Genomic DNA, 72,089 nt, shown 5'->3' with positions numbered 1-72,089 from the left:
GGAAAACATTAAAACTCACATTAGATTCCACACATTGCCGTAAGTTGTGTTATAATGACATACATACTCTACATTGTGCAGAAGAAACTACAGTTATCCCTAGGGTTTATGCTGAATATGCAGAAGTCTTCAGCAAAAGAGAGGCTGAGAGCTTACCTCCGCATCGGAGTTACGATTGTCCCATTGATTTAATACCGGGATCTAGCGTCCCATATGGACATCTATACCCATTGAGCCAGCCCGAATTAAGTCATTTAAAGTCCTATCTTGATGATAATTTGAAGAAGGGGTTTATCAGACCTTCTGTCTCCCCTGCCGGAGCCGGCATGTTCTTTGTGACGAACAAAGATCAGACTTTAAGGCCAATTATTGACTATAGGGAGCTTAATAAAATTACTGTGAAGAATCGTTACCCTCTCCCCCTAATCCCTGAACTTATAGAGCGTTTACATCAAGCTAAGATCTACACAAAGCTCGATCTCAGGGGGGCTTACAACCTCATACGCATAAGAGAGGGAGATGAGTGGTTGACAGCATTTAGAACGAGATATGGGTTATATGAGTATTTGGTAATGCCTTTTGGTCTGTGTAACGCTCCGGCAACGTTCCAGCATTTTGTCAATGATGTTTTCAGGGATCTTCTTGACATATGTGTGATAGTTTATCTCGATGATATTTTAATATACTCCCAAAACTTGGAGGATCACATTAAACACGTCACATGGGTATTATCAAGATTACAAATACATCGATTATATGCCAAGGCAGAAAAATGCCTTTTCCATACAGAAAAGATCTCCTTTTTGGGATATGATATATCCCCAGAGGGAATACAGATGCAGGATAACAAGGTGGAAGCGGTAAAAGATTGGCCAACACCTTCTAACCGTAAGGAGCTTCAACGCTTCCTCGGGTTTAGTAACTATTATAGGAAATTTATCAAAGGTTATTCCGCTATCGCTAAGCCCCTAACTGCCCTTACGGGCTGCACAACACCCTTTTTGTGGAATCCATCAGCGGCTCAAGCCTTTCTCACATTGAAAACTGCGTTCACCTCTGCTCCGATACTCCGACATCCAAATCCGGAGTTGCAATACTTTTTAGAAGTGGATTCTTCAGATTACGCTTTAGGTTCAGTTTTATCCCAGAGAGAAGACTTGAATCATCCTCTCCATCCAGTAGCATTTTATTCTAAAGTTATGTCTCCTCCGGAGATCAACTACCCAATAGGAGAGAAAGAGTTGTTATCCATAAAAAGATCATTTGAGCATTGGAGACATCTTTTAGAAGGAACACGATTACCCATCATAGTATATACAGATCATAAAAATCTGGAATTTCTCCAAAGGAACAAGACACTCTCTGCCAGACAGGTTCGCTGGAGTCTATATTTCAGCAGATTCCATTTTCAGATCATATACAGACCCGCTTCAAGGAATGGTAAGGCTGACGCCTTATCCCGGAAGGACCCAAAGCCAGTAAATGACCACAATCCAAAGGAAATCATACCACATGATAGATACATTGGTATCACTTCAACTTTCGCCTCTAAACTCAAAGAGGCTTTGGTCCAAGACTTGGATACTCCATCGCAACTCCATACCGCTTCAGATGGGATAGGATACATCAAAGACAAGATTTATGTACCCCAGACTCTAAGACAGGAGTTAATCAAGGAACACCACGACTCTCCTCTTTCTGGCCATCCAGGAATTTCCAGGACGAAGGATTTGATAGCAAGGAACTATTGGTGGCCTAAGATGAACATGAGTATCAAGGAATACATACAAGATTGTACAATCTGTACCACATCGAAATCAGAAAGAAGACCCCCATATGGGTTATTGATGCCTATACAAGTTCCTGATAAACCATGGACCCACCTGGGCATGGATTTTATAGTCGAATTGCCTCTCTCACTTGGAATGAACACGATATTGGTAGTTGTTGATTTGATGACAAAAATGGCCCATTTCATCCCATATCGGAAACTTCCAACCTCCGCAGAAACAGCCCAGTTATTTATAGATAATGTTCTGAAACTTCATGGCATACCAACCATTCTGACCACCGACAGGGGGACTCAGTTTACCTCCAGGTTTTGGAGGAATCTATGTCAGAAACTACAAATAAACCATAGGTACACCACAGCTTATCACCCACAGACGAACGGCCAAACAGAGCGTCTGAATCAATGGCTAGAACAGTACATTAGATCCTATTGTGCATTCCACCAAGAAGACTGGATGAATTATTTATCAACCGCTGAGTTTGCATACAACAACACACTCAACTCTTCATCTCGACTGACTCCCTTCTACGCCAACTATGGGTTCCATCCAAAAATGTCCTTTCTCACAACCACCAGTTCTCCAAGTCCCAAAATTGATGATATAGCTGATAGGATGACACAAAATTTGCAATTACTCCAAAAACATTTGCAATCTGCTCAAAATGCCCAGAAAAAATATTATGATCTGAGAAGAAGACCACCACCTCAATACGTAGTCGGTGACTGGGTATGGCTTTCGACCAAAAATTTGAGATTGCAAATCCCAAGCAAAAAATTAGCCAGTCTGTTCATAGGCCCGTTTCAGATTATACGAATCATCAATCAAAATGCAGTAGCACTTCAATTACCTCCCTCTCTGGCCATCCACTCCACTTTCCACGTTTCTCTGATCAAACCAGCTTCCTCCTCCGGCACACAGATTTTACCACCCAAGCCACCGATTCTGGATGCAGAAGAATACGAAGTGAAAGAATTACTTGATTCTCGGATTACTAAAGGTGAACTCCAGTACCTTGTCCGATGGAAGGGTTATCCACCAGATGAGGATACCTGGGAACCATCATCTCACGTGAATGCTCCAAGACTTGTTGCTCAGTTCCACAGGAGGAACCCTGATCGCCCCAGGCTGCAAGCCTTGGGAAGGCTTGCCTGAAGGGGGGGTCATGTCAGAACTCATCTCTCCACCTTAACTGTCTGACATCTGATATTCTGTAATTCCACCTTAACTACGAAGCCGCACCTTTTTACCTTACTTAAACCTTTTCCTGAGGGCAGACAGGTGCTTAGTTAATGAGTTTGGTAGCTGAGCTAACACTGCATATTGTGCTCTTTGGATTACCCTTTTGTTACAACAGGATTTAATTCTGAATATCGTTTTGAACTTTTATATTGCTTGTGCAAATGTTTCTTCACTCCTGAAACTACCTGCTTCACTGGATCACTAATTACTATCAGCGCAGCTCCTCAGTTCTAACCGTTCACACGCTGCCTGAGGATTTCTCTTCTGTCCTAATCTGACAGATCAGCTGTTACAACGGATAGCTAAAGTCCACTCTCTGGTAAGAGTGAAACTGTGACTGAATGGTTCCTTGTTATTTAAACTCCTACCTGAATTATTTAACCCCTTGGGTTCCTGTTTTCTCTAACAGCTGATTCTGTAAGAGACTGCTCCAGGTTTTAACCTGTGTCACTCTGTTCTTTTCAAGATATATTAAATCACTCCAAGCCATACGCTTCTCTTCTACATATGATAAGCAGGTGCTGAGTGAAACATTCCATCTAGATCTGCAGTTGAAGATCCATATACAATTAACTTGCTATACTTCCTGTCAGTTACTTACACAGGAGGTCTTATCTTGAAACCAATTCTGTACCCTTCTGAAACAATGTTCTGAATCCAAAGATTGTGAACAGAATTGATCCAAATTTCTTTGAAAAAACGTAATCTGCCCCCTACCAGCTGAGCTGGAATGAGGGCCGCACCTTCATGTGGACTTAGAAGCTGGCTTTGCTTTTCTAGAAGGCTTGGATTTATTCCAGACTGGAGATGGTTTCCAAACTGAAACTGCTCCTGAGGATGAAGGATCAGGCTTTTGTTCTTTGTTGAAACGAAAGGAACGAAAACGATTATTAGCCCTGTTTTTACCTTTAGATTTTTTATCCTGTGGTAAAAAAGATCCTTTCCCACCAGTAACAGTTGAGATAATAGAATCCAACTGAGAACCAAATAATTTATTACCCTGGAAAGAAAGGGAAAGTAGAGTCGATTTAGAAGACATATCAGCATTCCAAGTTTTAAGCCATAAAGCTCTTCTAGCTAAAATAGCTAGAGACATAAACCTGACATCAACTCTGATAATATCAAAAATGGCATCACAGATAAAATTATTAGCATGTTGAAGAAGAATAATAATATTATGAGAATCATGATCTGTTACTTGTTGCGCTAAAGTTTCCAACCAAAAAGTTGAAGCTGCAGCAACATCAGCCAATGATATAGCAGGTCTAAGAGGATTACCTGAAGACAGATAAGCTTTTCTTAGAAAGGATTCAATTTTCCTATCTAAAGGATCCTTAAAGGAAGTACCATCTGCCGTAGGAATAGTAGTACGTTTAGCAAGGGTAGAAATAGCCCCATCAACTTTAGGGATTTTGTCCCAAAACTCTAATCTGTCGGACGGCACAGGATATAATTGCTTAAAACGTTTAGAGGGAGTAAATGAATTACCCAAATTATTCCATTCTCTGGAAATTACTTCAGAAATAGCACCAGGAACAGGAAAAACTTCTGGAATAACCACAGGAGATTTAAAGACCTTGTCTAAACGTTTAGATTTAGTATCAAGAGGACCAGAATCCTCAATTTCTAAAGCAATTAAAACTTCTTTAAGTAAAGAACGAATAATTTCCATTTTAAATAAATATGAAGATTTATCAGCATCAACCTCTGAGACAGAATCCTCTGAACCAGAAGAATCATTAGAATCAGAATGATGATGTTCATTTAAAAATTTCATCTGGATAACAAGAAGTTTTAAAAGATTTTTTGTGTTTACTAGAAGGAGGAATAACAGACATAGCCTTCTTAATGGATTCAGAAACCAAATCTCTTATGTTATCAGGAACACTCTGAACATTAGATGTTGTTGGAACTGCAACAGGTAATGGCACTTTACTAAAGGAAATATTATCTGCATTAACAAGTTTGTCATGACATTTAATACAAACAACAGCTGGAGGAACAGCTACCAAAAGTTTACAGCAGATACACTTAGCTTTGGTAGTTCCAGCACCAGACAGCGATTTTCCTGAAGTATCTTCTGACTCAGATGCAACGTGAGACATCTTGCAATATGTAAGAGAAAAAACAACATATAAAGCAAAATTGATCAAATTCCTTAAATGACAGTTTCAGGAATGGGAAAAAATGCCAAAGAACAAGCTTCTAGCAACCAGAAGCAAAGAAAAATGAGACTTAAATAATGTGGAGACAAAAGCGACGCCCCTATTTTTGCTTTTGGCGCCAAAATGACGCCACATCCGGAACGCCGACATTTTTGGCGCAAAAGAACGTCAAAAAATGACGCAACTTCCGGCGACACGTATGACGCCGGAAACAGAAAAGATTTTTTGCGCCAAAAAAATCTGCGCCAAGAATGACGCAATAAAATGAAGCATTTTCAGCCCCCGCGAGCCTAACAGCCCACAGGGACAAAGTCAAATTTTTAAGGTAAGAAAAATTATTGATTCAAATGCATTATCCCAAATATGAAACTGACTGTCTGAAAAAAAGGAATGTTGAACATTCTGAGTCAAGGAAAATAAATGTTTGAATACATATATTTAGAACTTTAAAAAAGTGCCCAACCATAGCTTTAGAGTGTCACAGAAAATAAGACTTATTTACCCCAGGACACTCATCTACATGTTTGTAGAAAGCCAAACCAGTACTGAAACGAAAATCAGCAGAGGTAATGGTATATATATAAGAGTATATCGTCGATCTGAAAAGGGAGGTAAGAGATGAATCTCTACGACCGATAACAGAGAACCTATGAAATAGACCCCGTAGAAGGAGATCATTGAATTCAAACAGGCAATACTCTCTTCACATCCCTCTGACATTCACTGCACGCTGAGAGGAAAACCGGGCTCCAACCTGCTGCGGAGCGCATATCAACGTAGAATCTAGCACAAACTTACTTCACCACCTCCATAGGAGGCAAAGTTTGTAAAAACTGATTTGTGGGTGTGGTGAGGGGTGTATTTATAGGCATTTTGAGGTTTGGGAAACTTTGCCCCTCCTGGTAGGAATGTATATCCCATACGTCACTAGCTCATGGACTCTTTCTAATTACTTGAAAGAAAACAATTTTTTCCAAATTTTAGATCAATTATTTTTCATGTCAGTTTCACATATCTTTTTAAACTTGCTGTTTTAAATGTTAAGTTAATATCAAAGTTTGATGATTGATTGAAAGTTATAGCATTAAATCAACAAGAAGGAACTTTAATTAAGTACCTTTAGCTAATTTTCAACTTTTGTTGACCAGAAGAAATGCTATTTCTACAGAAAATATTATTTTCTTTACAGTGAGAAGGGAATAATATAATGATTTACAAACACAAGCTAAAAGTAAATTATGGTTTAATCACAGGTCCCTTGGGCTAAGTCAGATTCATAACGAAAAAATTCAACAGGTTTCATATTCCCAACAGCAAAGGTTGACAGAAAAATATGGTGTTATTTTTGTATGAGAATAAGTAATTGTATGTTGTGTTTTCTCATGGGAAATGATAAGCTTTAAAAGGAATTTCAGTTTATTGAAAGGATACATCAAAATTATTTTGTTTTCTGTGTTTTTAACATTAAAGGGACATAATACTCATATGCTAAATCACTTGAAACTGATGCAGTATAACTGTAAAAAGCTGACAGGAAAATATCACCTGAGCATCTCTATGTAAAAAAGGAAGATATTTTACCTCACAATCTCCTCAGCTCAGCAGAGTAAGTTCTGTGTAAAAAGTTATACTCAGCTGCTCCCAGCTGCAGGTAAAAAAATAAAAAAAATGAAGAAATGAACAGCAGCCAATCAGCATCAGCAGTACTGAGGTCATGAACTCTTACTGTGATCTCATGAGATTTGACTTAACTCTCATGAGATTTCATAGTAAGCTTCCTTTACCTGATTGGTGAAATAATATGAGAGTGCACGATGCTAGTCCCTTCAGATGTCCCAGGACAAACACACTAAAATGCTGCTTAGAAATCCTTTACAATGGGAGGTGGCTACTGAGGAACTTTTGAGGTAAAATATCTTTCTTTTTTACATAGAGATGTTTAGGTGATATTTTCTAATCAGCTTTTTACAGCTATGCTGCATCACGTTCAAGTGTTTAAACATTTGGGTATTATGGCCCTTTAAGTAATAGTTTATATGTACTTACAAACTAATACATTTCCTTAAATTTGTAGCATTGTTTTAAAGGAAAAAAAGCACAATCCTTAAAAAGTGTCAAATATGTTTTGTTTTTGTTTTTTATAACTGATGTTACCGTCATTTTGACCTAGTAAAGCAAGATAGGACAAAATATTTTATTTTCCAATGGTAACATAAAACAATCATCGTTGTCTTCTTCTCTAGGAAGTCTAGAAGTTGAGGTTTTAACCTGTTAAATTTATTTTTAAAAAATCCTGTGCTTAAATATAAAACTGTTTTGCTGCAGGATTCAGTTTATATATTTTGCAAAATTCTGTGGCTTTATACAAAGTAAAAAATGCTTGTAGTCATGTGACTTCAATAAAAATGTACTATTTTTCAGTTTCCAATATTACTTCGCTACTGAGAAAATGCAGTTTGTTTGAATTGTTTTAAATCAAATTTGTTTTCAATAACGTCCTATTGGTTTGTATGGTAGTTTAACAGTCCTAACAAATCTCTTTAAAATATATTTATTCCCATTTCCCAAACTCATAGTCGAGAAACTGTTATCCTTAAAAGAACATTGTACACTAGATTATTATTTGCATAAATCTTTTGTAGATTATCCATTTATATAGTACATCTGGGTGTGTTTTTGTATCAATGTATAGGTTTTCTTATTTTTTTAATAACATTGTGCTGATTTTCAGACTTCTAACAAAACCCCAAAGTATCAGATGTAGACATAAGTCTACAGTTTCCTGGTTGCTCCTATGTTTGTTATGGGTCTTTTCATATGCAGGGGAGGGGGGGGGGGTTGCTGTTCCTCCTTTCACTGTCCTTTCAGTGATTGGCCCAGCTTAACCTCATCAACAGTGCTAAATTAGGAGATTCTAAGTAAGTTTTTAAAAGGTTTTATATTGAATTTTTAGATCAGTATCTGTACATATTATTCTTTATAGCAATGTCTATTACATGCAGTTATATGAAAATTGGTGTATACTGTCCATTTAATAGCACAGTTCTGTTTCCCTGAAGAATGCATTTTCTATAAAGGAACACCATTTGATCCCCCAACAGTGGTTTAAAATAATGGGGAAGGGACTAAAGCAGTAAAGGCTTTTATAATGTTGCTATTTGTACTAGGGAAAGGATATACACACTTTCTATTGCATAAATGTAATGATTTGGTCTTCAGTAAATGTTAGCCCTTTTTTCTGTTTTATTTCAGGGGAGTGATATTGTGACATTTAATCACTTTATGTAATCTTATTTCATATGATTCTAAGCAGGAGTGTATATTGTTTATGGCTTCATATGTTTAAACTGTCCTTCTTATATTCTCCAATAGCAGCATCCATTTTAATTGATATGTTGTTTAGCTGCTTACCTTACTTAATATTTCTCTTGTCTAGTGGCATCATTAGCGCATGTCTGTCCAACCAGTCTGTCTTTTTAGCTGGAGAAGCATTTTACTTTTAAGGAGATCCACGATAGCTCCAGAAACACAACTTCTAAAAAAACTAACTAGTCCTTCCTTGCAATATTAATTTTATGTGCTAAGGGCGATTAAGTATTTACAGCAAAACTTTACTTTCATCGTTTTGTTTTAATTTACGTCCATTTGGAGCTATGGTCTCCAGAGAAGGACAAAGGTGTCTAAAAATGTTTTAAGAAAACGGAATCCTAAGCACTCGGAGGGGAATTAAAAAATAAACTTTATTGGATAAAGATTAAAAAAGTATAATACATGCAATAAACAAGCCGGAGACTAGGAAAAAGGCTGTTCTGACGCGTTTCGCATCTCTAGTGGCGCTTAGTCATAGGATACACAAGAAACAAGCCAACTCACATTTAGGAGAGACCCAACCAATCAAGTACCGGAATCCGGACAATGATTTGATACGCCCAACCAAAACATAAGGTTGTATTGTGGAAAAAGTTAAAAACATTAAATCTAGATAAAACCTATAGTACATATTCCTAGAATGTTGCTAACAGGTTTAAAAAGAAATTGTTCATATTAAATTGGATTCAAACTTATTGTCCTGCACAAAGATGCTATTTATAAACAAATAATTAAAAAAAAGTTAGTTAATTCTTTGTTAATTTTGTAGTTTGTGAACAAGACAAGAATAATAATACTCTTAAAGAAAATCATGGATCTAAAGAGTATATATATGTAAAGATCTGGCAAAACGATTATTTCTGTTACATTTTAAGGTTTTGACTATGAAACAAGAGCTGTGAAAATAAATAATGTAATAATCTTTTTTTAATAGTTTCCTTACCACTTATTGTATATGTTAGTTCTATATTCGGTAATTACATATAGTCATTAAAACTAATTTATATCTTAATGTCATCTTTAAATCTGCATATTTGGGGTTACAGTCAACCTATAATTTATTTTTTTGTGACTGTATTTTCAACCTTATATATCTTAGTAAGCAACATTGCTAGCAGTTGGCATTTGATGTGCCTGATATCATGTAGTGGGCACCTCACACATCTATATAAGTTAATGTAGGGAACCCCCACTAACAAAATGTTTAATGCATTTTGAACATGATCTCCTTCACAGGTGTCTATGAATCTAGACCAATTAGTCTAGTAAGGCTCTTACAGAAAGTGAAATGAAACTGTTAAATTTGTGCTTTGTTTTCTTTTTTATCTTCTACCAATTTAAATGTATTTTAAGTAATTGTAGATTTAAACATTTTTGTATGTAATTTAAAAAATGAAATATTGGTTTTAGACCAAAATCCGTATTCTATTCCATTAGATTGATGTTAACTTTTTAGGTAAATAGAAGAGATAAATCTAATCTTAGAAATAAAGGGTATAAAATAGTTGAGACCTAAAGGTTTACTGGTTGTGAGAATGGTAGGCAAGGGCACACAATGGCTATGGATAAAAAATCACTTTAGAAAGACCAATAAGAAATAGAAAGATAAAGTAAGCAAGATCTGAGTTCACAAAAGAGGAATTGATCCATTTTAATCATAATAGTTCAGAATTTCCTCAATTTACGAATTGACATAATAACGGAAAATGAATGCTAAATATAAAGGTTATCCTAACCCCATCATAAGGAAAAGCATACAATGTTTGTTTATTCTCTAGATAGGAATAGTATTTTGGAAGATAAGGTGTAATAAGTAGTTGCCATGGGAAATGGGAACATTGTTGAGAATTATTCAGAATATTACAAATTCTACAAATATATTTGTAATATTATGCAAAAAAAAAATTGGCAAATTATCATCTTAATCCAATACTTAAATTGTGTAGATTTACAGAACAGAAACTTAGGGAATTGTTTGGCATCCAGTGTCTTTAAGAACAGTAGAATGATTAGTTGTTTGTAAGTAGTTTAAGTATGGGGGCCTAGTTGTAAGAAATGTTTGGTTGTCACTTTAAGAATTTGTTCTTAAGTCAAATGAGGTTGCACTGCTTTAACCAATAATAGATAAGTTTATGATTAATAATATGTTCATGTATAAATTGATATGTTCCAAGAGTAAGTTCTAAGCCAAACCACATTAGACTTTTCAGCAATTGTTTCCTTTTTTAACTATAATTATTCCTTTTTTTTTTTTATCGACTTACAAAATAAAGTTTTTAAAATCTCTGCCTCTTCCCTGCTTCTTAAATGCTAACTAAAAAATAGTATTTTTTTTTTTGTTCTAAGCAGGTTCACAGATTGTAAACTAAATATATTACAATATATAAACACCGTTCCATAGAGTGCAGCCATTAAAAAAAGAATTAGACTAAATCTACAATAAATGTTAGTTTACTATAATGAACTCCCAAATGATGTTTTTCAAAAATTAGTATTAAAATGGGTTAACATCACAACAAAGCGTTTCCTTTTTCTCTATGTACTGACATGCCTTTATAATTAATGTTAAGGTTTACTAGAAATATATGCATTTTTTAAGAGATTACTGTATGGGCAACTGAAAAAAAAAATGTTATAGTTTATAGCAGAAGCCCAACCTTTCATCCCTTGATCCAGTTCACATTAAGCTTATCTATTTTCTATAAAAACGTTGCAAAATAAATTATGATTGGGTGATCATATAACAAATAATTTCTTGTTACTTTTTTGTTAATAAGAAAACATAAGCATGGGCCTAGCAACAAAAAATCTTTGCAAGCTGGAGCTAAATCTGGCAGTGGACAGTATGTGACTTTTTAGATATAATAGAAAATCGGGCATTGTTGACAAAGGTTTATTCCAAACACTCTTGCTAAACGGGTATAAATGACAGTGTGGGTTCGATCCAATGTCCTGAGCACATGAGGGGACCCAGAAATATCATAAAAATCCTACTTAGAGTTGTTGTCCCTACTGCTGGTTGTATGGAAAAATAACACATTTAATTAACTGCCTGACCAAAGCAGCTGTTACCTCATATAAAACCCTGAACATTGATGCCTGGCTTTCTGTAATTCCTATTTGATTGTGCCAGTGGCATAAGACTGATGATGTGTTTATGCAAAATGGCACAGCGTGAACACTCTTGTAATAGGCTTTACTCAAGATCTTTAAATTCTTCATGGGACATAATAATATATTTTACCAAATAATTTAATGATTTTCTGGCTCAAACCAAAGAGGAAAACGTAATACAGTATATGATTTATGCTACTTATCATATAGTAGGGCAACCATTGGATTAAACCTGGACTATTTTTTAAGAAGCTAAGGTATTATTTATTTTATAGCATTTTATATATTTACATGCATGGCAGATGGGAGCCTTATGAATACTGATGCAAGTAGTTTGATTACAACATATGTCACTTACAGTTGTTATGTGATAAAGTAATGTGAGGCAATATTATATATAAATGAAGGATGTCTCCAGAGATTAGTTTTGTTTTATAGTATAGACCATTCAAAATTGAACATATTTACCATATTGGGTTTTCCACATATCAGTTATCTCATGTACAGTGCCTAAAGGGGCCACATCTCCTATTTGCCATGTTTTGCTTACTACAGTATGTTAATGTGCCATTTATTTATTGTTTTTTTCTTTAAAGAGACATAAAAGTGTAAAAAGGAAAATGCTTTGATGTGTTAGAATATTTTTATTACTGAGCAATTTCTTGTATATAAGAATTATTTAACCCTGAAAAGTGGTTAAACCCATAGTAAAACTCATATCCAGAGTAGCAAGCACTACTGAGACCTAGCTGTACACATCTGGTTAGCCAACAAGACGTATGTAAATAGCCAACTACCAACTATCTCCCAGTAGTGCATTGCAGATTCTGAGCCTACCAAAGCAGGCTTTTCAAAAAAGAATGCCAAGATAACACATTAAGGGCTTGCTTCCGCAAACACAATATTTGTGCTCAACTTAGTAATACCAGTGGACACAAATGTGCGCTGATATTACAAGTGATGAAGAAGAAGCAGCACCAGCCAAGTAGTATCAAACAGATTTATTCGTGCAATATGCACAGTGAACAGCCAGACCCACAAATAGCAACGTTTCGGACTTAGTCCTTAATCATGCATAGTTACACCTGGAGATAATGCAGCTTAAATACACCTGTAAACCACACCCATACCTAAAAATACCTTTAACATACTGAATGTTGGCACCATCTAGTGGTCATATATAAAACTTTTTTAACAGAATAAAAAATCAGGTTAAACACATATTGCTCCTAACAAATCTAAGAACCATTTCAAACATTTTGGCATTTCAAACAACTTTTGCAGGTAATCAATAGATCATACACTCTATAGACATAGAGACCAATCAAGTTCCCTATTCATACCTTTTGGATGCATGGTATCCAATCTATTGATCCAATAGGCCTCCCTAATTTTAAGTCTCTTTGCTCTATTGCCCCCTCTCCTAAGGTGTCCCACTTGTTCTAGTATCTGGAACCTCAATTGAGTCAAGCTGTGACCAACTGACAAAAAATGGTTGGCCACCGGGGCATCTAACTTTTCTGTTCTTATGCTACTCTTGTGTTGGGTCATTCTTTCTCGTACTGTGCGGGTGGTCTCCCCTACATACCCCAAACCACATGGGCATTTAATATAATATATAGCAAAATCTGTGTTACAAGTAAAATGCCCCCTAATCTCAAATCTTTTCCCTGTTCCAGAATGGCTAAAAAAAGGCCCCTTAATCATGTTATTGCAGTGTGAGCAACCAAGGCAGGGAAAGCAGCCCAGATTTTTACCCCCAATGTATCTCTGAACCATTGACTTAGATGGACCAATGTCAGCATGAACTAACAGGTCTTTCAAATTTCTGCCTCTCCTGAATGCAGGCATCGGTGGCTCTTTAAATTCAGGTACATCAGGATTATATGTTTTCAAAATGTGCCAATGTTTAGAGATGATCCTATTTATCTTATTACTCAACTTTGAATACTGACTTACAAAGATTAACCTGTTAGATCTTTCCTTCTTTTTGGCTTCCTCCTGTGGTAATAAATCTTGTCTTGGGATTGTCTCTACATTTTCAATCTCCTTTTGAATAAGGGCGGATGGATAACCCCTAGCCTTAAACCGGTCACCCATCTCTTCCAATCTCTGCTTTACAGGGCCTGTTTCAGAGACAATTCTTTTAACCCTGAGGAGTTGACTTCTTGGAAGTGACCTAATCAAGGACGGGGGGTGCATACTGTTGTAGTGAAGAAGAGTGTTGCAATCTGTTTCTTTCTTATGTAGATCAACTACAAGTCCCTGGTTACTTTTAAGTACCCTGGTGTCAAGGAACACAACACTCTCCTCACTACAAACCAGCTTAAATTTAATGTGACAAGTGGCAGAGTTAAGTTCATTCACAAATTCTTCAAGGGTTCCAATGTCGCCCAACCACACGCCAAATATATCGTCTATATAGCGCCACCAAGTGGCCGCATATTTAAGAAATAATGGATTATTATAGACAAAATACTCCTCATACATATTCATGTATATATTGGCGTATGTAGGGGCGACATTGGAACCCATGGCTGTGCCTTGTAGCTGCAAATAATAATGATCCTCAAAAAGAAAATAATTGCACCTCAGGATGATATTCAATAGTTGCAAGATAAATTCCCTATGTAGGGTATTATATCTCTCATCCTGACACATGATCTTATTTACAGCGCCAATACCAGCCTCATGTGTAATGGATGTATATAATGAAGTAACATCCAAACTGAAGAGGATTCCTTTAGTGTTCTCAATTGGTATACTCTGAAGTTTTTTAAGAAAGTCCCCTGTATCTTTAATAAAGGAACTAGAGTAAACATATGGTCTTAAAGATTTATCTAAGAAAATAGATGCATTAGCTAGTAATGAACCCATACCAGCCACTATAGGGCGGCCTGGAGGGGCCCTGGCATTCTTATGTACCTTGGGAAGGGTATAAAGGACAGGGGTAATGTCCTCAGTATTTAAAAGGAACTGCTCAGTATCTTTGTCGATAATGCCTAGTTTAACCGCTCTCTGCACACAGAATGTAATTTCCTTTTTGATCTTAAAAAAGGGGTTATAATCCAACTTTTGATATACAGCTGAATCAGACAATTGGGAATGGATTTCATTCACATAATACTGTTTATCAAGGAGCACTGTGGCCCCACCCTTATCGGCCCCTTTAATGACCAATGATTTGTTATTCCTGAGTTTATCTAATGCTTGTTTCTCATTTGCAGATAAACTACCCCTTTTATCCTTATCCACTTTATGTACCTGGCCATATTTACATAGTGTCAACACATCTCTTTCTACCAACTTCATGAATGTTTGTACCCCTGCATTAACTTGTGCTGGTGTAAAGGTGCTTTTTTTAGTTAGCCCCAAACTTTTCAAATTTAACAGTTTTTTTTTAGTGGCTGGTATGGGTTCATTACTAGCTAATGCATCTATTTTCTTAGATAAATCTTTAAGACCATATGTTTACTCTAGTTCCTTTATTAAAGATACAGGGGACTTTCTTAAAAAACTTCAGAGTATACCAATTGAGAACACTAAAGGAATCCTCTTCAGTTTGGATGTTACTTCATTATATACATCCATTACACATGAGGCTGGTATTGGCGCTGTAAATAAGATCATGTGTCAGGATGAGAGATATAATACCCTACATAGGGAATTTATCTTGCAACTATTGAATATCATCCTGAGGTGCAATTATTTTCTTTTTGAGGATCATTATTATTTGCAGCTACAAGGCACAGCCATGGGTTCCAATGTCGCCCCTACATACGCCAATATATACATGAATATGTATGAGGAGTATTTTGTCTATAATAATCCATTATTTCTTAAATATGCGGCCACTTGGTGGCGCTATATAGACGATATATTTGACGTGTGGTTGGGCGACATTGGAACCCTTGAAGAATTTGTGAATGAACTTAACTCTGCCACTTGTCACATTAAATTTAAGCTGGTTTGTAGTGAGGAGAGTGTTGTGTTCCTTGACACCAGGGTACTTAAAAGTAACCAGGGACTTGTAGTTGATCTACATAAGAAAGAAACAGATTGCAACACTCTTCTTCACTACAACAGTATGCACCCCCCGTCCTTGATTAGGTCACTTCCAAGAAGTCAACTCCTCAGGGTTAAAAGAATTGTCTCTGAAACAGGCCCTGTAAAGCAGAGATTGGAAGAGATGGGTGACCGGTTTAAGGCTAGGGGTTATCCATCCGCCCTTATTCAAAAGGAGATTGAAAATGTAGAGACAATCCCAAGACAAGATTTATTACCACAGGAGGAAGCCAAAAAGAAGGAAAGATCTAACAGGTTAATCTTTGTAAGTCAGTATTCAAAGTTGAGTAATAAGATAAATAGGATCATCTCTAAACATTGGCACATTTTGAAAACATATAATCCTGATGTACCTGAATTTAAAGAGCCACCGATGCCTGCATTCAGGAGAGGCAGAAATTTGAAAGACCTGTTAGTTCATGCTGACATTGGTCCATCTAAGTCAATGGTTCAGAGATACATTGGGGGTAAAAATCTGGGCTGCTTTCCCTGCCTTGGTTGCTCACACTGCAATAACATGATTAAGGGGCCTTTTTTTAGCCATTCTGGAACAGGGAAAAGATTTGAGATTAGGGGGCATTTTACTTGTAACACAGATTTTGCTATATATTATATTAAATGCCCATGTGGTTTGGGGTATGTAGGGGAGACCACCCGCACAGTACAAGAAAGAATGACCCAACACAAGAGTAGCATAAGAACAGAAAAGTTAGATGCCCCGGTGGCCAACCATTTTTTGTCAGTTGGTCACAGCTTGACTCAATTGAGGTTCCAGATACTAGAACAAGTGGGACACCTTAGGAGAGGGGGCAATAGAGCAAAGAGACTTAAAATTAGGGAGGCCTATTGGATCAATAGATTGGATACCATGCATCCAAAAGGTATGAATAGGGAACTTGATTGGTCTCTATGTCTATAGAGTGTATGATCTATTGATTACCTGCAAAAGTTGTTTGAAATGCCAAAATGTTTGAAATGGTTCTTAGATTTGTTAGGAGCAATATGTGTTTAACCTGATTTTTTATTCTGTTAAAAAAGTTTTATATATGACCACTAGATGGTGCCAACATTCAGTATGTTAAAGGTATTTTTAGGTATGGGTGTGGTTTACAGGTGTATTTAAGCTGCATTATCTCCAGGTGTAACTATGCATGATTAAGGACTAAGTCCGAAACGTTGCTATTTGTGGGTCTGGCTGTTCACTGTGCATATTGCACGAATAAATCTGTTTGATACTACTTGGCTGGTGCTGCTTCTTCTTCATGACTGTATATTGTGTGGAATACAGTGCAGTATTCCTGAAGCGTGCACACCCGGTTGCTTTCTAGTGCTGGATTTTTGGTTGGTGATATTACAAGTGAGGTGCAATGCGAATGCGACCTCACGTTCGTATTGCACGGAAACATTGTGCTCACAAGAGCGTGCTATCTATCTGTATATATTCATATAGATATATATGTATAAATATATATTTTAAAATATATATATATATATATATAAATATATAAAATATATATTAAAATAAAAACAAATGTCAGAGACAAACCCCTTTAAAAAGACTGTTAAAAATGTTTATCTTATCTCCTTTGCTGTGACTGATTAGGGAAATAGATAAATTTGCCCTTTCGCTGATATAACAATTTTTGAATAGCAGGTTGCAGGGTAATTGTTCTGAAGTCTGCAGTATACATTCCACAGCCAATGTCACATTAAGAAGAAAATATCAGTTCAGGTATAGACATAGGGGCCAATTTATTAAAGTGCATACGCTGTTGGCATTTATCATTGCACAAGCAGTTCTCGTGAAATGCTTGTGGAATAACGCCCCCTGCAGATCTGATCGTATAGGATTGGGCGGATTAATGTCCACAGACTCAGAGCAGGCGGACCAGTTATGGAGTAGCTGCTTCATAACTGCTGTTTCTGGTGAGCCTTAAGGTACGCGCGGAAACATGGGCATCAAGCTACATTCAGAGCTTCAAAATTCTTCCCCCTAGTGTCTAGTAAGTGATATTAGTAAATGCTATCCCCACTCACTCGATAGTTCCAAAACATGACCTATTAGTTGGGACATTCTGCAATGATAGTCAGTCAGTCCAGGTTAGAACAAGCACAGTCAAACAGATAAAATCAGGATCTGAAGAATCCAGGAAAATCAGAGGTGAATCTTAGCTGTACAATACTGAATCAGAATTCAACAGCAGATCAGTAAGTCAGAGTTCATGTAAAGGGGCCAAATGATCAAGCGGCAGGCGGACATAATTCGCTGTAACGAATCATATCCGCCCAACATTGCTAAATGCTGATAGCATACACTGTCAGCATTTAACATTGCACAAGCATTTCTGGTGAAATGCTTGTGCAATGCCGCCCCCTGCACATTTGCTGCCAATCGGCCGTTAGCAGGGGGTGTTAATCATCTAGATCAGATCGGATCGGATCGGGATGATTGCAGTCCGCCACCTCTTACAACCGCTGCTCCTTAACTTGAGTTTCTGGTGAGCCGGAAACTTTGGGGGTATATTGCAGCATCCACTGCATGGTAAATCTACCCCATAATCCGGAAATCAGTATCCAAATCCAGATATAATAGTCAAGTCCAAATATGAAGCCCAACAAATGGAAATACCATTAAAAATAGCTGGAGGGTTCATGCTAAAATGCTTGTGAAAACAATACAGTGCTTGAAATGAAAAGATGCAGAAAATACACAACCACAGTGAGAAGAAATGGTGAGACAGAAAACCAAAAGAATACAAAAACTTTTTGGGGGTAAGAGCATGAGAGTCAGATAAATGAGAAGAGTAATTCTCTGTAAAAGCACTGTAGTTATCATCACAAGTGTCCAGCATTAGAATATAGACAAACGAGGGGAGCTTCTGGGAGGCGGCCATGATAGGTCGCACATTAACATTCTGCTCTAGGCTTTTCATCCCCTTTGCCTAATAAAATATCTCAACTTGCTCATCCAGATACTACACAGCCTGATTTTTGCAGTACAAAGGATCCTGCATCGGATGAGCCTACACTTGTTAAGTTGGAAGTCATTTTGAGCAACCGGAGCGCATTTTTAGGCTGAGGCCTTTCACAACCCCCCGGCTGAGGTTTCTGGCAGACCTCAGTTGTTAAGCAGCAGCGCTACCTTGTAAGTCACTGCAGAACTGTACTAATCTCAATCAATATTCCCGCTTCGCACCCCGCAGAGAGGATTGATATGGAGGGCGCTCTTGATATTCTGGAGCAGCTTAGCCACTTGCTCATGGGCTACCTAGCTGACTTTGATAAGACATTGCACATGGCGTCTAACCCTGGAGCTATATATGGATCCCACTTGCCCAATCGCTTGGATTACGCTTCTACAGCAGCTAAATGTGATGGTGCTTTGGGGCCCCAATACCTATCACCTACCCTGGTGGACCGAACATCCGATGCTTTAATTCCCAAGAAGTGGGATAAGTCCGGTGAAGCTGCGGAACCTAGCGGGGCCATTACAAGTGAGCCTACCTCTCAACAAGCCAACGAATACCGCACTACAGCATCTCTATCAAGCTCCATACCATCAGCTGGGATTAAGAACCGGGTGCACAAAAGACCTTTTATTCAACACTTACCCCCAGCGGTACTCCCAAGGGTTAATTGCTGTGTTGAACTGATGCTTGCCCCGGGGGAGTCCGGCGATCAACCTAAGCCCATGGGGACTACCAGCACTTTTGTTGAAACAGGAGTGGGGTAGCCGTGGATTCCACCTCACGCTAATGTTATATGTTCCCTAACTGGTCACGTATATGTTTGCCTCTCTTGTCCCCCCCCCTTGTGTATATGTATGTACTTCTGTGTGCACGGAATGGGCTTCTGGACTCGGACGTTCCTTGTGTGGGTTGCTGAACACTGCCCGCTTGACTTTGGTGCATGCATTGTTGTCACACTGGACCGTTAACGCTCTGGGCAATATCGTTGCACATCTCTTGTTTGTTTTTGCTGTGTGTCAGGGGAATGGGTTGCTGTGCTGTTGGCGGCCGGAGCAGCGCAGCATTTGTATCTAATGTTATTTACCCTATAAGGATTCCTTGCCCCACATTTTTGCACGCAAAAGCTTTTGTGAGTGCTTCTGACTTGTGATAGTACCCACCAGTTTAGGCTCATTATATAATACTTAAGCCAGACCATGGCCATATCTTTTATCTAATTTTATATGGGGGGACGCTCACTTTCCTTTTCATTTACTAAAGTTGAGATCCTCACTTAACTCACTAGTGGCTTAGTTGTCGCCCCTAAGTTATATGTTGCTTATACTTTGAGCCGGATTAGTCCCTGGGCGGCATTCCTAACTCACCATGGCTATGTACCCTACTATATATGTATAATTCACTCCTTTTATTTATGGATTAAATATGTGCTAACTATGCTTACTTTTAGCCTGGGATTGAGCATACACAGTTTATCTTGCAATAAGCTAGGTCAGCTCATTCATTCTGTTTTATGTTTAAAGTTAAAGTGACATGTATGTTGTTGTATGTTGTTGTTCTACTGTTAGACCTCAAGCAGTCCTCTCCCTCCATATGTTCAGTCCCTGAAGTTTTCCTATTTCACATACAGTTTATTTTTTATTATAAATCAAAAGTGGGCTTGAGAAGTAAAAGCAGCTCATATAACTATTAGTAAAAATAAAAAAAAATGAAGTTCCTAAATGGAAATCCAAAAGTGGTTTCTGTAGCTAGCAGTTGTCTTCCATATAGTTTTTTATACACATATGTGAGGTCCAAGAGTGGCCTCTTGTATCATTTGGGAGACACCCAAGATTAATAGGCATTTCATTTGTATATTGTATCTCTAAAAGGTCATCCTGATGTATTTATGGATTTGCACCATATGAACCCTGCATATTATTATTATCATGCTTGTTTTCTTTTTTGTTTGTTCATGTATGCCTTGCCTAGAACTTCAATAAAAAATATATTAAAAAAAAAAAAAAAAAAAGAATATTGACAAACACCTATTAAACCCTGGGTATACTCCTTCAGAAAAACATCTGATCAGGAAATCATTGAGAATACACTTCCATTTGTAAAATGGTCACTGATCTGTTAATCTTAGTGTAATACAATACAAAAGAAACTCCCAGGAATATGTTCAATCCCAGTAAAGTCAGTATATACATTATCACTCTGCAATGATATATATGTCACTTATACTTTTGAATCTTTTGTCACTGGGAAGAGGTTTAAGGTTCTCAGCTTTATAAATTGTTCTATCCCCTTTGTTGTATACTTTGTTTCATGCAGAATGTGCCATTGTGTCAGGTTAGTGCATCTAACCCAACATAAGTACATTATTAGTATGTATGTTAAGGCACGTTATGTATTTATTAAATACAAAATATTAAAACATATTAATAAAAAATGTAAATAATTATTATAGATGTACTTAAAAATTCTAAATAATCCACAGAATATATACATATATTATAGCATCTATAATAATTATTAAAGGGATACTAAACCCATTTTTTTACTTTAATGGTTCAGGTAGAGAATGCAATTTTAAGCAACTGTCTAATTTACTCATATTATAAATTTTTCTTTGTTCTCTTGCTGTCTTTATTTAAAAAGCAGGAACGTAAAGCTTAGGATATTTTTGGTTCAGAACCTGGTTTAAGCTTCCTACATTTAGCCACCAATAAGCAAGCACTGTTCAGGGTGCTGAAACTAAAATAGGCCGGCTCCTAAGCTTTACATTCCTGCTTCTTAACCCCTTAATGACCACAATGTACCCTGTATGTCACTGGTCGTTAAGGGTTTTTTCAGGACATAATAGCACAAGTCTAGCAAGAGCACGCTATTAATTCCCTCCCTCCAGCAGGCTTTGTGGAATAGAGCAGTCTCAACGCTGGTGGCAAGACCACGCTATAAAACAATCAAGTCCCAAAAAAAGGCCAGCGACATACAGGGTACGTCGCTGGTCCTTAAGAGGTTAAATAAAGATAGCAAGAGAACGAAGAAAAATTGATAATAGGCGTAAATTAGAAAGTTGTTTAAAATTGCATGCTCTATCTGAATCACAAAAGAACAATTTGTTTAGTATCCCTTTAATAATTAGTTTTTTTTAGAATATTTTATATTTAATGTTTTCAATAACACTTTAATATAATAATTCTTCATATGTGCTAACCCAACACCGTGTTAGACCTACATCGCGAAATCTGAAGTGCGTTATGCATAATTTACATTACAATGCTTTTCACATCGAAAAAAAAATCCTTTTTTTATTATTAAATATATATTTCTAAATATATATCTGATAATGATAATGTAAAATGTAGGAATAGATATACATGTATAGATAAATATAGATATAAATAGACATTCGTATTTACAATAAAATAACATTAACTGTATGCAAATAACATTAAAATGTGAATATTAATACTCCTGTCCGGGTTTACGCTTGCGTGCAAAAGTTTTACTTTCAACTTTTAATAGTGCATTGTGCAAATTTAGGGGGGGGGGGACCTAATTGTCTAAATTTTGTTATATTTTATAAATGCTCACTGTGTGAACTAAAACAATGAAATCAAATTTGGCATATGATTTGTATTTGTACAACTACAAAAAAATATAAGATAATGAAGTACAGCACACAATAGCAACAATAAAAAACAGTTTTTTAAAAAAACTTCTGCATCTGTTAGGTCCTCATTTCTATCTGTACCTAATTGTTCTCAGTAGACTGTTTTAACATGACAGTGTCCATAGCTTTATAGAGATTACAATGTTAGCCTTATTTCTGCAATCTAAACTGACACAATTAAAAAAAAATGAATTTGCACATTATCCAAGGTTAATATTTGCTCTAAATACAGCATTATGTCTAGCATTTTATGCCCCTTTAAGGGGAGGTTTAAAGAGGTTTATATTGTTCCAAGTGGGGGCTTCTGTGCCAATCTCAGAGATAAAAAAAAAAAAAAAAAATTTGTCAAGAAAGTTTGCTGTAAAGTTGTTACCAAACTTTTTTGGGATGATATAGCCCAAAACAATATGAGCTAGAATTTGATTGTAAGAAAGCTCTTTCACTGAGAAAAAAATAATAATTTTTAAGCCTTTCCAATAAAAAAGATTTTGTCTTTTCAATACATTCCTCAAAGATCTATTAACTACAACATAACATTTTGCTAATTTATTTTGCACAATCCTAAAATTTAACCTTAGCTTAATGTTTAGCTGAGAGATCATTTTAATTTTTTTACCTGCTTTAAACTGTAAATGAATGATTTATTTGCATTAAATGGTAAAACTTGACTATTGTATCATGAAGATGCATTAAAGACCACATGCAGGATCACATGTGTAATTCTATGATAACAATATTATACATCAGTTGCCCAAATCAACCTGACAAAAAACACATTCCTTCAACACTCAGTAAAACAGTTTTCAGCAGCTAATGCACACCTCATTCTCACACCGTGCCAGTATCACTGCATAATTCATTTAATAAAAGAATGCATTTTCTATTCTGTTTGCATACGGTAAGAAGTCATTGTCTTTCTGTAGCTCCATAAATTATTACAGTTGTTTTTGCCTTTAACCTGATTGATTGAATAGGGCTTTTTCCTGGACCTAAAGTCATCATTTTGCTTTATTATGTAAACTAGAAAATATAAGCAAGAAAAAATGCTCCAAATAAACAAATGTAGCAACAGGTACAGCTATATGAGGTGCTCAGAAGCAAGAGTAATAGTAAAAATAATAGTGAAATACTGATATATTTCTAACCTAATCATTGTGAAATGTGTCTTTAAAAAAGACATACAATTATTATAATTTAAAATTCTTTGTGCATCTAGGACTCAAGTAGGGATGGGCAAATGTTTCACAACATGCACAATTTGAAACAAATGTTTTATACATTTAGCCACCAATCAGCAAGCCATACCCATATGCTGAACAAAAAATGGGCCATCTCCTAAGCTTACATTACTGTTTCTTAAATATAGATACGAAGAGAATGAAGAAAAATTGATAATAGAAGTAAATGGGAAACTTGCTTAAAATTGCAGGCATTTTTTTCTCTAACATTTGAAATCTTCATATCTTTGAGCCCTTTTTTAATGCAATATATTTTTTTTATATAATGTGTATCACACAGTGCTAATATGAGTGTAACTGTAAACTTAAATGTAATTTTGATGTGTTTTGTGAAACTTTTTTGTCAAGAGTGACAGTTAACCAGAGCTTTGAAGTCACGCTATCCCTACGAGCGTTAAATTCAATTGCGCTCAAGTAAACACATTTAGTTTCAACTTTTATGCATGCTACTTCCGACTTGTGCAAAGAGCCATGATAAACTTGTTATAGATCACAATCTAGCCCTTTATCAGATACTGCACAGCAGTCGTCTAAAAGAGCAGTTTTAATTCGGTCAATATTATTAAACATTTAGCTAATAAAGAGTTTGTAAGAAATTTATATTCAATTATAAAGAGCATAAATCTAAATCTGAATGAAAAGGAAATAATGTCTTAACATTAGGAATGGGCAAATGTGCTGAAAGTTTAATTCATTTGGTAGAGCGAATAGTCCTATGGACATTTGTTTTGGACAATCGAATGTTGATAAGAATGAAAATCCAATACAATTCAGTAATCAAATGTTATTTCCAGTTTTTGCTGTTCATAATTAGATATAATATCCACATTCGAAATTTCAAATGTCAGCATTCAGAAGTTCAATTGTTCATGTGGTAGGGAATTTAGTCAATTGAAACATAATTGATACAAATATATCAATTCAAATTTTTCTATTTTGAATATTGCATAATTTAAATATTACATATAAACAGAGCATTAGAAATACTATTAGAAATATATTGATTCAAATGTTTTGAATTCGAATATTGCATAATTTGAATTGACTTATTAGAAAAATTCAACTCAATATTACATTTAAAGAAAGCATAAAAAATACTATTACATTAAACGAATGTTAGAATGTTGTACAAACATTCAAAATATGAAACAAATGAATGTGTTAAAAATGTTTCATTTTTTGAACGTTGCAAAACATTTGCCCATCCCTAACTCACACTTCATAAAGGTGTTGCAATGCCAATATGTAAAATTGCTTACAAGGCATTTTTAAAAAAAATACCTTTGTGTCTTGCAAAAATACTATTAAACAATTAGCAAATTTTAAGATGCATTAGAATAGATTAATAACAAATATACTTAAAGGAACATTAAACTGTTGGGCACAACTACCCTAGAATGGTTACTACTCACTAGGGATGGGTAAATGTGTTTCTTTTCAAATTCGAATGTTAGAACGAATGTTTTTGTAGAAATTCAATTTACATAATACAATGTTTATAAGAACGAATATTCTTAAAATTTCTATTATCGAATGTTATTTACATTTTTCAAATGTCACTTTCGAATTCGAATTTCACATTCGAATTCGAATGTCACATTCAAATTTGAATATGACATTTAAATTCGAATGTCACATTCAAATTCGAAAATTACATTTATAAAACACAGTTGTAGACAGAAATACTATTTTGAATTTGAATGCTACATTCGAATTCGAATGTGACATTTAAATTTGAATATTACATTTATACAACACACTTGTAGACTAGAAATACTATTGCGAATACAAATGTCACATTTAAATTAAAATATTACATTTATAAAACACAGTATTAGACTAGAAATACTATTTTGAATTTGAATGTGACATTCAAATTCGAATGTAGCATTCAAATTTCAATATTATGTTTTAAAACACAGTTGTAGATTAGAAATACTATTTCAATTTCAAATGTTACATTTTGAAATTGAATGTGATATAAAATACGTAGCTAAACATTATATTATTCAAACAAATATTTTCGAATGTTATTGAAAAATTCAAAAACGAAAATTCAAAAATAAAATGTTAGAATGTTATATAAACATTCGAAATTCGATTCGAACAAACAAATGTATCAAAATTCATTTTAAATTTCAAATTTTTAGAAACATTCACCTATCCCTACTACTCACTATGCTATTGCTTTCCCTCCTGCTAATGCAGCTTTCTTTAAATCTGTGCTGCTATTTTAACCCCTGAAATGTTGTCTGATGGTGAAGCTCAACCTGTTTATATTGGGCGCCGCCATCTTGGAGCACAAGTATTCTCACATACTGTGACTGAAGTAGTGTGCATTTACATATCAATGAGGTTGTCAACTTTTTGACAACTGTACAATAAGCTTCAGGCTAGAGTGCATGATATAAAGCAGGAGCAGTACATTTTTGTTGTGGCTGCATTGCTCTATATTCCCTAGTCAAAAAGATGAGCTTCCTGAAGTCATTCTGAAGTAATTGATGACTCCTGACTAGTCATCACAAGCCATCCTGAAGTATGCCCACAGGCCAAAATATTTAATTGAGATGACTCTAGAGGCATTCAGTGACTGTTCATGCTTGTGAAGTCATCAGTAAGGTAATCTGATAATCATTCTGAAGTCATCACCCAGAATTCTTTACCTCAGCTGATGACTTTACAACCTGATGATGTCTGATGATGTTCAAATGACTTCTTAAGCAGTTTGATGATCATCCAATGACTTCAGGATGGTCTCTAAAGTAATCCTGTTTGTCTTGGGTTATTGTGGGGTGTTTTTTTAAATATATTTTCTATAACTGTAAAAATGTGTAAAAAAATGCATAACTGTAAAGCTCACGTGATGTATCATGCACACTAACTCCAAACGATACAGCTGTAAAAAAGTGGGCAATATTACTCATCTGTGAATTTGCACTGCTTCTTTTATAGGGTGTAAGAATACCTGAGCTCCAAGATGACGGCACCCAGTATGAAGAGGAGGAGCTTCTGTATCTGGCACCTTTAAGCTTTTAAAACAGGCGAACCAGTTTAAAAACAGCTGCAGGAACAGAATGAAATAACATGAGTAGTGAGTATTATTTTGTAATTAAGCACAGCAATTTAAGGTCCCTATAAACAATTATTGATATTTAAACTTTTACAGTATTTTTACCAACAAGTTGTTGAAAATTGAAGTTTTATAAATAGTAATAAGGATGTGATGGGCTTATTGACATATAAGGTAGTATTTGCAGCAATAAATTTTTTTTAAAGCTGCTGAGATAATAACAGGTGGGGTAGTCACAATCCCAATGTCCATATTACAGCATCAACAAATATATAGTTAAGAGCAGAATGTACTCTGTAGAGGTCAGCTGCAAGCTGTGAAATTTCATTGAAAAATTATGGTTTGAAAGCTTGCTGGCTGACGCTTAAGAGAAGGGAACAAAATCCAAAGCATGAAATAATCCACGGGAATCACTGGAAACAAAATGATGGTTATAGAAGGTAGATATCCTGGGGAAAAAGCAGTATTTATTTTGTTGCATTAGAATGAAAATAATTATGTTGATTGGCTAAACAGATAAGTCGGTCTGATACTTTATTTTTGCGTGCTAAATTGGTGATCTGAGGTAAATAAAAATATATAAGCTACAGATTTAACCTATTGTTTATTTTTGCGTGCTAAATTGGTGATCTGAGGTAAATAAAAATATATAAGCTACAGATTTAACCTATTGTTTTTTCCATGCAAAATTTATTTTGAATTTTAAAACTTTATTACATTATTGTAACTCAAATTTAGGTCCTATGAACTACAGCATCATCTTTGATTCAACTATAAGGGAGATGAAAGAAAAAAAGAAGAAGAAGAAGAAGAAGAAGAACGATAAAGAAGTTTGTTATTAAACAATTGTATTAAAATTAAAATATCTAACTTATTACACAAGTAAATAAATGAACTATTGAAACATTTGCTCATATATTAGGTAGAGACGGCTGATAGTCAATCTCTTTGGTTTTTTAACATTTTAAAAGCTAAATTATTTTTTATATAGTAGATTTTGAGAAAGATGTATATACAGTCCAACAATAGAAAGAAAAAAAAAATATGAGTAATTGACATGATAAAAACAACTACATCTGTTTGCCATAAATGTTCATCACAGTACATATTTAGCCTCACAAATCACTCGCCGGGTGAAATGTTATAAAAAGGTGGGCTGACTCTCACTGCCCAGACAATGTGCCTCTCATAGGATAGTATAGGTCAGTGTGGAGGGAGCATATTTTCAAAACATGCTTATACAACATATACTGTGCATTCAGTAAATACAAAAATGGTTTCTGTCTAGTAAGCGTTCAAAAAATAAATAGTAGACTTGTGCAGCACTGAATCATTTCATTTCAGAAAAATCATTAAGAAAGAATATTCAGAAAAATTAGTTTTTCAGAATATTTCTGTGATGTACTATTTGGAATTTGGTTTATTAAACATGAACTGAAGACGGACTTTTCATTAGCATTTACATTTGTTTTCTTCTTTAGCGCAGGTGGGGTACGCGCTAATTTTACCCATCTTCAAAGAGTTGTGGACCTAATTCTCCTATTAGTGTGGCCCTGGACACTGTAAACAAGGTTGTAGTAGTGTCCCCAGCACTAAAAATGAAGTGATATGATGCGTTAATGTACCCGTAGAGTGCTGAGGTCCGTGCTAATGCTCCCTGGAGTCTATGAAGAAGAAGAGGAATAGCGTAGCTCCCCAGCGTGGTACAGGTAAGTAATGCACCTAACTTATGCCTAGATTTAGAGTTCTGCGGCCAAAGGGGTGCGTTAGCTATGCCTGCTTTTTTCTGGGCGCACCTTTTAAATACCGCTGGTATTGAGAGTTCACAGAATGGCTGCGTTAGGCTCCAAAAAAGGAGCGTATAGCATATTTACAGCAACTTCAACTCTCGATACCAGCGGTGCTTACGGACGTGGCCAGCTTCAAAAACGTGCTCGTGCACGATTCCCCCATAGAAAACAATGGGGCTGTTTGAGCTGAAAAAAAACCTAACACCTGCAAAAAAGCCGCGTTCAGCTCCTAACGCAGCCCCATTGTTTTCTATGTGGAAACACTTCCTACGTCTGCACCTAACACTCTAACATGTACCCCGAGTCTAAACACCCATAAACTTACACTTATTAACCCCTAATCTGCCGCCCCCGCTATCGCTGACCCCTGCATATTATTTTTAACCCCTAATCTGCAGCTCCGTACACCCTCGCCACCTACATTATCCCTATGTACCCCTAATCTGCTGCCCTAACATCGCCCACCCCTATATTATATTTATTAACCCCTAATCTGCCGCCCCCAACGTCGCCTCCACCTAACTACACTTATTAACCCCTAATCTGCCGACCGGACCTGAGCGCTACTATAATAAATGTATTAACCCCTAATCCGCCTCACTCCCGCCTCAATAACCCTATAATAAATAGTATTAACCCCTAATCTGCCCTCCCTAACATTGCCGACACCTAACTTCAAGTATTAACCCCTAATCTCCCGACAGGAGCTCACCGCTACTCTAATAAATTTATTAACCCCTAAAGCTAAGTCTAACTTTAACCCTAACACCCCCCTAAATTAAATATAATTTAAATCTAATTAAATAAATTAACTCTTATTAAATAAATTATTCCTATTTAAAGCTAAATACTTACCAGTAAAATAAACCCTAATATAGCTACAATATAAATTATAATTATATTATAGCTATTTTAGGATTTATATTTATTTTACAGGTAACTTTGTATTTATTTTAACCAGGTACAATAGCTATTAAATAGTTAAGAAATATTTAATAGCTAAAATAGTTAAAATAATTACAAAATTACCTGTAAAATAAATCCTAACCTAAGTTACAATTAAACCTAACACTACACTATCAATAAATAAATTAAATAAAATACCTACGATTACCTACAATTAAACCTAACACTACACTATCAATACATTAATTAAATACAATACCTACAAATAACTACAATTAAATAAACTAACTAAAGTACAAAAAATAAAAAAGAACTAAGTTACAAAAAATAAAAAAATATTTACAAACATTAGAAAAATATTACAACAATTTTAAACTAATTACACCTACTCTAAGCCCCCTAATGAAATTACAAAGCCCCCCAAAATAAAAAAAATGCCCTACCCTATTCTAAATTAAAAAAGTTCAAAGCTCTTTTACCTTACCAGCCCTGAACAGGGCCCTTTGCGGGGCATGCCCCAAGAAATTCAGCTCTTTTGCCTGTAAAAAAAACACATACAATACCCCCCAACATTACAACCCACCACCCACATACCCCTAATCTAACCCAAACCCCCCTTAAATAAACCTAACACTAAGCCCCTGAAGATCTTCCTACCTTATCTTCACCTCACCGGGTATCACCGATCGGTCCTGGCTCCAAAATCTTCATCCAACCCAAGCGGGGGCTGACGATCCATAATCCTGCAGCTGAAGAGGTCCAGAAGAGGCTCCAAAGTCTTCATCCTATCCGGGAAGAAGAGGCGATCCAGACCGGCAACCATCTTGATCCAAGCGGCATCTTCTATCTTCATCCGATGAGGAACGGCTCCATCGTGAAGACCTCCAGCGCGGATCAATCTTCTTCCGATGACGTCCAACTGAAGAATGACGGTTCCTTTAAGGGACGTCATCCAAGATGGCGTCCCTCGAATTCCGATTGGCTGATAGGATTCTATCAGCCAATCGGAATTAAGGTAGGAAAATTCTGATTGGCTGATGGAATCAGCCAATCAGAATCAAGTTCAATCCGATTGGCTGATCCGATCAGCCAATCAGATTGAGCTAGCATTCTATTGGCTGTTCCGATCTGGTAAGGTAAAAGAGCTTTGAACTTTTTTAATTTAGAATAGGGTAGGGCATTTTTTTATTTTGGCGTGCTTTGTAATTTCATTAGGGGCTTAGAGTAGGTGTAATTAGTTTAAAATTGTTGTAATATTTTTCTAATGTTTGTAAATATTTTTTTATTTTTTGTAACTTAGTTCTTTTTTATTTTTTGCACTTTAGTTAGTTTATTTAATTGTAGTTATTTGTAGGTATTGTATTTAATTAATGTATTGATAGTGTAGTGTTAGGTTTAATTGTAGGTAATTATAGGTATTTTATTTAATTTATTTATTGATAGTGTAGTGTTAGGTTTAATTGTAACTTAGGTTAGGATTTATTTTACAGGTAATTTCGTAATTATTTTAACTATTTTAGCTATTAAATAGTTCTTAACTATTTAATAGCTATTGTACCTGGTTAAAATAAATACAAAGTTACCTGTAAAATAAATATAAATCCTTAAATAGCTATAATATAATTATAATTTATATTGTAGCTATATTAGGGTTTATTTTACAGGTAAGTATTTATCTTTAAATAGGAATAATTTATTTAATAAGAGTTAATTTATTTCGTTGTTAGGGTTAGACTTAGCTTTAGGGGTTAATCCATTTATTACAGTAGCGGCGAGATTCGGTCGGCAGATTAGGGGTTAATAATTGAAGTTAGGTGTCGGCGATGTTAGGGAGGGCAGATTAGGGGTTAATACTATTTCTTATAGGGTTATTGAGGCGGGAGTGAGGCGGATTAGGGGTTAATAACTTTATTATAGTAGCGGTGCGGTCCGCTCGGCAGATTAGGGGTTAATAAGTGTAGGCAGGTGGAGGCGACATTGAGGGGGGCAGATTAGGGGTTAATAAATATAATATAGGGGTCGGCGGTGTTAGGGGCAGCAGATTAGGGGTACATAAGGATAACGTAGGTAGCGGCGCTTTGCGGTCGGCAGATTAGGGGTTAATTATTGTAGGTAGCTGGCGGCGACGTTGTGGGGGGCAGGTTAGGGGTTAATAAATATAATATAGGGGTCGGCGGTGTTAGGGGCAGCAGATTAGGGGTACATAAGTATAACGTAGGTGGCGGTCGGCAGATTAGGGATTAAAAAATTTTAATAGAGTGGCGGCGATGTGGGGGGACCTCGGTTTAGGGGTGTATAGGTAGTTTATGGGTGTTAGTGTACTTTAGAGCACAGTAGTTAAAGGGACATTATACACTCATTTTTTCTTTGCATAAATGTTTTGTAGATAATCTATTTATATAGCCCATAAAGTTTTTTTTTTTTAATTAATGTATAGTTTTGCTTATTTTTAAATAACATTGCTCTGATTTTCAGACTCCTAACCAAGCCCCAAAGTTTTATGTGAATACGCTCGACTACCTACTCCAGCTTGCTCCTGTTTGTGTAAAGGGTCTTTTCATATGCAAAAGAAGGGGGAGAGTGTCTTATTTGCCACTTGCAGTGGGCTTTCCAGCTACCTTTTCAACAGAGCCAAAGTGACAGCTTCTAAGTAAGTTTTTAAACAGTTTTATACTGGATTTTTATATCAGTATCTGTGCATATTATTCTTTATAGTAGTGTCTATTACATGCAGTTATATGAAAATGAGTGTATACTGTCCCTTTAAGAGCTTTATAAACCGGCGTTAGCCCAGAAAGCTCTTAACTACTGACTTTTTTCTGCGGCTGGAGTTTTGTCGTTAGATTTCTAACGCTCACTTCAGCCACAACTCTAAATACCGGAGTTAGAAAGATCCCATTGAAAAGATAGGATACGCAATTGACGTAAGGGGATCTGCGGTATGGAAAAGTCGCGGCTGGAAAGTGAGCGTTAGACCCTTTCCTGACTGACTCCAAATAACGGCGGTAGCCTAAAACCAGCGTTAGGAGCCTCTAAAGCTGGTTTTCACGGCTACCGCCAAACTCTAAATCTAGGCCTTAAAGAATAACAAATATATGAATTATATTTGTTATTCTTTAAATTAGTGTATTCATTCAGATATTTGTTTCATTAAATGAAATGAATATCCACCTTTTTGTTACAAATTAATTTTCAGAAGGAAACTAATACACATCCAAAGTAAATAGAACACATTCAGTACAGTGCAATTGCAATATTAGAAGTAAACAGAAGTTCACACTGTACTGAACAGGTTTACTTCCAATAATGAGGTCATACGGTAACAAACATGTTAATATTATTATTACTGTATATATAATGATATTATTATTACATTAAACATTTTTGGTACAGAGCGAACGTGATTTTGGATTTAAAACCCATTCAGTGCTTTGTAACCTTGTAGAGCTATAACCAAGATTTAACGCATATAGGGCTAGATTACAAGTGGAGCGCTAATTTATTGAGTGCCAGCAAACGGACACATTAGCCCGTTTACAGGGCGCGCAATCAATAACCAGCCATTGCAGACCTTTGGTTAATTTTTTAAATGTACCCCAATTGCCCCCAAAATAAAGTGTGTAGTGGCTCTTGTAAAATAAAAAATATTAGAATTTTTTGTTAAAAAATAAAAAAGCACTAAGCAGTTTTTAGGGGTTAAAAGAGGCGGATTTGGGCTATTAGAAAAAAAAACGGCACTGAAAAGTGCCTTTACATTATGGTCTATGGAAATTGTGTGTTCCCTGTAAATATGTATGTATATGCTTATATTCATATGTATATATATATATTTATGCGTTAATATGTGTATATACACATTTAAACACATAATATGTATATATTCATATACATATATATTTAAATTTGCTGTCCATCGATGCACAACTTAGCCCCTTTGTTAAGCTTAGATTATGTGCTGTGTATGACGGCATCAGAACGAGCCTATGGAAGCGCGCTCTCATGAGCGGAATGCTTCCATGCAATTTCGAATGCAAGGTCACGTTTGCATTGCACCTCACTTGAAATACCAGCGCACATATGCGTGCACTGGTATTACTAAGTTGAGCGTAACTATAGGTTTAGTGGAAGCGACATTTTGCGCTCCACTTGTAATTTAGCCCATACATGATTATTTTCTTTAGACACTGTACAGAGGGATCAATCTAAATACCACAATGTTTGTAATGTTGTAATCTTTTGTAATTCAGTACTTAAAGGGACATTAAACTGGGTGCTACTGCATTAGCATTATTACTAATCGCCATGCTGTTATTTTTTTGTCCTGTCCCTGCCGCGCTCTTTAAAGCTGTTTTCTTATACTCCATTAGAGAACCCAATTGATAAAGTTCTGCATCTTTATACTGGGTGTGCCCATATTGTAATATGCATATTGTTGCATCCAGTAGCAGAAGCAGTGCACGTTCACTGTTTGACAGCTGTACTGTGCACTTGGCCTAACTGTAACAATAAAAAGTTTACACTTTACGTTTCACAGTTTTTTTACACCGTTTAAAAGTTACATAACAAATAAAAAACATATAGCTCCCACTCTGTATTTTTATGCTAAATGTAAATGCACAATATGACTTGTCACAAAGATAATAATGTCACTGATCTCTGAATATCCAACACTACTGTCACATGGGGGCATATTTATCAAAGCGTCAACTATGTTGCATTCTGAATACAATCTCCTTATTTATCAAAAAAGCCGTCAAAAACACGCGCGTCAAGTATGGTGCAAAGAGCCTCGGACTGGTGTTAACTAACATTCATCAATGCTGCGGCTATTAGGGATTTTCCCAACTTTATTTATACCATTTCATTACTGTCCACGAACAAGCACATTTTTCTTTAGCACATTATTTATATAGTGTAAATGTATTCTTTTTCTGAGCAGGACTAATTGCGAATATAGCAAGTAGCGACATATTTGGTACAAAGTGAATAGCAAATTATTCTAATTCTTTTTAATATTGTACATACATATTTTAGTATGTATATACACAAATATATATATATATATATATATATATATATATATTGGAAGTGGAAGGCCCTCTAGTGGGACTGTAGCAAAATTAAGGGATAGCTGACTTGAAGTCTGGAGGGTTCTAGAAGTGTGTGTTTGCTACAATGTTGCAAATGTGTGGGAGGGTGTACCTCTTGCCTTTATAGGGTCCTGTTCCAGTGGATTCGGCCTCTTCCTGCCTCCAGACTTCGAGGAGAACTTTCTTCTGTGCTGGATATCTTGATTTTTAGGCCCCAGTGATCATGAAGCGTGCCAGGCGTACTTCTTTGCCTCCCAGGAGGTACAGGGATGAGGTGGTGGAGGTACAGGGATGCGGCGGTGGAGCCTTCAAGAAGGAAGAGACCTGCAGGAGGAAATGAGACATCAGACCTGGAAGATGTGGTACCCCCTACCCCCCAAGCTAGGGTTCCCAGTAGGCCCTCCATTGCAGCTAGACAGAGGGTTAGGAGGGAGCTGAGTTACACCCCTACTAGCAGGGCGGGGGCTAGGGCGGGCACCAGGGCTAGGGGAAGAGGAGCAGGGAGAGCTGTTCCCAGGGATAGTTCTGCCCAGGTTTCGGCTAGGGCTGGGCCTGACGCGGGGGAGGCCGGGGAGCATGGAGCAGACATGGGGGCCCTTATGCAACAGCTGCCGGCGCTCCCGCCGGGTGCTCTGGCCGCTGTCTTGGCCCTCGCTCAGTCTCTGGCCTCAGGCCGGGGGCCGGGCGGCGTGGAGCAGGGCCTGGATGGCGCCGGAGGGTCCGGTGGTAGGTCCGGTGGTTGCCAGGGTCGGGCGGGCTTTGGGCCTTCTGGTGGTGCTGGGCGTGGCCACGCCCCCGCACGTAACGTGCGACGCGTCTCCTCCCCCTCTGAGGGATCTTCTTCTGGGGAGGAGCACGGTCGCACGCGAGTCCTACGCCGCCCTGCAGGACGACCGGAGGAGCCTACCGGAGCAGCCCCTAGTAAGTTGGGGAGACTCCGGGCAGCGACGACGGTCGCAGGGGGCAGGGGGGCGGGCACCGGGCAGGTTTTGAGTGCGGCTGTGAGCGGGGAGCATAGGCGGCAGGTGCAAGGTACGCAGGCAGGCGGATCAGGTGTTAGAGGCGCAGATGACGCCATCAATGCAGCTGAGGACTTCCAAGCTCAGGGTTACAGGCAACAGGTTAGACCTCCAATAGAAGCGGAGGTGGTGGTGCTGAGGGGTAGCGGCACGAATGGTGCTGTTACCGCTATGAACAGGGATTCTATCACTACTGATCAACCCCAGAGACAGGAGCAATGCGTGAGAGTTTGCAGGGGACAGGGTATTGGCACAAATGATGCCTCTAACTTTCAAGGAGCGGTCTGTCCGCCTCAGCCTCCTTTTCAGCAAAGGGAGCAGACGCAAGCTTCTGGCATGGGCCAGGGGACGGCCAATAGACTAGGCAATGCTGATGTGAATCATGGGTCAGGTGCGAGGGGTGACACAGGTGACTCTCTGCAGGGCCAGTTGAGGGGTGTGAATGTATGTGTGGACAGCGCGCAGATCGCTGCTGAAGTACAACGTGAGGTGAGAGAATGCGTTAGTCAGGCATTAGGGGTTCAGGAGGACTTGATTAGAAGGGCTGTGGCTGCAGCACTTGGGGTGCAGGAGAGGGTTAGGGGTGGCGAAAAGGAGGGCGCGGCCCCTTCTGGGGCCCTCTTCGTCGCTCAGAGTACTCCCCAGTCCGTTTTGTCTCCCCAGGTGTCATCTGTCGCAGAGCAAAGAATGGAGGCTGGTACTAGCAGCCAGTGCACAGCGAATGGAGGAGCTGCAGGACCGGCTAGCTCAACAGCAGGTGGACACCTACAGCAATCGGAAGGGACTTCGCAGCAGCTGTCACAGGCTGGTGAGTGCACCATCACTGACATCACACACACTAACATGGGGTCTTCATCTAGTGACTCAGGCTCTGATAGCGAGATGGGGCTGGGTTTAGTGGGTAAGGGCCAACAGCAGATGTTTAGGATGATTAAGAAATTAGTGGCAGCGCAGGTGCAGGCGAAGGCAGGCCCGCCGGGTGTGGTAGAGAACAATTCCTTAGCGCAGGTGGGGGACGCGCCGGCAGGACAGGTGGCGTCAAGGAAAGTGGCGGTGCACAGGGATTCGTACCCGTGCCTAGTCCACTCACTTTATGGCCATTTGAAGGCTAAAGTGATTAAGAAAATCCAAGAGGGTAGATATGTAAATATCTACGAACTCACTCCGGAAGCCTGTAGAGCTAAGGAGAGGGCGGCCGAGGGCTCTGGCCCCAAAAAAGTTAGGCGCCAGGAAACTTATGATGAATGGCAGGCAGGATATAGGGTGTTGGCGTCCTGCTATGTTGATAGGTGGCCGACTCAGGGGCATAACCTTTTTAAATATCAGGACACGATTGGTGATATTTACAAAAGGTTCAAGGAAGGTGCTTGGAGGGATTACGATATAGCATTCCGCAAGAAAATGGTGGGAAACCCCATCTTACACTTCGGGACGCAGGATATGCACCTGTGGTCTAAGTTGGGGCGCGAGAGGTCTACTTCGCCGCACGCCGCGTCGAAGCCTGGAACGCAGCGGTCCTTTCTGCGCCCGAAGAGGCGTGGGAGGGAGTGCTGGAAATTCCAGGACAAGCAGTGTGACAGGGGAGCGAATTGCTCCTTTCGCCACATCTGCAAGTTTTGCAGCGGACCTCACCCGGGTTCAGATTGCACGAAGAGAAGGGAACCCAGGGCACCCACCCAGAATAGTAGAGGGGGGCCTGGTGGCAAGGGCCCCAACTCCACTTAAGTACGAGAAGATGGCGCCGTGGCTGGTGCTATACCCTGACGGCGAGGCAGCGGCAGTCCTGTCGTTGGGGTTGAGGGTGGCTTTTAGGATACCGGTTACTTCACAAGTGACCGGGTGCTCTGTCCACCGTAACCTAAAGTCAGCTTATGAGTTCCCGCACGTAGTGAGGGAAAAGTTGGCTAAGGAACTGAGGTTGGGGTGGGTGGTCGGCCCATTTCAGGAGCGGCCAATCGCGGATCTAGTAGTCTCTCCACTGGGAGTGGTTCCCAAGCGGGAGAGGGGGAAGTACAGGCTTATTCATCACCTGTCGTATCCGAAAGGGGCGTTGGTGAACGACGCAATAGATCCGGACCTCAGCTCTGTACACTATCAGTCTGACGAGGCACTGGAGGTGGTTCGCTCTCAGGGTCGCGGGGCTTTGATGGCCAAGCTAGACATTGAGTCCGCTTTCCGCTTGCTCCCGCTTCATCCTTCCTCATTTCGGCTGATGGGGATGAAGTTCGAGGGTGAATTCTTTGTTGACAGGTGTTTGCCCATGGGCTGCTCCTTGTCATGTGCCCTTTTTGAATGCTTCAGCTCCTTCCTGCACTGGGTGGTGCAGAGGGCGTCTGGCGGCGGGGCCGTGGCCCACTACCTGGATGATTTCCTGCTGGTAGGGGGTCCAGATACTGACGAATGTGCTGGGTTGATGCGGGTGATGCAGGATGTTACAGCCGAGTTCAGGGTTCCGCTCGCACACGAGAAAACGCAGGGACCATGTACCTGCTTGACGTTCCTAGGCATAGAGATTGACACTGTTGCATCTCTATGCAGGCTCCCAAAAGATAAAGTCGACCGCCTCCTCGGGGCGGTTCAATCAGCATGTCGCGCAGAGCACATCTCCATTAAGGAGCTGCAATCTCTTCTGGGATTGCTTAACTTCGCAGGGAGGGCGATCCCCATGGGGAGGGTCTTCAACCGCAGGTTAGAAGCTCAATTGAAAGGGCCCCAGACGCATAGTCAGAGGCGCCGGGTGACGGAGGAGATGAGGGACGACCTAAGAGTTTGGGAAAGGTTCCTGGTTCATTTTAACGGGGTCTGCCTTTGGAGAGATGGACCCATTTCCAATCAAGCCCTGCATTTGTTCACGGATGCTGCGGGCGGGTTGGGCTATGGAGCCTATTTGGACGGAGACTGGAGTGCGGAGCCATGGCCAGAGGGCTGGATTACCGCGGGCCTCACGCGTAATCTTGCATTGCTCGAACTCTTCCCTATTGTAGTAGCAGTAGAACTATGGGGAGAGAGGCTGTCCAATCGGTCAGTAATCTTCTGGTCAGATAATATGAGCGTGGTATATGCCATAAACAGGTTGTCAGCAGCCTCGCCGGTGGTGGTGACCTACCTTCGGCACCTGGTCTTGCGGTGTTTGCAGCTTAATGTTCGCTTCACAGCGCGGCATGTCCCAGGGGTAAGCAATGTGATAGCAGATGCCCTTTCGAGATTTCAATGGGATCAGTTTAGAAGGGTGGCCCCGAGGGCAGCGGCTGAGGGTCTAACATGCCCTCTTTTTCTTTGGCAGCTGGGGGAGGTTGGGAGACCATCCTCCCCCTGATCAGAGCATCGCTGGCTACTAAGACGTGGGCGGCGTACTCGTCGCATTGGAGGGCGTGGGAGCGCTTCAGCGTGCAGAAGGGTTTCTTGTTGTGTCAGGCGTCTCAGGTACACGTTCTGGAATGGCTAGCGTGCTTGAAGCTTGAGGGTGTGTCCAGATTGTCAGCTCTGAGCAGGTTAGCGGCATTGTCTTTTTTCAGCAAAGCTTTAGGTTTCAGGGACCATACGGGTACTTTCCTAGTAAGGCAGATCTTGAAGGGATGGGGCAGGATGGCCCCACCCGCAAAGGATCGGAGGGAGCCAATCACGACAGAAAGATTGCGCTCGCTGGTAGTAAATCTGGGGGCAGTGTGCAGTTCAGCCTACGAGGCGGTCTTGTTTCGGGCTGCTTTCGCGCTGGCATTTGCGGGGGCGCTGAGGATAGGCGAAGTGGTTGCCTCCTCTACAAGGGGGGAGGTAGGCGGTATTAAAGTGGGGCACGTAAGGGCCTCAGATGATTGCGTGCTACTGCACATTCCCAGATCCAAAACGGATCAGGATGGAAAAGGGGCTTGGTTGCCTTTAGCCAGGAACGAATGCACGGAATGCTGCCCGGTATCGAGCGTGGCGGATTATTGCCGTGTACGGCCGGGCGGAGGGCTGCAGTTTCTCGTGCATGAGGATGGCAGTTCTCTTTCAGCCTTCCAGTTCCGCAAAGTGCTAGCCAGAGTGGCAGCGGCAGCGGGATTGGATCCGTCTAAGATCGCTCCGCATTCATTCCGTATCGGGGCGGCGACTAGTGCTGCGGCCGGTGGGTCGTCGCAGGCGGTCATTAAGAAAATGGGGCGTTGGAAGTCGGAGCGATATAGGGGCTACATTCGCCCTTTGAATGCTTAGTTGATGGGGGCGCGTAAGGTGCGGGACCTCTTGATACCTTCCCGGCCGGGCGGGGGGGGTGAGAAGGGGTGTTTTGCTAGTGGTTGTTTGTCACCGTTTCATTGTCCCCATCCATGTTGTTATAGGTACAGTAAAGACCCCAGTGCGTGTGTGGATTATTGGGCACTCCTTTATCCACTGGGCGGCTATCAGGGTGCATCATTCCCCGGGAGGGCAGCAGCTAGGATTTGCGGCATCCAGGGCTAACATTTGCTGGCTCGGGCGCAGGGGTCTTAATTGGAGTGAGCTCCCCGCTCTGTTACAGGATGCGCATAGGAGGTGGGGAAAGCCTCAAGTGATTGTTGTGCATCTGGGCGGAAATGACTTGGGATCCATTCCCGTGTTGGATTTAATTCGGGTTATGGTTGCGGACATTAAGTGGGTGTGCACATGGCTTCAGGATGTGCGGATAGGTTGGTCTAACGTGTTTGCACGGCTGCGTTGGCGTCACATTGTGACACAGAGGGCAGCGTACAATGTCCGCAAGAAAGTTAATAGAGAAGTGGGAAGAGCGGTCACGGCCGTGGGAGGTTTCGTCATCAGGCATGACACTATTACGGCCGACAAGAAGGCCCTTTACCGACCGGATGGGGTTCACCTGGCGGACGTCGGGTTGGACATTTTCCTGGCTGACTTTAAGAAAGCCATCTCATCGGTTGTTTAAAATGGACACTCAGTAGGACATTAGTTAGTTTTCAAAGTTCTGTGCTATGGTTGGCATCCGACCGTTGTTAACACAGCGTTATTTATATTTAAAAAAAAAAAAAAAGTTGAATTTGGTTAAGTGTGTTATATTGTTATATTGTTGTTTAAGGGCTATGTTGGTTAAGTGTGGCGGCAAGAGGATCGTCTTTTTGTGGCGGTCGGGCAAGGCCCTGGGAGCGGGTGCAGTGTGAGCAGAGTGACGGCCCGAACACAGGGAGAGGTGTCGCCCACTAAGTGCCGGCTTAGGGGTTCCTCTCCCCCTTTTAAAGAGCTGCATGCCGAAGAGCTCTCCATAACGAAATCTCTCTCACTGTGCCAATGAGCGTGCGCAACCCCTGTGCCACGCTGCAGACATCGGAGGGGCCTTGTCCGTCAATAAGTAGGGGTTAGTTAGCTAGAAGAAGATGCCGCCACCAACTGGAATGAACTTGTTACAAGTTCAGTGATAGGTTGATTTGAGCTGCCTAATTATTGGCTAAGATTAGGCAGAATTCAATTCGTTTAATAAACGCGACCGTGACCGGTCTTTTTCCCAAGCTGTTGTGTTGTGTTTTTATTTGAGAACGTAGGACGTAATAGGAGGTTTATCCCTTAATATATATATATATATATATATATATATATATATATATACATATATCTATATATATATATATACTGTATATATATATATATATATATATACTGTATATATATATATATATATATATATATATATATATACATATATATATATGTGTGTGTGTTATGTCAGAAATCTTTTGCAATCATATTTACATGTCCCTAATTTTCTTTTTTTGTTCTAAACAATGTTGTCTGTCATATCTCTGTTTTTATTTATACCACTATATGTATATATTGTAAATGTATTATTATTCTGAGTAGGAATAATTGTGAATATAACATGTAATCAGAGTATCATATGTATTTATTTTCAATCAATGGATATTTTAAAGGGATAGGAAAGTAAAAATTTAAGTTGCACTAGTTGGAGCTAGCTGCTAATTGTTCCTGCACACATTTGTCTCTTGTGATTGGCTAAATAGATGTGTTCAGCTAGCTGCAGTAGTGCAATGCTGTTCCTTCAGCAAAGGATAACAAGAGAATGAAGCGAATTTGATAATAGAAGTAAATCTGAAAGTTGTTTAAAATTGTATGTTCTAACCAAATCATGAAATAATATTTTGGGGTTTCCTGTCCCTTTAAGAGCTGGGCCAGGTTTCTCTCTGCACCTGTAACAAAAAAGGAGGGGCCCAATGGCACTACTGAGGAGTAAAAGGGATTTGATTACTAGTAATTACATAAAGGGAGGCAAAATATCTACCTTCCTAATATAATGAAATATAATGATGTGAAAAATAGGTGCTGTGTACTAGTCGCTTATTTTAACAAAAGGAGGTATTCAACCACCAAAAAATGTACACATAATTAGCACTCAAAAATCCCTTGTATGAATTAGATTTAACTAATCAACAAGTGGCAGATATACCAGGGAAAAATATATTAAAATTGAACTTTTATTAGGGCATTAAAATAATGGAAAGACAAAACATTTAAAACTTCAGGAACTAATGATAACTTAAATCAGGAATGAACGGCAGAACTGGTAATACCAGATTATATTAATATTTCCTCTAATAAGAAAAAAACTATATGTTACTAGCTTGTCTTGATAGCACAGACCTAGGATGTAATATTAATCCATAGGCCCATATTTATCAAGCTCTGTACGGAGCTTGAAGGGCCGTGTTTCTGGCGAGTCTTCAGACTCACCAGAAACACAAGTTATGAAGCAGCGGTCACAAAGGCCGCTGCTCCATAACCCTGTCCGCCTGCTCTGAGCAGGCAGACAGACATCGCCGGAAATCAACCTGATCGAGTACGATTGGGTTGATTGACACCCCCTGCTGGCGGCCCATTGGCCGCGAGTCTGCAGGGGGCGGCGTTGCACCAGCAGCTCTTGTGAACTGCTGGTGCAATGCTGAATACGGCGAGTGTATTGCTCGCCGTATTCAGCGAGGTCTGGCGGACCTGATCCGCAGTGTCGGATCAGGTCCGCCAGACCTTGATAAATAGAGGCCATAGTCTTAAGACGAGCAAATAATTATAGAATCTCAGGGATATATCAAGAGGGATCCTAATAAGGGGACCAGGTCAGATTAAGTCTGGAGGTATTGTATTAACACGCAAAATATTGGTGATTATGGCATACTGTGATATACCATATACATATATAATGGATTATGTATTGAACATGAATAGGATAGTTCATAGTTGCCTTGTAATATTCTTACTGATCCTATTATATACTTAAAAAATCCTCTTTAGTGTATTGACCATGAATAAGATAATTCAAAGTGTCCTGGTAATATTCTTACTGGTTCTAATATACACTTTAAATTCCTCCTGTGTGTATATGATCCAACACTCATAGAATTACTAATGTCAGATATACTTTAATTTCAAGTATAAAGTTGTATTGCTATATTTGCACTAAATACCGCTGATAAATAGTAACTATTATTACTACTATAATGCTGTTGTGCTAGTGGGATAAAGTATATTAGCACCAGTATTATACTTGCTATCTATTCCATCTAGGACACATAATCGGATTAAGCAAGATATTATAAGGGTAAGTTAACTTGCAGTTATCTTTATAGAAGGTAGTCTCCAAATTAAAGTGGTTCTGATAAATAAATCTAATTTAGCAGTGTAGTACTCATTACCATATATAATATCATTAGTTTGTTGAATATCAAAAATCCTTCTGTTATACTTATAAATATCCGCTAACTCTTATGCTGTATATAAGTGTCCTGTATGGATCTGCTGTAATTTCAAGTCAGAGTGTATCCACACTCTAGGTCGCAAGTTATATAAACCGGTAGTGCCTGATCCTGAAAGTCTGTAGATCTATTATATATACACACGTATTTAATTATCTGACCGTAACTGTCCCTGCCACATCATCTTATTTAAAGAGTACTTTAAATAATTGTCCAAATGACTGCCTGTTCCTGTATTTATAACACGGTTATAATAATCAGCTGCCTAAGCCTGAATTATTATTTATTAATAGTCTAATAGTGACACTAAAGGCTATGTGCAGTCAAAGTCTAGTAAGTTGGTGTTGTTTAAGTTAAATTCCTGCTATATTAAAATAACAAACAATGAGAACCCATTAACTCCCAACCTCCCCTGACATGTTTCGCCGAGAAACTCGGCTTTCTCAAAAGGGTTACTTTTAATATATTTTTCCCTGGTATATCTGACACTTGTTGCTTAGTTAAATCTAATTCATACACAGGATTTTTGAGTGCTACCTATGTGTACATGTGGTGGTTCAATACCTCCTTTTGTTAAAATTCTCTCTGCACCTGTGTAACCCCTTCTGATTGCAATCTATTTTTAAAAAACACCCCTTCACATGTGTTATAAAATGGGCTGGCATATAAAATGACATTTCTTACTAAAAAAGAAATTCAAGAGAAGGAAGAAATACACTGAAAATAGCATGCCAGTAAAGAAGTGATTTTAATTTCTGCTGTACCTGAATCATGACAGTTTAAAGTTAGGTGGGCTATCCCACTGAACTATCAGCTTAAGATTATATTGAATCAAACATCAATTCAAATTTTAAAATCGTTGTCTAAAATATTACACTGTGTGTCCTAATGTCAGCATCAATGTTTATCTTTAATACTAATTTCACATATACATACTTTCAAAGTATAATACACAATGTAACAAATGGCACTTAAAGTTCTGATGAGTGATCAATGACACAAGTATTGAGCAATTTGATTTGTTAGTGATAGTTTATAATGTGTATTTGAAACAAATTGGGTGATGTCATAAATCATGTGATTATGCACATTCCAATCAAAAGTGGTGGAAAAATTTACTAGTGTGTGGGTTATGTTGAGTCAAATATGGCGTGAAGTGGAGAGTGGGACTTGTATTACATGGCTTAAACATGGTGCACATAGATTTTTCCAACAAATAAAAAGGAAGTTAGCTATATTATGCTGTGTATTTATTTGCTTTGTAATGAGAGACAAAGTTGTAGCATAATCCATAAGTAGTAATGTATTTTTCATTTTTATCCCTATATCTACTAGTGCACTAAATGTGGAGCAATAATATTGTTTGATTTAGAATGGGTATACAATTTTAATAAAGTTTCTAATTTACTTTTATTATGTAATATACTTCATTCTCTTGCAGCATCGAACATAAACTTTCTGTGTTTTCCGACTCCCTTTGAGTTCTATGGCATCTGCAACCTCAAGGGTGGCGGATTGAAAACCAGGTACGCTGAGTCGGAAAAGACGCAAGCGTAACTGTAGAACTTTTGATAACTTTGTGAGAGCTTCAAATAGAGTCGAATAGGAGGGCGAATGAACACGATTCCACTCAAATTCCACAGGTTTTCAACTCACATCGATCTGAGTCGGATTGAGATTGTGGGATCAAATGTTACGTCGCAAATTTCAACATTTGCCGATCTTGATGGTTTGATAACTATGGCGGATCAATCTTGCGACAATTACGATGCAGAATTCCAGCGTATTTTCAGTTGACGCTTTTATAAATATTCCCCCATGGTGTTAGAATAAGAATACTGAAACTCCAAGATGACGGTGCCCAGAGTGAAGATACAGAACTTCACTAACCTGCACTTATTAAGAGATAAAACTAGAGAGCAGATTTGAAGAGAGCTGCAGGCACAGGAGGAAAAATAATAGTACAGTTAGTAGTAACTGTACTTATTGTATTTATACCCAGCAGTTTAAGGGCCCTTTAATATGCATTTAATTTATAGTGAACATCATAAAGAGCAAAACAAAAAATAATTTGGGTTACAGCTGTATTTTTGACAGAATGTAAAAGCTGAAAAGAAGCAAGATATGAAAACAAAATAAATCTTATAAAATATGGTTTTATCCTCAATGATCAATTTTATTGAGAAAAATAAATTAGTAGTCACTTCTGACTTGTAGAGCACTAAGCTATTGATAAACAGTGTTAGAGAGGATTTGGTGTTTCTTTAAATCATGATTAATTAATCCTTGTCACAAAAGTGCAAAAAATATTGCAATATTCTCTGCATTTTGTGACTTTTGTTACTTCTATTAAAATGTGTTTACACATATTCTGGCAATAGTGAAGAGGATGAGAATTTATTGCATGAATATTATTTTACCACAATTAACCAACCATTAGCCATGTTCTGCTAAAAGACTTAAATACAGTTATTATAAAATGTTTTTTTTTTATTTATTTTTTATTATTTTTTCTCAATAAATAAAGTTATTAAATAAAAAAATCTCAATAAAAATACCAGAACCTACATAAAAATAGTTATCAATTAATGTTTATATATTATAGTTTTTCAATATTAAAAAAAAACTTCCAACCCTGAAGCATATTGGTGTATTTTTATTATGCTTTTTCATTGCACTCCAACAAAATTAATAATTTAATGTTCTAATATCAGCTGTCATTTTAGCTACAATACAATTAATAATTCATTAGAGTGTTATCAAGCAAATGGTGCTTTTCTTTTTTGACTGCATTTACAGTCTAGTCTTGATGTTTTAAATTGGGATCTAGAGAATTCTTTTTTATGGCTTAAGTTTAAACATTTCTTAATTGCAGTTATTTCTTATTGCAGAATTATTGTTAATGGATAGCGACTGAAAATTAATTTTGTTTTATATGTACTTTCCAACAGGTTGCCTTACAAAATCTGATCATCTCAATCATTACTAAGTAATGAATGTATTGTAAAATATAATTGCCTTATACCTGATAAATTAACATGTAGTTAATTATTATTGCCTTCATGCATTAATGCAAGACCAAGAACAAAATGGATAAAATGTTTTTAGCCTATCTTTAAAATAAAAAAAAAATGGCCTTCATCAGTTCTTGATAACCAGCACATGGCAGGATAAATTATTGAATACTTTGGTTTCTTGTCGTCTATGCATGTGTATGTAACACAAGCAGTGTTGCTTTGTCTCATAAAACAACCTCATGCTGCTGAGAAGGCTGCACATAAGAGCGGTAGACAGTTTAGGATAATTGAGATACTTGTTAATGTTTGCTTAATAATGTATCATCTTACTTCTGAACATCTTTGAGTTAGTGTAGTTGTAGACCCTAATGACGAAGGATAACAATAATGACTGCCACACTAGTGGGGGTGGTTAAAATTTATAAACTAATTATTTTGTTTTCCTGATTTACCTCTCTCCCTTTTTACTTAAAGGGACACCGAACCCAATTTTTTTCTTTTGTGATTCAGACAGAGCATGTTATTTTAAGCAACTTTCTAATTTACTCCTATTATCAAATTGTCTTCATTCTCTTGGTATGTTTATTTGAAAAGCAAGAATGTAAGTTTAGATCGCGGACCATTTTTGGTGAACAACCTGGGTTGTCCTTGCTGATTGGACAGCACCAATAAAAAATTGCTGTCCATGGTTCTGAACCTAAAATTTGCTGGTTCCTTAGCTTAGATGCCTTCTTTTTCAAATAAAGATAGCAAAAGAACAAAGAAAAATTGATAATAGAAGTAAATTAGAAAGTTGATTAAAATTGCATGCTCTATTATTATTATTATTATTATCGGTTATTTGTAGAGCGCCAACAGATTCCGCAGCGCTAATATCTGAATCATGAAAGAAAAAATTTGGGTTCAGTGTCCCTTTAAGCAAAACAATTTTTAAAACAAGAGACTCGTATGCAAATGTATGGGTTCTGACACAAAGGGGCCTTTTTATCAAAGGTCTTGCGGATCTGATCCGACAGTGCAGATTAGGTCCGCAAGACCTCGCTGAATGCAGAGAGCAATATGCTCTCCACATTTAAAATTGCACCAGCAGCTCACAAGACGCTGCCCCCTGCTGACTCGCCGCCAGCAGGGAGGTGTCAATCAACCCGATCGTACTCGATCAAGTTGAATTCCAGCGATTTCTGTCCACCTCAGCAGAGCAGGCGGACAGGGTTATGGAGCAGCGGTCTTTAGACCGCTGCTTTATAACTGCTGTTTCTGGGGAGTCTGAAGACTCGCCAGAAACACGGGCCCACAAGCTCCGTTCAGAGCTTGATAAATGGGCCCCAATATGTGGGGATGTCTATTGGCCCCAGAAATCCCCTAGAACTGCCCATGAGCTGACATGCCCTTCACAGTAATATCATTACTAATGTTCTACTTTGTTACAAGGCATCGTTCTATGAAACTTGAGTATTGAGTACTAACCCCCCTTAAAGCAGGGGCGTTAACAGGGGGGAACAAAAATAGGGCTCTCACGAATTCCCTTAGGGGTAAGCTTACGTATTCCCAAAGGGCAGTGCCTTGATACCGGGGGTAAATATGAGTTTCTGGGGTAACATAGTATACCTGGGATGACATATACAATGTCATCTATAAAATCCTAAGTATAAAACCAAATAGGTCAGGTGGAAGAATGTGTCAAAAATAGAGCTGTGGTGGTGTTATTGCCTGTGGCAGTATGGGTCAAGATTGACTGCCACTGTGCCGCCAATTAGTCTCAACTCGTGCTATATTCTATACACTATCAATCAATAATCCTCAAGGGGTTAATATTGTGGATGCTTTATTGCAGGGTAACAGTATGGGTCAGGAATGACTGCCACTACATCAACTATTCCATATCCACTTGTGCTATATTAAGCACTCTATCTATCCATCTATCCATAATATATAGCAATGGGGTTAGTACTGTAGTAGCATAATTACATGTGACATGAGAGATCAAACTGACTTCCGCTATAAATGTTTTACTCTATCTCCATTTGTGCTATATCATACACACTACTTGAATCACAAGTTACATTGATAGTATTATCTACCACAGTGTTAATACTATCAATGTAACTTGTGATTCATGTAGTGTGTATGATATATTATGGATAGATAGAGTGCTTAATATAGCACAAGTGGATATGGAATAGTTGTTGTAGTGGCAGTCATTCCTGACCCATACTGTTACCCTGCAATAAAACCCTGCAATAAAGCATCCACAATATTAGCCCCTTGAGGATTATTGATTGATTGATAGTGTATAGAATATAGCACGAGTTGAGGCTAAGTGGTGGCACAGTGGCGGTCAGTCTTGACCCATACTGCCACAGGCAATAACGCCACCACAGCTCTATTATAACTTATAAGTATAATGTGCTTAATACACGGTCCATTCCCAACTAACCACTAGGATTTAATAGATCATACCACTGATATCCAACTATTGCCTTTGGGAACGCTTTATGTTTTCCCACACCTTTAAGAGGAGCAAGTGCATGCAATTTGCAACATGAATGTGTCTATTTTTGACACATTCTTCCACCTGACCTATTTGGTTTTATACTTAGGATTTTATATATGACATTGTATATGTCATCCCAGGTATACTATGTTACCCCAGTATAATTGGTATAGCAAAGTTTACCCTGTCCAATATCGATACTAGACTATCCGCAATTAATTGTTCATTCCCATAATCCAATGGGCACTAGACAATTTATTACCACTAGTGACAATCTTATTTAATAGAAATGAATTTAATGGGACTGTTTTGATGTACATGAGGACATATATTACTTATTGAAGTGAACGTTGTACTCTGAAAAAGGTGTAACATAATAGTGATACCTTCATTTTAATATATTATATGCCTTTTCTTTTAAATACATTTTTCACCAATAAAAGTTATGTTTTAAGTTGATGTCTCACCTTTAACTTGATTATTTAGGCTCTCACCTAAGTGTGCCCCAAGATATCTCTTTTCTTTCCTCCTTTTTTTTACTCATCTTTCTATGAAACACCAGCTTATGGTTATGAGGTTTAGTACTGCATCTTTGAAAAGTAGGAATTTATTCAGCAATATGAACCTATAAGTGTGTTTTAAGCCTACAACAACAGAATCATACTGGTTATTTGAGCAACTAAAAGGAATCTCCTACAATTTGTTTCCTATCTTGATCTTTTTTTTTTAAATCTTTTATTGAGGTGTTAAATAAGTACAACATATAATATATGCCCATTTACAATAATATCACAACAGTAGGGTATATACGATGAACAAAAGAGACATATACATTAGGAATAACAGTATACAACAGCAGTTGTACATGTCCTTTCTCAATTGTTATGACATAATATATAATAAACATATACCCTATTATACCCTAATATAAGAATCACAGGATATAGCACTATCTGAAAAAGGAGATTACAAACATGTGAGGATACTGGAGCCTGTTAATAGTATGTACTTAAAGGGATGAAGCTATAAACTATGGCTTTAATGTCAGTGATAAATATGGACATATAGAAATTAAACCTCATTTTTATAAGTTAGCGAATGTTCCCGACATTGTTCAAGGGGGTCACTTTTGGGCCCATCTCGTCTAGTGTTTCAAAGAGATGGGGAGCTAGCCTTTGCCATGGCTACTCTTGGACCTTAGATGTAAGGAATAATTAGCAACTGATATAGTGTATGAATAGCATACTAATTTAAAATGATAGGAATCACAGACTAGTTTTACCCATCAATAGTGCCTTCTTAAATGATCATATTAACACTCTACTATTGAGAAAAGAAGAAACACATGCTATTAGACTCTTATAAGTATTCTTTCTTAGAGTGTTACTATAAGTGCAAGAAAAGAGAATTGCAAAACATAATGAGCATGAACATAGTGTAACTTATGCATCGAGTGTAAAAGGATGGTCAGCCACAACCAATATTATATTGAGACCTCTATATGGGGTAAATACACATATAAATGCAGACATATATAGAGTCCTAAGAGGTGTGAAGATGCCTCTGCAGTTATATTCCCTCCTAAGGTCTAGGTTTATGTTGATGAATTATGCCAAGCTTAAAACAAAGCTTGAAATGAAGTGTCCATAGTTAATAGGTGTTAGTGGGGTACAGTATGTTGTGTATTTTATATCTATAGTCACTAGTGAGTCTGTAACATGATGTTTTGGCCGCAAACAGCACGCTTTAAAGGCGAGGTAATATAATGTAGGTGCACCATATAGTTGGATATGTATTATTGAATGGACTTCAAACTAGTAACCTAGGATGTATAGGAAGTTTGTATAAATTATAAGAGCCTGCAGGACTGCAATAGAAACCTATTTTATTTTAAAAAGAGACTAATAATTAATAATTAATTAATCAAGGGGTATGTGATACAGTTCTGTCAGAGAGCGTATAATAACACAGAGATAGCAAGTTACGTAAAGGAGTAATATTATGACGGTAACTGCATAAAACAAAACTTTCCATATACATCAATGAATACTATTTGTTTTAGGCGGACTACTGAGAGCAAAGTTCATGGTATTAGGGGTAGCCCTAGACTTTCTGCGGCAAGCAATTAGTTTGCTACCCAATTCCGGCTCTCTGAGGAACAATAGGATCCTGTGGGGAGCTCGATTCAGTATAAGTAGCTCTCTGGATCTTGTGGATATGAAGCCCTGAGGTTTTAAACTCTGACCAGAAGCTGTCTAGCCAGAAGCTAGTGACAACAGAGCTGCACTGTCTTGTGTAGGCATATCACAAAGAGTAATGAGCTGAGTTTTGTGTATAAGTGTAGGCTCACTGATCAATTGTGAAGGCTGCTGTACAGTCGATCCATATTCCACCATTATAGCTGGCCCGGAGCTGTCAAACCAGTTCTCTTGCAACAAAATCCCAGAATCTCTATGTGAGTCAGCTAGAAATCTAGTTGGTGTATCAAGTGTTTGGGATTTGAGATCAGGGGTATTACTCTGTAGATTGACTCTGACTCCACATTCCAATAAGCTTGCTTCAGCCGTAGTGTCCTCTGTAAGCAATAATTGACGAAGGCTGTCTAAACATTTTTGCATTTTCTGCTCAAGGTCCACCAATAAACCCCTAATGGTTTGATTGAAGGCTTGCTGTTCCATGATGAGGTTGGGTGAGTATTCAGTGGCTAGAATGCAAAGCATACGATGTGTAAATTGAAGGCATTTGTAGAAGCAAATAATAGTCAGGTATTCACTGCTTTACCTGGGTGACCGGGGGGAGGGGGGATTAAGGAACATTCATACTAGGCCACCGCCTGAATGTTAAATGGTCCGGATTAGGGCTCAAGTTAAGGCGATCAATGAAATAGTGGTATCTATATATGTAGTTGCTTCTCCTAGCTCAAATTCCAGGATTTCTGTTGATGTCACCCTTATTCTCAAATAATTGGCGGATTATTTATATTGTTTCTGGAGTTCCAATTTTTGCATACAGCATGGACGCCCTCCTCCCTATCTTGATCTTTCAAGGTTCTTTTATGTCACGGAAAAGAGGATATGTCTCTTATGGATGCTTTTTTATTTAATATTTCAGTTGCCTCCCCCCTGTGTCCCTTCAAATTTTAAAGAATACAACATCAATTAAGTCATTGTAGAATTTAGACTTTGAGAGAGTGGCCCCTATCTTTTCAGTGGGTTCTGGATTTCATAAGAACAGGCAGACTGCTTCACCAGCCAAGATAAAATTTAGATAGTAGTCCTGTTAGCGGGCAATGTGAAATCCAGCAGATTTTTAAAGGTATACTAAACCCAAAATTTACTGATTCAAATAGAACATGCAATGTTAAACAACTTTCTAGTTTACTCCTATTATCAATTTTTCTTCGTTCTCTAGCTATTTTTTTTTAAAAGCAGGAATTAAATCTTAGAAGCCCGCCCATTTTTGGTTCAGAACCTGGGTTATGCTTGCTTATTGGTGGCTAAATGTAGCCACCAATAAGCAAGCGCTATCCAGAGTGCTGAACCTAAAAATGGGCTGGCTTCTAAGCTTTAGGCAGGCTATAAGGTCTAAGAAATTAGCATATGAACCTCCTAGGTTTAGCTTTCAACTAAGAATACCAAGAGAACAAAGCAAAATCGGGGATAAAAGTACATTTGGAAGTTGTTTAAAATGGCATGCCCTATTTGAATTATGAAAGTTTTTTTTGGACTTGACTGTCCTTTTAAAATTGCATGCTCTATCTGAATCATGAAAGAAAAAAATGGGTTTAGTATCACTTTAAGGTTCCTGTCATGGTTTGTAAGAATGTCAAATTTGACATTTAAAGCTCTGCCATCTGCATATGTGCATTTCTTTTATTTTTATCTGAGAAGATGAGACTAGTGTTGATACTAGACATATTGAATTGTCCATAATTGTTACATTTGTCTTAAAATGGTAAACAAATAGCCCTTTAATGAGAAAAAGAAACAAACTAATTAATGCAAGAAAACAATCAGTTGTTTGGTTAAAGTCATTACTCTAAAGGGAGAATAAGAATTTCTGTAAGTGAGAAAGGTGTCAAAAAGTTTACATTTACATTCTTCAGGAAGAAGTTCAACTTTACACGATTCAATACTGAGTTAGTAATGACCTTGTCAGTTGATTGCTTCAAGTGCCAGACGGTAAATACATAGGGGTAGATTTATTGTGCTGCTGATGCAGCTGTTTACGCACGAGTCGTCAGGTTTGCCGGAAACATAAGTTAAGAAGCAGCGGTCATATGGCCGCTGCTCCTCAACTCATCTGCCACCTCTGAGGTGGCGGACAGCAATCATCCCTATCGGATACGATTGGGATGATTGACAACCCCTGGCCGTGAATGTGCAGGGGACGGCATTGCACAAACATTTCACCAGAAATGCTTGTGCAGTGTTAATTGCCGACAGCGTATGCTGTTGGCATTTAGTGATGTCAGGCAGACAAGATCTGCTACAGCGGATCATGTCCGCCTGACACTTGATAAATCTACCCCATAATCTTAACGTTTGTTCTTGGCCAGTAATTACCCCTTTAAAAAAAGTTAATAATATATTTTTATGTGTTGCTGGCTTGTAGCAGAAGCACTTGCTACTACTTTAAATGTATTTAAGTTTAGGCTACTGCCCACCTGCTTCTCTGCTGCTAGGAAGACATTTGCCATAGGAAATAGTGGATTTTCATTTACAAACAAATTCTGACCAACCCCCTTAACAAATATCAGACCAACAAAATTCATGACAAATAATTTATCTGAAACATTTTTTTTTGTCTGTGCACATGTCTAGTTGATATAAAATAAAATAACTGTCAATTAAAGTGACAGTTTGCCCAAAAATGTCCTTCCCTTTCATTTGTTCCCAATGATCCATTTTTCCTGCTGGGGTGTATTAGATTATTTACAAGTAGTTATTTTACCCTTATTTTGCCATTTGAAATAGGTGATTTAGCCTGTGGAATCCCTACCTATACTGAAAGTTTCTATACTCAAGTATGTATTGAAAAGCTATGTAAGCACAGCCAGCAGAAGAAATTGCACTCCCAGTGGGGTCTAGGAGAATTAAAGGGACACTAAACCCAAATTTTTTCTTTCATGATTCAGACAGAGCATGCAATATTAAGCAACTTTCTAACTTACTCCTATTATCCAAATTGTCTTCATTCTCTTGGTATCTTTATTTGAAATGCAAGAATGGAAGTTTAGATGCCGGCCCATTTTTGGTGAATAACCTGGGTTATTCTTGCTGATTGGTGGATTAATATATCCACCAATAAAAAAGTGCTGTCCAGATCTGAACCAAAAAAAGAAGCTTAGATGCCTTCTTTTTCAAATAAAGATAGCAAGAGAACGAAGAAAAATTGATAATAGGAGTAAATTAGAAAGTTGTTTCAAATTGCATGCTCTATCTGAATCATGAAAGAAAAAAATGTGGGTTCAGTGTCCCTTTAAGTAATAACATGTTAATTTTCCATTATTCCCTCTAAGTATTGGGCTTTGGTTTACAGACATATATAAGATAAGGGGAAAATTGTGTGTACACAAAGTGATAAAATAAAGAGATATGGTTTTATTTGCAAGCTCAACCCATTTTATTAGGTTGTGGTATTAGGTTGTGGTTTCAAAGCACAAAACCAGCTATTTAATTTACACAAATAAACCTGAATATGCAATTTATCCTACATTTTATACAACTAGTATAACAAGCCATTGGAAATACATGAAGGGGAAAACTAATTTACAGTATACTGTCCTTTTAAGTTTTATATGTACTTTTAAGACCTGAAGACCCCTAAAGGTATCCTTGGAGAATAAACATAGTAAAATCAAATATCAGATATAACAGGCACATGTCTATTGTAACATTTAAATGTTACACACAGTGAAAAAAACACTTAAAGGGACAGGATAGTCAAAATGTTACTTTCATGATTCAGATAGAGCATGTAGTTTTAAGATACTTTCCAATTGTCTTTTATTTTCTAATTTGCTTCTCTTGGCTCAGGTGCAGCAATGCACTACTGGGAGCTAGCTGCTGATTGAAGGTTGCACATTTATGCCTATTGTCATTGGCTCATTTTGGGCCAGATTACAAGTGGTGCGTTAACAAATACTCACTTGCGAAAAGGGGGTTTATCTCGGCTATTTACGCATCAGGTTCATCACTCGTATTACAAGTTGAAAGTAAATGTGACCAATTGAGTGCAATTGCGAGTTACACTAGAGTGATTACCATGTCTTAAGAGCTCTGGTTAACTGCGAAACAAAAAACTGTCACAAAACACATCAAATATACATTACAAAGTAAGTTACAATCATAATAACACTATCTACTAAAAATTATTTTAAAAAATATTGCACATAAAAGTTATAAGTGCGTAAAGATATGAGGGCTCAGGTGTTTAAAAAAGGCTACAGAGGGCTTTAATATAGAGATACATACCTACACATGTCTAAAGATGTATATGTGTGTGTATATATATATATATATATTTCTATTTGTGTACATATGTATTTATGTATTTATATGTGTGTGTATATATGTATTTACAGACATAGATACACTTATAAACACATACATACATATGTATACATATATAGACATATATTAGTGGCGTATTTAGGTTTCATGCTGCCCTAGGCACTCAAAATTCTGCTGCCCCACCCCCCAAAAGGTTTTAGGCTTTTTTTCTCCTTAATTTTTTTGGGGTCAGTGTGTAATTTTTTTTTTTTTTTTCATAACAATTCAAAAGAAAATGGGCTAGCAAAACACTTGCATATGGGTACGTTGAATTGCATGTATCTCATGTCATCTTCTCCCTGAGAGAAGGGAGATAAAAGAAGGGGAGGAGAGAAAAGGGAGGGAAAGAAAAGAAGAGAGGTAGAGGGAGAGAGACAGAGAAGAGAAAAGGGGTAAGGGAGAGGAGAAAAGGGGAGAGGGAAGTTGAGAGAAAGAAAGGAGGGAGGGAAAGAAAGAAGGGAGGGAGTTGAGAGAAAGAAGGGAGGGAGGGAAAGAAAGAAGGGAGGGAGTTGAGAGAAAGAAGGGAGGGAGGGAAAGAAAGAAGGGAGGGAGTTGAGGGATGAAGGGAGAAAGAAAGGGAAAGAACAGAGAGAGGAAGGAAGGAATGGAAAGAATACAAAGCTAGCTATTAGTAGCTAACATACATTAACACTGAGAGTTTATGATTAGACATCACATGAATGCAGAGACAGCTAGCTATTAGTAGCTAACATACATTAGCACTGAGAGTTTATGATTAGACATCACATGAATGCAGAGACAGCTAGCTATTAGTAGCTAACATACATTAGCACTGAGAGTTTATGATTAGACATCACATGAATGCAGAGACAGCTAGTTATTAGTAGCTAACATACATTAGCACTGAGAGTTTATGATTAGACATCACATGAATGCAGAGACAGCTAGCTATTAGTAGCTAACATACATTAGCACTGAGAGTTTATGATTAGACATCACATGAATGCAGAGACAGCTAGCTATTAGTAGCTAACATACATTAGCACTGAGAGTTTATGATTAGACATCACATGAATGCAGAGACAGCTAGCTATTAGTAGCTAACATACATTAGCACTGAGAGTTTATGATTGGACATCACATGAATGCAGAGACAGCTAGCTATTAGTAGCTAACATACATTAGCACTGAGAGTTTATGATTAGACATCACATGAATGCAGAGACAGCTAGCTATTAGTAGCTAACATACATTAGCACTGAGAGTTTATGATTAGACATCACAAGCTGATCTAAGCAGTGCACAGGCGCATCCAGTCTGTTAGCTGCTTAGACCTACAATAAGCACTGCACTTGCAGAACCACCACAGCTGACAAGGGGAGGCAGCATATTGGCACAAGGTCTTCTCCTCCAGCCTCAGCTTGTAAGCACCAAGAACGCTTCAACTGAAAAAATGCCGGCGGCTCTAAATGAAACAACGTTTTAAAGGAGCACTGCCTGTGAAGAGCAACTTTAATCAGCGCATGTGCCTTGTCTTCTCTGTAAAAGCCTGCACTTTATCGCTCACTGTACTGTGTGCTGGCTTTTAGAGAGAGGATAGGACAGATGTGCTGCCCCTCCTAAATCTGCTGCTCTAGGCACCGACCTTGTTGGCCTAGGCCATAATACGCCCCTGCAAAACACTTATACAGTATAATCTAAAAAAACAGAAGAGGTTTCACTCCAATATTATTTCAACAACAGACACCAAGAGAACAAAGCAAATTAGTCAATAGAAGTAAATTAGAATATCCTTTAAATCTGCTGCTCTAGGCACCAGCCCTGTTGACCTTGGCCATAATACGCCCCTGTCATATATAGAAGTGCATTGGAGCCCTTTACAGAGGAAAACATGTAAAAACATATTTGTACAATATATATATTATTTAATAAAGTGTTATATTGTGTATTTATTATAAATATTTAACATTTTAAAGTTCTGCACATAGGAGAATACCTATTTTTAAGTAGGTATTCCTATGTATATATCTGTATATATCTATATCTATATATAATTATGTATATGTATATATATATATATATATATATATGTGTGTGTGTGTGTGTGTGTGTGTGTATAAATATTTATTTATGAATAAATTGAAAATATTCTTCTACGTGAAGAACATTGGAATGTGAAATATTCATATGTTCATGTCTGGTTAGCACACTTGAGAATATGCAATCAGCTGTTAGGTTTTTTTTCCCCCACTTTTTTTCTACATTGACTTCTATAGGGGAATACGTTATCACATGTGCTTTTCACACGCATCAGGTTAGTACAAGAGTGAAAACAGTTTTCTTTCAACTTGTAGTACACTCGTGTACCCGACACATGCAAAAATCTTACTTCTAGCAGAGTTAACAATCTGGCCCTTTATGTTCTCAGTTAAGACCCAGTAGTGCATTGCTGCTCCTTCAATAAAGGATACAAGGAGAATGAAGCAATTGATAACAGAAAGACATTAAAAAGATGTAATTGTATGCTCTGAGTCATGAAAGAAAAAATTGAGTTTTGTGTATTTTTTCAATACTTTTCTTTTACAATATTGTTTAATCTATATGTTGCCTACATATAAAGTGTTATGTATTCTAGTATTAATCCCTATTAATATTATTTTTTTTTTTTACTTTATTGTTCTTCTAATGCAAATAAAATAGTGACTGTACCTTAAATGTTGGTATCATCAAGGAATAATAAGAATAATGATAGTATAATAAATTTACAAGGTGCCAACAGATTACAGGAAGTTAATACTGAATTGTTATCAGTTGAGAAGAGAGATATAAGACTATAAGTTGGAAAAAAAAGTAAGCACCATTTACAAATAAATAATATAAGTTATTGTTGTCTGTGACCAATCAGCAAACACCATAACTATAGTGTTTGAAGTGCAATAAATCTGTGGTACTTTGTAAAAGCTATAACAAGACATTTTGACTTTCATCCTGTATAACTGCCATCTGATTTTCTACCAGCTGTCTCGTAATCTTCTTTTGGAAATAGATGAAGCAACAGGCAACTGGCTGCCACAGAGGAACCCAATGTTTTATTTTTATATTAAATCACTCATGATAAATTGTATATGATAAAGATTAGAATTTAAAAGGGACTAAATAGTTCAGGTAAACCTGACATGAAATATGCATAAAAAACAGTAGTCTTGCCAAATAGCTGTGTTGCATAAAAAAGTCCAGTGTTTAAACAAAATATATCCTGTTTACTAAAATTGTCTTTCTCAGTTTACAAATGGTAATGATTCATATAGTAAATACTAACGTAATGACCAGTGGGTCTATGCCAATAGTCAATGAATGGTATAATAAGCATTAATTCAATATAGCACGTAATATCATAGACGTTTCAAAGGATTACTTAAAAATATTCACATATGCACTAAAACCTGTTTGTTTTGAATAGTACTAATGAAAGTTACATATGTGCTGAGATCTAAAAGGAATATATTGTACAACAAACTACAATTTACTCTCCTTAAAGTGTAGAATCATAGACTAAACATTTCATATTTAGAAACACTGAGTAAAGAAATGTAATTGTTCATTTTAATGGCAGCTGTATCTGAGGAATACCATATTTATCCAGCATGTTATAAAATGTGCTACAACTGTAGAATGTTTAAAGATGTAGTATTTATTTCTGCCAAACCTATAGGGTATGCATTTTGTGGTGGTGCCATTATTAAAAAAATATATATAGGAATTTTATTTTGTCAATGTATTGAAACTCAATGCATGTAATATCCTATAATAAAACTGGTTCTTCTAACTAGGATAGATTCTTATAAAGAAAGATAATCATATTTCTGATTTTATAACTTTCCACATACAATGGGCACTGTAATAAACAGTGGATGCTGCTTTTGAGCCCTTGCGGGGCAAGCGAGCTCATGCAAGCCTGTTTAATGTAATGTAAGAAGCAATGGTCATACACAGCTCCTTTTTACCCTATCTGTCACCTCTGAGGTGACGTAGATAAAACCCTCTGAACATGTTTTGTTCAAGGTGATTGACACACACTGCTTTCTCGTGATTAGTTACATAAGAGCAGGGGACATTGCACAAGGAAATCTGTCACCTCTGAGGATGACATAGATAAAACCCTCTGAACATGTTTTGTTCAAGGTGATTGGCACACACTGCTCTTTCTCGTGATTGGTCACATAAGAGCAGGGGGCATTGCACAAGGAAATCTGTCACCTCTGAGGTGGCATAGATAAAACCCTCTGAATATGTTTTGTTCAAGGTGATTGGCACACGCTGCTATCTTGTGATTGGTCACATAAGAGCAGGTATCATTGCACGAGGAAATCCTAATATAATGGTACATGCAGGAACAGATGTACAGTGCTTGCTACTCATTCGCTGCAAAGGCTGGTGGGAAGGTTCCCATATCAGTAACCTTCTCTGCTCAACTTTTAGAACATGGGGCCCTATGTTAGCATTTGAAATTAATAAAGTAATCTGTGCAAAATAAAATCAACCTTAGATAAAAATAATACAGACATATATTCATATGATGTTTTTTAATCATAAACTATATTATTTTATTTGTCTGTTATTAATGTATGATCATAATAGAAATGTACCTTTATTTAAAAAAAAATCTTATTTATAAAGTTGATTATCAATTGATATTATTTATGTTGGATTTATTTAAAATATTCAAAATCATGAAATTTGTTTTAATCGCAGTCAATAAATGAATAGAATTTAAAAAACAAATCACATAATAAAAATCATTGCTTTAAGTTAGTGTCATAAAAAATAAATATAGAGAGCTGACTACAGGAAATGTAAAAAACAGACTTTGTTTAGAAAAATAAAACAGTGTTGAACATGATAAGTATATACAGTATGTTGTTGACCAAACTGCTAAAAAATAACTGACCAAATTATGGGTGGCACGCTAACAGTTGCTTATTAAAAGTCGAAAGTAAATGCGATCGCTTGAACGCAATTGAAGTTAATGCGTATCAGAGCTCTAGTTAACTTTTGTGCTAGAATAAAAAGTGTCTCAAAACACATCACAAATACAAGTACAGTTACACTCACAATAACAACATCTAATAAAAATATATTTTTTTAAATTACATTAATATTAGTATTTACAGACATATATACACATATAAAAACATAAATACTTAGGTGTATGTATATATATATATATATATATATATACGTATATATATATATTTATATGGAGCCCTTTGTAGTCAAGTAGATGAAAACATAGTAAAAGCATATTTATGCAATATTCATATTTAATAAATGTTTTAATTTTGTATTTAGTGTACATATTTCAGATTCCAGTCTTTTTTACTTATATAGTTTTCATAGGTAAATCAAAAAGTCAAAATCCCTATTTCTGTTTAAACAGAGTGATAGCAAAAATGCTAAAATTTATCTGGTACTTTAAGTTTTTCTCTGAAATTCCCGGTAATAAAGGGGTAAATAATCTTTCCAATTTACTTCCATTATCAAATTTGCTTTGCTCTTTTGATATCCCTTTTCAAACCTGTCCACTGGCCTCCCTAACAGGCCATATTTTTAGGATTTCCTTCGGTGAGAGCAGATTAATAACCATGTTTACTCATTAGCTGAATATTTCACCTGTGCTCCAGTTCATATATCCTGAAAATCTGACCTGTTAGGGAGGCCTGATGAGAGGTTTGAAAACTCCTGCTATAAATAAAAGTTGCAAACACAGCTGCCAGATGGCTAGAGATATCTGCACACTCCTAGGATTACCTAGGATTAATCTTTAACAAAGGGTACTGGGATGGATGATACAGATTCTTCTGCTTGGAGAGAAATTGTAGTTAAGACTTCACAGGGGCTGAACTCACTGAATGATCAAAGAAAAGGGGTGGAACTCTCCAGCACTACACAATTTCTCTTATTTCTGTATCTGAAGAAGAGACAAGCTAAATGCAATATAGGACTGCATAATATGAGTTTTCTTACACTCACACTTTGTGCATTGTATTTTATCCCCATTGTATTTTATATTCAATACACTTTAGATTAGGTCTTTTCAGTATTATTACATTCAAGCTTTGCAGTTTCTATTTTATATTTTTATACATTTAGATTTAGATCCTGCAGGGATTTTATAAATTCTTATTATGCTTTGAAAGTTTATGTGTTACTTTAAAGGGACATTAAACACTAAATAAATGCTAGATAGAATGATACATTAAAAAAAGATTAGTCTTACAATAACATGTAGATGTATTTTTTAAGTTTAATTTTTTCTATTGCAAAAAAAGTGTGAGGGAAAGGCGTGAGGGAAAGGGGGTTTACTGGGATGAACAGGAGAGTTCCCAGGGTATATCTGAAGCTCTCTCACAAGTCTTGTGAAATGCTGTAAGCATTTTAAACAAGCTTGTCTCTTCAGATTTTCATTACCAGCTGTATGCAGGTGAAGTTTGCTCAAAATTCACAATACATTTATTTAACTGACAGAAAAGTAATATATTCTAAACTATAAGCAAAAGCAAGTTACATTTTAGTAAAAACATTTAATTTGTTATTGATGCAAACTGAGCCTAACAGCCCCAGGTGTTTTCCAGTTACCTTCTACTACCCTATGAAATTCAGTATCCCAGACAGCTTCATTACTTTCTATGGAAGGCATCTCTCATCCTTCTGGGACTTCCGGTTCCACCCTTTTTCTTATAGAATTCAGTGAGTTCAGCCCCTGTGAAGTCTACACTATAATTTATCTCCAAACAAGACACTCTTTGCTTATTTGGTCCATAGAAGGTAATGAAGCTCTATGGGAAACTGAAGCTGTCAATATTTCAGTTTTATTTAAATGAGAAAATATAAAAAATAATGTAATTTGTAAAAGATATACATAAATATACAAAGGATGATCATAATTTGTTAAAGTTACATGGAAACTGATAAAGCATAATCAGAATTTGTAAAATAACAAACCTAATCACACTTCTGTGTACAAAATACATTACAAAATAGACAGTGTAGAGTTGAAATGTAACAAAACAATCTGAAGTGTAAATTAATTAAAAATACAAAGCACAAAGTGTAAATGCAGAAGAACTGCCATATCCTTCAGTGCTATATTGCAATGGGTTTGTCTCTTCTTCACATACAGAAATACAGGGAATGCCTCTAAGAAGAAGTATTGCAAAATCTGCCTTTTATGATTTTATCATTTTAGATAATCTCAGGCCCATCAAGAGAACTAAGCTAAATTGATTATAGAAGTAAATTGGAAAGTTGTTTACAATGTCATGCTCTATCCAGTATAGTTAATTTAAATTTTGATTTTACTGTTCCTTTAAGGTATGATTTAGGTAGGACTTTACTTGCACATATGCTGCTTATGAAAAAGGTGCAAGTAATAAATGTAAAATACTATAATTAATGCAGAATGATTCAGATAGAACATACAATTTTTTATCAATGTTCCAATTTACTTCTATTAATACATTTGCTTCATTCTCTTGTTTTGCTTTGCTGAAGGAACATCTAGTTAGCAAATTACTAAACAAATTTGTGCAGGCACCAACCAGCAGCTAGTTCCCCTTAATGTAGGATATCTGTGTATTCTTTTTCAACAAGGGTTTTCAAGAGAACGATGCACATTTGCAAATAGAAGTGAATTTAAAAGTGTCTTAAAATTATGTGCTCTATGTGAATCATGCAAGTTTAATTTTGACTTTTCTATCCCTTTAAGTGCATTATGCCACTATGTGAGTTCTTGTCGGGAATATTGCCTGAAAAGCAATAAAGCTGCAAATTTGATGATCCCGATTGTCTGTGCACTGTATCCCTAATTCTAGAAAGCTAACCTTAGTACTTACATTAAACCTTCTTCCTAGCCCTAAGTTTACAATAAGTAAAGATTGTTGGGTACAACATTTTTGCAGCTGAAAATCAGGGGAGGCAAAGTTTTAAAAAATACAAGATCTTCACCAGTAACATTAAGCCTGTGAGATTATGCTCTTCATTCTCACTGCCACAATATTGCAACTCATTATCAGCTATGCTTTTTGCACCAGTTTTTACTACAGTATTTTTTTTTATTCCTAAACTTTATATATATTCTTAAACTTTGCATGTTAATAGTAAACTGTGCTTAGATATAATTTGTACAGCTTATTTAAGATGTAGAACAATTCTGAAACACTATATATATATATATATATATATATATATATATATATATATATATATATATATACGTTTGTTCAAAAAACATGTAGAGTGAGATTCAGCATTAAAAAATGTAAACTTAATCAACTTTGCAAGCAAAGCAACAGATTTTTATTTATTTATTTTTTGCATAGAATATTATATTAACTGTTTTACATTTTGCAGTTCATATTACACAATTCTTTGCTTTGGTGAATTTTGGCAAATGTTTTAGATTTCTAGTGCCAATTTTACACAAATGAAAAAGTTTGCTTTCTGATATATACAACTATTATTTTATTCCCTTTTTAGCTATACCTAATTGTTTGAAGTCTACGTGTGAGTAGTTTAACAGAATAAATATCAGTATAAACTGGAAGTAAACCTTCATTAATTAACCTTATTAGTGCATTACTGTAAATGAATGCCAAAACGCTTCTAATTTGCATTAAGATAGATTTTTCAGGTTGGCTGCATGATTTAATTAAAGAAAAGATTAAGAATCATTAAACAAGTTGCTCTACCTTGCAATAACAGAATTCATATCTGATTCAGGTTAACGAAAACACAGATGGTGACTGAGTAACTGTTGAGATGCTGTAAAAGAATGGAAATGATCCCATTAGTACTCTGGAATGCAACGGAATTTGTAAATTATTATGCAGATACATTGTACAGTGGTAGACAGCATGTTCTCCTTTGATCATAGCTGATTATAGTTTGTTTGGGTTGGCTACAATTCATTTATAATATGAAAGCTATAGCAAATTTGGAAATGGCTCAAGGTTAAAATAGGTGCGCACGCTATTAAAAAGGCCAATACATTAAACAAACAAGTGCCAATCACTTCAAAACTGGTAACACGTTTTCAAGAATATATGTTCACAAGTCTCATCAGAATGGAAAATCCAGACAGATTACATTTAGTCAGATGGTATTTATTATAGAAAAGAGATTTCAGATACTTACCAATAGTTTAAACAAGAATGTATAGTTTTGCAATGCCAACCAATCTGGCAGGTGAGGATGGATTTGAAAAGTATAGGTTGTAAAATACTTTTTTCTGCAGCCAAAAAAGACATAATATTCACGAAAAGGATAATTTGTTTTAAATGAAAATAATATTGAAATTATATCAGTCATAGTCATATTGACTTTTTTAAATTAAAAGATAAGGATAAGAAATAAATAGTCATTTAGTATGCTTTATTTAGAGGGATAACTAAAATCCACTAGGCCTAAGGTCAAAATGTAAGGCAAAGATTACAAGTGGAGCACTAATAAACGTTCCCGCTAGAGCATTAACTCTGCTAGAAGTACGTTTTTTCCACTCATTAGGTTGCACTCATATTATGAGTTGAAAGTAAACTGCTTTCTCTCACACGCTAACCTGTTGAGCGCAAAAAGCTGAAGTTAGAATATTGCGTGCATGTTCACATATTCTCCCATAGAAGTCAATGGAGAAAAAAAAAGTGGAAAAAGACCTAACATCCCACTCTCGTGCAAACCAGATCGCATATTCTCAATTGCGCTAACCCGACATGATAATATAAAAATATTTAACATTCCAATGTTCTTCACATACAAGAATATGTTCTATGTATTCATAAATAAATATTTCTACATATATATATAATGTTTTTTGGTACAATATATATATATATATATATATATATATATATACAGATATGTATAGGAATATCTATTTATAAATACTTAGAACATATTCGGCTATGTGCAGAACATTGGAATGGGAAATATTTACAGTAAGTACACAGTTAAAAACTAATATTGTTTAAATATTCTTTTACGTGTTTTCATCTACTTAACTGCAAAGGCCATGTGTATATATGTATTTATGTGTTTATAAGTGTATATGTTTGTAAATACATATCAATGCCTAAAAATACATAAATACATATGTACACACATATAAAGATATATATTCATATATATACTGTATATATATATATATATATATATATATATAAAATGTTAATCACCAAGCACTCCGCCCTTAGTGGATTTTTTTTAAAAACGATTATTTATTTTATTGAAGAGATTTCTTAAAAGTCAATGTCGACGTTTCAGACCTTTCAACAAATACATCCCATCTCTTCCCTCACATTTTCTTCATTCGAAACCCACATGATTCACTTATTCTCTCCTCTTTCTATACGTGTCGCAGTCATATACCGTCCTCCTGGCAACTCAATTTCTAGATCACTTGGCTGCATGGCTACCTTATTTCCTTTCCTCAGACACCCCTTCCCTCATTCTTGGTGACTTCAACATCCCTCTTGACAATCCCACTGCCTCCTCTGCAAAACAACTTCTGCAACTCACTTCCTCTTTTGGTTTGTCACAATGGACTGATTCTCCCACTCACAAAGATGGTCACTTCCTTGACCTGATCTTTAGCTATCGATGCACCCTCTCAAACTTCACAAACTCCCCCTTTCCTATTACTGACCACCATCTCCTTACTTGCAACATATCATCCCTCCCTAAAACTCTCCCTCCTTCTGCTCCTCACACCAAACTTCACAGAAGCATTACGTCATTAGATCAACAACAGCTTTCTAATTCCATCAAACCTCTCCTCTCATCCTTCTCCTCCTTTTAATGCCCTGACCAATCTATCTGCCACTATAATTCCACCCTCACATCCGTCCTTGACAATCTCGCCCCTCTTACCATAGCTCGGAAATCAAACACTCATCCTCAGCCCTGGCATACTCCTCTGACACGATACCTACGCAGATGTTCCCGTACTGCTGAGCGGCACTGGAGAAAATCTAGGAGTTCAGCTGATTTTCAACACTACAAATTTATCTTGAACTCCTACTACTCTGCCCTTAATTTCCATAAGCAACACTACTTCTCTACTCTTATCTCTAATCTTTCTTCAAACCCAAAACGTTTGTTCTCCACTTTCAATACTCTTCTCCGCCCTCCCCCACCTCCTAATACAACTTCTCTGTCAGCTCAAGACTTTGCCAACCACTTCAATAACAAAATCAACTCCATCAGAAATGAAATCAGCTCTCAACATAATTCCACTCTCTCACCCCCTCAAATGCTCTCAATCAACCACAACCCACATAACCTTAAACTTAGCTCATTCTCCCCTGTTACTGAGGAAGAAGTTTCGGCACTTATACTGCGCTCTCACCTCACTACCTCCCCTTGACCCTATCCCCTCACAGCTACTCCCCTCCCTCTCTGCCACCCTTACCCCTATACTCACACACACTTTCAACCTCTCCTTCAGCACCGATATATTTCCCTCATTGCTGAAACATGCACTGGTCACACCTATCCTCAAAAAACCTTCCCTTGATCCTACCTCCCCATCCAACAACTGCCCTATTTCCCTCCTCTCTCTTGCATCAAAGCTTCTTGAAAAACTAGCTTATGCACGCCTTTCCCATTTCCTTACAATAAACTCCCTCCTTGACCCATTGCAATCTGGATTTCGTCCCCATCACTCCACAGAAACAGCAATTGTTAAGGTTACCAACGACCTACTTACAGCAAAATCAAAAGGCCACTTCTCTCTGCTTATTTTCCTTGATCTGTCCGCAGCCTTTGACACTGTTGACCACCCTCTCTTGCTCCAAACCCTCCAATCCTTCGGCATATGTGACACAGCCCTCTCGTGGCTCTTTTCCTACCTGTCAAACCATACCTTTAGTGTAGCCTTCTCTGGGGCCTCCTCTGCCCCGTCACCACTTTCTGTCGGAGTACCGCAAGGCTCTGTCCTCGGTCCCCTTCTCTTCTCAATCTACACGTCATCACTAGGTTCCCTAATAAAGTCCCATGGTTTACAATATCATTTGTATGCCGACGACACCCAAATCTACTTCTCTGCACCAGACCTTTCTCCTTCCTTGCTAACTCGTGTCACTAACTGTCTTTCTCACATCTCCAACTGGATGTCCTCTCACTACCTCAAGCTAAATCTCTCTAAAACTGAGCTCCTTATTTTCCCCCCTTCTTCTAAACTCTCCACCCCCAATCTCTCTATAACTGTTGACAACTCCATCATTACCCCTACCCTGCATGCCCGATGTCTCGGGGTCACATTTGACTCAGATCTTTCTTTCACTCCTCACATTCAGTCCTTGGCTAAAGCCTGCCGCTTCCACCTTAAAAACATCTCTAAAATTAGACACTTCCTTACACAAGACACAACTAAGATTTTAATCCACTCTCTCATCCTCTCCCGCCTCGATTACTGCAACTCTGTCCTTTCTGGTCTCCCCACCTACCGCCTAGCTCCTTTACAATCCTTAATGAATACCTCTGCCAGACTCATCTTCCTTACAAGTCGCTCTTCATCTGCTGCACCTCTCTGCCAATCTCTTCACTGGCTTCCTCTTGCCTCTAGGATCAAACACAAAATTCTCACTCTGACATACAAAGCCCTCAACTGCACTGCTCCCCCCTATATCTCAGATCTTGTCTCCAGATACTCTCCTTCCCGTCCCCTTCGCTCTGCTCAAGACCTCCTCTCTTGTCACCTCATCACACTCCCGTTTACAGGACTTCTCCAGACTGGCTCCCATCTTGTGGAACTCTCTGCCTCGCTCCACAAGACTCTCTTCTAGTTTTAAAAGCTTCAAGTGCTCCCTAAAGACTCTATTGTTCAGGGATGCATACAACCTATGCTAACCTTACTTTATACCAGTTCCTCTTCTCCATTGCTATCCCCTGAACCCCCCTAGCATGTAAGCTTAAGAGTCCAGCTGTTTGTTGATCACCTTCTCAAGAGCTGACTACAACAGTGCAACTCTTGGCAGGGCCCTCTACCCATTTGATCCCTATAACTGTTTTTTTTTTGTACTCCGCCTTTGTTAATAGCGCTGCGGAATCTGTTGGCGCTCTACAAATAACCTATAATAATAATAATAATAAGTCGGGCCTTTATCAAGACAACATGTCCTGGAAACATACAAAACAGAGAAATTAAAATAAATATACATATAAAAGTGTGTGACATACAATAAAAACACCATGTATCCCCTAAACATACTATAGTTCAAAACTTATCTATTAGAACTAATATATATGAACAAATTTAAATTATTACAGACACGTAGTATATAATGACTAGCTACCATCAAAGTCTAGGAGCCCAACCATGTATACATCTCATTGGATATATGTACACCTATTGAGTGTCTAAATGAGTAAATCATCATAAAAGTTGTAATCAGACTTGACATAATGTATTAAAACATAGTAACATTTGCAATTATCACTCAAAATTTCAAGTCAATGGAGAGAGATAATTTGACATACACAGATGAGTGCTGTGGGTAGTGTAAGGTTAATTAAGTAGCTATGCGTAGAGCACCTAAGAGAGGATAGAATAAAGGAAACCAGCTGTGTGTGTATGTTATGACTGAATCACATAGAATCGGCCAGTTAGTGTCATGATACCTGAGCCAACCTGCAAATCGGCAGTCTCACTAGGAACCATAATTGAACAAATGCACACTTATGCAAACAAACGTGTGATGACTCCCCACAAAGAGTATACACACTTTAAGAGTCTAAGACACATATCGGCAAGCAAAGAAGCAAAAAATAAATACAACCATTAATAATACAAAACTCATGCCTATAAAGAAGTATATATGCTGTGGATATTAATAATGTGAGCACAAACATGACCATCCAGGATAACAGAGAAATGAACACAACTGGCCAAGGCTGTAAATAACCTTTAAACCTACTAGATAAATCTAATCAATTATGAATAAATATTTTTATATGAAAGAACCAACCAAATTTGACTATGTTTTGATACATTATGTTGAGTCTGATTACATCTTTTATGATGATTTACTCATTAAGACACTCAATAAGTGTACATATATCCAATGATATGTATACATGATTAGGCTCCTAGACTTTGATGGTAGCTAGTCAGTATATACTACATGTCTGTAATGATTTTAATGTGTACATTTATATTAGTTCTAATAGATAAGTATTGAACTATAGTATGTTTAGGGGATACATGGTGTTTTTATTGTATGTCACAGACTTGTATATGCATATTTATTTTCATTTCTCTGTTTTGTATGTTTTCAGGACATGTTGTCTTGATAAAGGCCCGACTTAGGGCCGAAACGTCGACTTTGACTTTTAAGAAATCTCTTCAATAAAACTTGAATCGTTTTTAAAAAAAATCCTGCGAGGGCCAATAACTATGAGACTGCTATATATATATATATATATATATATATATATATTTAGGAGAAAAATTACAGTTCACTGAAGCTGTCCGTGTAAATACAGTCAATATTAAACTGGTATTGTAAAGAACAAAGTTATTGTCAAAGGTAAGTCCCTGCAGTGTAGACAGATTCAAAGCAAGAGAAATATATATATATATATATATATATATATATATATATATATGTATATATATATGTTGCTTGTAGACACCTCCTGTATACGCCACAAATATGAACTTCATATAGGGAAATAATGTGGTGTGCTTCAGAACACTAGAGATTAACAAGGACAGCTCACATTAGTATCCGGTATCAACGGGGTTTATAAGCAGTGTTTATTGTGAGCGTGTGGTGTCTTCCACTCTTGAAACCAAAGGGGGGAGAAGTGGGGGAAAACCGTGTTCCCAGAAGGCGCAATCGCCTCTACTCACCACACCTCATGAACACCGATCCCCAAACGTCTCTTATTTGCATTTGCATGACAAGGGTTTCTGATGATGATCAGAGAAAGATAGAACATGTTTTTTCTCTCCCCCCACAACGCACCGGGATAGGACAGACAGGTCAGGGGCATTATCAATTGAGAGGCCAGAGAGGGAAACAGAAGTACAAATAAACAATGTAATTAATTTGTCAAAGCATAGACTTACAGATTCACAAGTCTCTCTGCTCAGTCATGGTTTGAATTTTGCACCAACTAATCACTTTAACATATTTAACACCATTCTTGATGTTAATAAACTAATACGTAACATGACTCTACAAAGATATTTTTGCACTGAATCGTCTCAATTATACCAAGATGACACAGCAGACTATAGGCCGGCCTTATCCTCACATGCCCCGCACATGGGTAGATTGACATTTGATGAAACTTGTGATTTGATTAATTTGGAATTTTTATCACGAGATACCTTGACAGGGACCAGTAGAGAATGTATTAATACCTCTAGTGGTTTTCAGAACAAGTCACAATTTTATCCTATTCACACTAGGGGCACCACTCTAGAGACTTTCTTCAAACGTGTGGAACGTGACCTGATTAAACGTAAAAATTCTGTTGGGTACCATGTACCCAATCTGTCCAGATTAGAGAGAGCTGCCCTTAAGGAGCTTCAAGAGAACAATGACATGGCAGCTCTGTTGTGGTCTTGGACAGATTGGATTATGTAAATGAGGCATTACGCCAACTTAACAATACTGAGGATTATATCCCTCTTTATAGGGACCCCACTGCTACCTTCAAAAAAGAGTTGCTGGACATTTTGGATGATGGGTTGGAGGATGGGCACTACTGGTTGAAAATCCGGTGGTGCCCATCTTCCACCATTTACCCAAAGTCCATAAATCCCTTACGGAAGTTAGGGGTCGTCCAATAGTCAGTGGTATTGACTCTTTAATGGAACATGTTTCACAGTGGGTAGATAGCCTCTTACAACCCTTAGTACAAAACCTGCAAAGCTATATTCAAGACACCAAAGATATAATTTGTGCTCTTGGCAATTCGAAATGGAACAATAATTGTCACAAGTGGGCTACAATTGATGTAGTAGCACTATATTTCTCCATTCCTCACGAGGAGGGTCTAACAGCGGTCAATTTTTTTTGGAATTTTACTCTGATTTTTCTACTGACTTCAGACACTTTATACTTAGAGTGTTAAAATTTTTGCTTACACATAATTATTTTTCTTTTGAGGACAATTTCTATCTTCAGAGACGTGGGACAGCTATGGGGGCTAAATTTGCCCCCTCCTATACCAACCTTTTTATGGGTTGGTGGGAGCTGTCCCACATCTATGGAGATGGTAATCCCTTTAGAGATTTGATTTTTTTTTATGGCCACTTTATAGACGACCTGCTGCTTGTGTGGAAAGGGAGTGAGTCACAATTTACATCTTTCATTGACCATTTAAATTCCAATAATATCGGAATCAAATTTACTAGTGAATTGAGGGACAATGAGATTAACTTTTTGGACATTACTATCAAGGGCACAGAGGATGGAAGGGCTCTGACGGAGATCTATGGGAAACCCATAACTGGGAACACTCTGCTGCATGCGAATAGCTGCCATCCCAGGCACGTACCCCATGCCGTGGCCAAAGGCCAATTCATTAGGGTTAAACGCAATTGCTCCCTGCCAAATAAGTATGCAGAACAGTCACAAGATTTAGCCAATAGGCTAAAGAGTAGGGGCTACAGTACTAATGTGATCAACAAGGCTAGGAGACAAGTGGATGGGTTGGACAGGTCACAAATTTTGGGCAAGACTAATAAAATGGACAGCAAAATCAACAGTAAACATAAATGAGTCACTTTTGTTACTGAGTATAGTCAGGAATACACTGAAATTTGTAAAATAGTTCAAAAACATTTCT

This window comes from Bombina bombina, chromosome 1 (genome assembly GCF_027579735.1).
Source record: "Bombina bombina isolate aBomBom1 chromosome 1, aBomBom1.pri, whole genome shotgun sequence".
NCBI lineage: Eukaryota > Metazoa > Chordata > Amphibia > Anura > Bombinatoridae > Bombina > Bombina bombina.
The sequence above is the reverse complement of the archived record's forward strand: the minus strand, read 5'-3'. Positions refer to the sequence as shown.